The sequence below is a fragment of the Leuresthes tenuis genome, unplaced genomic scaffold (genome assembly GCF_036924035.1).
Source record: "Leuresthes tenuis unplaced genomic scaffold, fLeuTen1.0.hap1 SCAF_22, whole genome shotgun sequence".
Classification (NCBI taxonomy): Eukaryota; Metazoa; Chordata; class Actinopteri; order Atheriniformes; family Atherinopsidae; genus Leuresthes; species Leuresthes tenuis.
Window position 1 is genome coordinate 9,975,130 of NW_027325376.1, and position 55,909 is coordinate 10,031,038.

At 39.1% G+C, this 55,909-nt stretch overlaps 1 protein-coding gene across 7 annotated transcripts; it reads right to left on the reverse strand.

The window, feature by feature from the left end:
- Positions 1–230: 230 nt before the first annotated feature.
- Positions 231–52,043, reverse strand: LOC140281938 (sodium/potassium/calcium exchanger 2-like). Of its 7 annotated transcripts, none has more exons than XM_072376451.1 (12): positions 51,689–52,043; positions 49,527–50,602; positions 28,332–28,378; positions 27,138–27,246; positions 24,225–24,239; positions 17,613–17,663; positions 14,181–14,279; positions 10,419–10,501; positions 5,852–5,986; positions 5,641–5,730; positions 5,137–5,303; positions 231–3,806 (listed from the first exon to the last, which is right to left on the reverse strand). In XM_072376451.1, exons 2-12 carry the CDS (start codon positions 50,428–50,430, stop codon positions 3,557–3,559), a joined length of 1,950 nt encoding a protein of 649 aa, XP_072232552.1. In that variant the 5' UTR covers positions 50,431–50,602; positions 51,689–52,043; the 3' UTR covers positions 231–3,556. The 7 variants fall into 7 exon arrangements, with proteins under 7 accessions (XP_072232552.1, XP_072232553.1, XP_072232551.1 ...); XM_072376452.1 differs by having other exon boundaries at positions 28,332–28,370; positions 49,528–50,605; XM_072376450.1 differs by having other exon boundaries at positions 49,527–50,605.
- Positions 52,044–55,909: the final 3,866 nt, after the last annotated feature.

Below are 55,909 nucleotides of genomic sequence, written 5' to 3' on the forward strand. Positions count from 1 at the left end.
CATTAATGCAGCAAAACCTAAAATATAATTGTAATTCTCTTGAATCAGTGACACATTACTCCGATGCCACTCAGCTTCCAATGTCTTCACAACAAATCAGAGAGACTTTACAAACATGCAAATGATAATCAAATGTATAATTAAAAGAATGTCTAACTCACTACGTTTGTGTTAAATCAATAAAGCCAGAAACGACAACATGATAACCAAACACACTGTTGCATATTTGAATTAGCATCTTTATTTGTGTTTATTATATACTTTGTGTTTTTACATAGAGACATATTTCTTTTACACATATAGATTATATGGTTAATTTGTATCTGTATACAGTATATGTACACCTTAAATAAATCTTACATCAACACCAAGAAAATAAAACATTTACAGTGCAAGAACGTTCATAAGTGGTTAACTTTCATCGTCGCCTACCCTGGTCAACCACAATCAATGTCAAGCTCATGTGTTGAAGCTATTTGATATATTTTTTTGTTTGTTTTTTGTCTCGATTCGTGATCTCTCTCAAAATATGACATGTGAAAATTAGAAACTTGGTGTCTCGAGAGGAGGGGCTTGAGGAATGGAAACCAACAGGGACAATATGCACATGTGACTGTAGCAGAATGAGAACTAGCAAACTCAAGTAAATTAACTCTTCTGATGATTAAGACTTTTTTTTAAATAGGCTACACTCCAGTGTCAAACATATTTTGATAAAGAGGCTCATCCCCAGTCTCTCCTTTTGTTAACTGAGAAGACTGACACTTAATCTAAGAATGGAAATGAGGAACTGACATCCTATTACACAATCAGTCGTTTTTACACTTTGGATTTTAAGTAGTTAAGATGCGACATCTTCTTTAGACAGATTTTCTGCGGCAAGAATTCCTGCTATACTAATCCTGTGCTGCACTAGCATTAGAACGGTATTCATCTTCTCATCTAACTGCATTTCCTAAGATGTCCAACTACTCTTTCAAAGAAGGGATGAGAAGAAACTAGAGGTGAGGTGTGATCACATTAACCAGAGTGTGTGGGCGCTCTGAGGGAATAGTTTAATGGCAAGTGTGCACAGGAGGACTTTCAAAATGTACATGAGTCATCACAAAGGCCATAAACCTACTCGTTCAGTCTGGATGGTGAAAATGTAATACAGGAGGACAAACCGCTAATAACAGCTATAGGTATGGCCTTTGTAGACTAGTTTTCCCCTGTGGATTCATAACATGACAGAAACCACAGTGGCAGTATCACTTAGTTATATATTTGTTCAACCAAAGCAGGCAATATGGTATTTAAAGCCCTCATTTACCAGAATCTGAACAGGCATGTTTACAGTTGATGTATACCAATAAGGTGTTAAGTTTTTACTCAATAATATTATGATACTAAAGGGCCTCCTGCATACAGTATCGATGTCCTTTTCCATCCACAACAACAACAAAAAAAACATTAAAGAAATAATAGTGAGTTAAAATATATGTGAACCATTTGGTTTTTGCAAAAGAGTTTGTATTTACAAAAATAAAACCAATGCGTTCTTGGTGTTTTTTCTCTGAACGGATGCATAAAAGTCAACGTACAGTATACAGTTGTTCTAAGCTCTGCTGTACAGTCCGTGGGTAACCAGCCCAAGTTCCTCGCATGCATTTTTTCTCACACATTCAGATAATCTATTTACTATTATTTTACAGTTAACTTTTACTACGCTGCTGTACAGAGGCTGTGTTAAGGTAAAGCAGGCCAGCTCCACCGGGAAGGTGTTCGTTTTAGGAGAACTGGTCGCCCACTTTACATCGATAGGTATTTGAATAGACAGGAAGGACAGCAAGGGACAGACGCATGGGGGATGAGATTCTCAACAACGACATATGGTATATTGCTGTAAAGTCTGCTGCGATTTCTACATTCTATGTAGCTAAGACAGAAACTGTGATTATGATTTATTTCTTAAAACACAGACTGGTGTGTTTATACATACACACACACATATATATATATATACACATATATATATACATATATGTATGTATATATACACACATATATCACTCAGGACTTTTTTTGCAGTTAGTTGTCAAGTATTTGTATAAATCGTATAGTATAACCTTTACATATGGGTAAAGTTAGGGAATGGTCATTGTATGATGACTCCAAATGTAGGTTGCACACATGCACACAAAAGCACCTTTGATTAGAAAAGAAAATTGCACAAGTTTGATAGATATCATTGACCATACTGTTGACAATGTCTACATAGAGATTGAGCACTGATTTGCTTAAGAAGTTATGAAACAGGTTTGAAAAAGTTTACATTTTGGTATACAACCTCTTAAATGTTGATTGTTAGGCTATTATTCCCCCCTCAAGGTTCTTTTGTTCATGCAGTTAACACTTTGAAATGTCTACCCCAACAGCTTGTTGGTGATTTGAACCAAGTTCTAATGTGAACAAAGTACTACACATTGACTCATCTAAGTCAACCATAACGCATAAACACTGTAAAGTTTTTTTCTTTTCTTTTCCAAGTGTATTATATTGACATTGACTTAGTATGGAATTCTAATGAGCCTAAGTACTCATGCATTTTTCCCCAACCAGTACAAGATATTGAAGGCTAGCATATATTTTGTGGAGCTAAACTTCAGTTCGTTTTTTTTTTCTTGCCTTCTTTAGGTGCACGTGATCCATGGAACGCTCTCAGTGGCAAAATGAAAAGAAAAAAGGAGCAGATTGTAAAGATAGCTCCACATACAGGACATCTAATGCTACTTCTATTATTTCATGAAAATGATTCCGAAAAATCCTCCTCATTCAGTGGTGTAAAATGACATCTGGCAGGAAAGAGGGGAAGCTCAAACTCGTCATTCAAACTGAGCAGACGGGTTTGTGAAAAAAGGAACCAGAGGAAGAAAGTTAGTCTGCTCAGCAAGAGTATTCCCTGTTACTCAGGTACCAAGAGAGTCTTTCTGCTCTGTACCATCAGACATGAAATAAAATATTCATACGCACATTCTGCAGTTTTCTCATCCACATTCAATATTAACTCTTGACGATGGAATCTCAATCAGTTGAACAAGTGTGTGCATTCAAATATGCTCACAATTTCAGCTAAGTCACTGCATTTGTTGCAAAGGGTTTTTTTCACAGGAAGTCACTCCGTTTAACCTACCAGGCCCAGTGTCGATTCCAGACATGCATAATACTTCTATATTTGGAATACACACATCATCCTGTCATCCCATCCCTCCTCACCTGCCAGTGAAATAATCATAAAAAAAAATCCACTCATGTTAGGCCTATACAAAACCGACCAAGTTAAAGGCTACTGTCCTTGTACATCTAAACCCTCCCCACCACCACTTGCTTACTGGAAATACAGGGGGATTCCGCATTTTATCATATTTTCATACTACTCTCATGTGAAGTTCTTCTTATTTTTCTTTTATTCCTGGTGTAAAGGATTCACAGGGGTCGGGTGAGAGCGACAGCAGACAAGACGGATGGTTGTTTGGTGGTGGTGGTGACGGAGAGGAGGCAGCTGCTTGACAGGTCCTCAGACAGACACCGGACAGGTGATCACCCTGTCCTCTAGCATGACGCTGACTACCAGGAAGACGAAGTACAACAAGAACATGATGAAGCCGAGAAGCTTGCTCATGCGCCACTTGCACGCGGCGATGGAGATGATGACAAAAAGGAGCATGAGGAAAAGGAGCACGATGGCACAGAAGAGGCCGTTGGAGCTGACCTGTACTGGACTCATGTCGCTGAAGATGGACCATAAGAGCCAGGGGAAGGGCAATCTGTAAACACACAAATGCATGGGACATGCTGAGTCAACATATGTGGGAACATGTGGGAACTGAGTGTCTTGGCTAACAGAAATTCTGAAGTAAAAACCAAATAAAGGGCAGTAGAAAATATCTTCAATGCTGACCTACTATTGGTTGCTTTCTCCTCAAGCCAAGTTGAGTCACTGCCAGGTGTAATTACATTTACAATGATGTTGCATTACAGGAAACAGCCATTGGCTAAAAACTTTACACCCAACAATGACAAGAACTTTTGTCATCCCGTGCTAACTCTGCTTTTATTATCGAACATACATAATCATATTGCAACAAATACCATAAACTCACTTGAGTGCTGTATGACACAGTAAACATTTTGTATCGTATCGTGACTGTTTCTCTCAGAACAGAGAATATGAAGGTCCATCATGGGAGGTAGTATGTTGAAACGGGAGCGCCATCTTGTGAGGAACACTGTCCTGTTATCTGTGCATGCCACTATCGTTGCCTGGTTAGCTTTGGTTAAGTTTGGCTATGAAGTCGGTCATAATGGACCGAGAACAAACAGGATTCCTGCCTAAGCAAACTACATTTCTGGACAGAGAGGATGCACTTTTCATGAGTTTAAAAGATACAAATAAGGAAAGTTATAAACAGTTTTGCACTGTGTGTGTAAGACTGTGTGTAAGAGCTGCTATTTAACAAGATGCAGGGTTCATACATACAAAAAAAACAGACAAAGAAACAAGCCTGACAGGACCTAGTGGGGTTGTTCCAATATGGTGTATAAGACCCAATTACTCCAAAAATTCAAAGTGGCATAACATCAACACATATTCTCTCTGAGCAGCGTTCTTATGTTAATCAATATATTTCTATTTATTGTCTTTGTCGATATCATACTGATATATAACATCACTCTGGGTGGCCCTGTGATGGTCTAGTGCCCCATCCAGGCTGTACCCTGAATGTTATGTAACATACACTGTTTGGCGCTACACTTCAAGCGAGAAGAGCTTTACGGCTTGGGAGCTTTACAACCTTAACATAGCTTATTTTCTGTGCTGGTGGATGACTTTTATTTGTGTCTTTGTATCTGTTTGTTTCCTTTTCTTTCTTTTTTTTTTAGATAAATTCAGACAAACTCCTCTGCATATGCTGAGGACCTACTTGAAGACGAAAAAAACCCATCCACCTGCATACCCAACTGAATCATTAACATCTTTCACAACAACAAAGCACTATGAACATTTCCTCCATGTTTCTGTTGTGCATCACTATACATATATGGTTAAAAAAAAAAACATTTAAATCCACCTCAATACTTTCTGAGATTGCGTACCCAACAGTAATGTCAAAGATGTTGGAGCCCACGGAGCTGGAGACAGCCATATCGCCAAGCCCCTTGCGTGCCACGATGACACTGGTGATGAGGTCAGGGATGGAGGTTCCAGCTGCTAATATAGTCAGCCCCATAATCTCCTCTGTAATCCCAATGGTCTCTCCAACCTGCAACAGAAAAAAAGGAAAGAAATCTAAGCTTTTGGGTAAATAAAGCCTAATCTTTTGTTCCAGCTATTTTTAATTTCCTCATGATGCTTAGGAGCTGATGGAGGTGACAAAACTTGACAGTCTCCTTGTTTTGAGTAAGACAGCTGTAATTATGCCTGAGTGGGAGGATTATAGAATGCATTTTCATCAAATGTCAAGGATGTGAAATGGAGAGAGTTGGAGAGTTTTTTTTTTTACAAGAATTAGGCTTATTGAGGGTATTACTAAATTGCTATTATGTCAAGATCACATGTCATGTCCTATGGAACAAATAGGTCTTTCGAGTTGTGTATACCTGGTGAGCCCACCACACCATTAGGTAGGAGAATATTGCAATCCAGCTGATGGCACCCACGAATGTAACAGGGAAGAATTTCTTTGATGACTGAAAGGTAAAGAATAAGAAAGAAAAATCTGAATTTATGTGAATTTAAGGATGCCACAAATTTCCATATCAATACAGGAGCTTCTTGTTCCAAGTATTTTGAAAATGTAGTCTCACTCACATTTTTCCTGACATCTGGCAGCGTTAGCCATAGGGGGAGGACAATGGGTATGATCAAGAGGTAGGTGAAGCGCTTGCGGTTGGATTCAGGCCAAGACAGGCTCAGAGGCTGGTCCTCTTCTTCCTCATCTTCAGCCTGAGAGCAGATGTCAAAGAAAGAAAAAGAAAAACATTATATATTTAACATTATATTTATGAGAATGGCCATTACACCTTGTAACATGATCTTTTGTTTATTTTTGTTTTGGGACGGTCACCAAATGGAGCCATTCAGGTGTCCTCCTATTTTAATGTACCATTTGGACATAATAAGCAGCTAAACACAAGGCAAATACCCCACTAAGTTGTGTCCTTGTTTTTGCATGACCTGATAAATGGACAGCTTAAAAATTCATTACAATTCTTCAGCTTGTTAAATAGTCTACACATGCACCTTTCCTACACAACTATAAGGGGAGGAAGGCAGTACTACCGCAACACAACCACTTAAAGAGGGAAAATTCAGGAAGACTGAAGAAACTGATGGCAGGACCTGGTGTGCATGCCTTTGTTCTATGGTGACCTTAAGACAGATGAGTCTGATGACTGATTTAGGTGATTGCACTGAGCTTGAAGGGCTCAGTCTCACCAGTGGGGCTCAGGGAGTCATCACTGCTGACTGCTGGTGCCGGCTGCACAGGCCGACCCCTGCGGTCTGATTGGTTCTACTCCATGAATGCCAAAAGAACTAGACTCTGTCAGTGACTATAACTAACTAAGCTTACAAAAAATATAAACCATATTTACTTTTAGCTTGCAGCCTCTAACTTAAACAGTTTGGTACTTTGGAACTGTTTGAGTATGACAACATAGCCCTCTGACAGCAGAAATATGTCTCAGTCCCTTGGAATCCAATTATGCATGACAATAATGGGCCAATGGGACCTGCAGAGAGCGCATGCACACCTGATAAGACACACGGATGACCTAGAATTTGCCTTATATGCATCTGTGGATGATTTTGGTAAGGTGTAAAAAAATATGCGGTCAACAGCAGCAGAGAATCCACAAGGGAATATAGTATAGTTAAAAAGTAAAATAGATATATTGTAAAACAAGATGCTGCTTGCAGATGTTGTGCAGTAACTGGTAGTTTAGTGAAGAAAAGCATGTAAGCCTTGACAGATTTAGACAGATCAGGTAGGCAAACCCAGACAGTGAAGCAGGAATCTTTAAAGATGGCCTCTGCACGAATCATGAATCATATGGAGCTTATCCTGCTGTGACAGCTACTGCTGCCGAGTATTGCCTGGTAACCTTGGCAATCAGAGCTGCCAAACAAAAGGCAGTGCTTGCATCACTTATGCTTTGCATTGTGCTTTCTCCTCCTTTCCATATCCAGATGGCTGCATTGTTGTCTGTTTAAAGGTCTGTGGGAAAACTGACAATTCAAAGCTTGGGGAAGATCAGTTCTCCACCAAATCCACTGCTTTTTGAAGATGTAAATAAATTGGATTTTTTTTTGTTTTAAAATATTAACGGTTCATGTTTGCTCTCACATTAATGACAGTCCACACAATATTGCAGTTTGCTCATGTTCAGCTGTTTCATGAGCATGTTGCCCAAATTAAACGTACTGTTTCTTTCTCATGATGAATTTGTTACTTGCGTATTTATGATTTGCTTTACTTGCGATCTGTGCTTGAGTACCCCATGTAGCTGGTGCTACCTACTCTAACTTGGTTCCCAAATGCCAGGCCCTTGGGGGCCTTTCCTGCCCTGTGGTGCCACAGTTGGTAACACTGCCAACTCTGTGCTTAAAGGCACTGACTTTTATCAGACACCACAGAGCTGCGAGGGGTGGCGTGACATTTGGCTATTTTTTTTCTTCCCAGAGGGAAGGGTTTGCTCTCGTACCTGGTGTGTGACCAAAATCTACAACAGTTTCAATGGTCGGAAAAAAAAAAGAGCACAGCTGCAGTAAGGCTGTAAACTTGATGGATTTGCATTACTTTGTTGATTTGACTTGATTTGACTTCGTTGATAGACCTTTAACGTTGTGTTTCCTACACACGATGTCCCAGTACATTATTATTATTATTACATTATCTTTTTTGAGACAGCTGTGAAACATTTTTCACACAAGACATTTATATTTATAGGTGCACAACAGCAAATTTGCCACATGCCATGACATTGTTTTTGACTCACAGGCCCAATATGCCTATGAAATACTGTTTATCAAAAGAAAAAGAAAATTGAGCATTAAATCCTGTAACGGATAAACACATGACGCACTATACATGTTTTTCCAAATCACTTTAGTTGCGTTAGAACTGATGATGAGTCACAAGATGATGTTGCTTCCTTAGTTTTCCTGTATGCTCTTTAAAGAAATGTTTGCAGAAGCTTTATGATCTCATAAATATTTAAAATGTGTGCTGCTGAAAGCAGAGAATCCTGAATATGAGTTCAAGGAAAGGCAATCTACTGTGAGTCATATAGTAGCTGGGGTGTTTCACTATTTCATCCAAAAGAAATTGGAGAAAAATGCAAATGAAACATACTACACTGGTTGTATGGAAATCAATCCTTTGATTGCTGCTGTCTTGGGATATATGGAAATTTCTGTCAGCACGATTCTCAAAGGTTTTATCTGGATATTGTTCAAGAAGTCTGCCGCAGATTTTAATTTGACCTTAACTATCCCCTAATCTCCCGGTCTTGATTGCCAAGGTATCCAGGAGGGATAGAACAATTAGTAAGATGGTGCCTCTGGCGACAGATGAAGGCGTGAGCTGTTTCCAGCAACTTCCTGGCTGACACAGACAGTTTCTCTGTGGGACAGACACCTAAAAATAGCTGCATGCAGGAATTAGGCTTGCCAGTAAGCCTTCAGATCTCTCAAAGTTAGTGAATCCCTACTACAGTTTAACAGGTTTTCTGCCTTCATTTCACAATATTCTTGATAACTTAATCTTTAGAATCACATCAGCAGTTCTGATGTGGCTCAAAAAGAGGGTGCATTGCCTTTGCTTGTAAAAAAGCAGATGTTTTTAGTTTCAGTTAATTCAGGTAATTATTTATAACACAAGGTGTGATAGAAGGAAAATAACTTGCAACAGAGTAGATCAATAAAAATGTGGCAATATTTCATAGTCTGAGATCTTTCAATGTACTTCCCCCACCAGTTCGTATTCATAATCCACTGCATCTTTCTCAGGAAGATTGCTGTTTGTCTCAATAGAACAGGATATTTGTTTAAGGTGAAAAAATGAGAAAGAATTCCTTTGCTGTTGTTCTGCTACCACAGAAAGTAGAACAGCATTAATCATATATTGAGCTTTGATTTAAAGGTAGATCGTTGAGGATTAAAATCTGTCCTGCGTAATGTTGAGACCAATGTATGAAAAGCTACTGATCATATTAGAGTTTATATGCAGCTTTTAGAAATCCCTGCAATACAAGATCATGAATGATGAAAAGAATAGTAATATAGTGGGTTAGTAGTTGGCATTAAGGTAAAATTAATCAGATTAACCTCTAGTCTCTGCCAATATATTTATGAAAATTATATAAGACAATAACCATTGTTATGTGAATACTCATAAGCATAAAGCTAAGCTCCTAATAATTCAAATATAGGAATGGCTCATTTAAGTGCTCACTTTTAATATAATATACATGTACATATATGTATGTATATATATATATATATATGTACAGAAGCTATTTATTCTACTATACATATTATCTGTACATAATCAATCATGTACACATTTAATTTGAATCTATTTTCATTCCCAGAGTGTACACATGAGTGACTGCGGGCTGGGGGTGCAGTGATATATGTGGTGAGACTTTCTATCTTCTGACATAATTTTTTTCATGTAGTTTTGCTGTGGATTTCCTATTCAATTAATTTTTTTTAACTGGTAGTTTACGTTGTGTTCAGTGGCAGCTTTTAGTTGGTCTGTGGCTTACTTTTCGTAAAGGCCGTATGAAGGGCAGCATGACCTAAACACTCGACATATCCTCTGTTCAACTCTCACCACACGACTCGGAATCACTGCCCGCTTGCCCCACGACCGTCTGCTGGCCTGGCAGGTTGTTGCACCCTGCCGTCATTGTTAATGCCAGCACAACTGCTGCAGGAGCTGTTCCGAGGCTCCCAGAGAATTGGCCGTTTCTCAAAGGTGGTGTGTATGCGTGCGTTTGTGTTGAAGTCTGTGTAATAGCGTTAATTTTGAGCACCCAGCAGTGGGGAGCAGCAGGTGAGTCAGGGGTGTGATTACAGAACTCAGTGTGAGTAGGCAGGTCTTTGGCAGGTCTGGCTGAAGGCGGAGGAACTCACCTAATGCATGCTGGGAAATGATCAGCAGTGGTGGCCTGTTCCATATTCTGCCATATCAGTCACACTCACAGAGGAACATAGACACTGATGAGAGGCATACAATATCAATAAATGCCTCCCTAACTTTGATCAGTTTCATGGTTTTGTTGCCTTTTCATAGCATGGCCCAGTTAGTTAGTCAGTGGTTCAGCTGACAACAAAAGTTGCGTTTTACACTTGCCAAATGATTACTTACCGTCTCACCCTCTTGCCCTGCGGTTCCGTTCATGGGTGGGGTCACCTCCACCTCCACACTGGAGCTGTTTGGAAGGTTTTTATCTGTGGGCAGTGAAGAATAATCAGCAAGAAACCTATAAAAGGTAAGTAAAAGCTGTTGTTGTTTCTGAAAGACATGAGAGAATTAGTTTTGTGACATGAAGAGAAATGGTGACCTCAGCAATCCGTAGTGATCGTCGTTTTTCAATCCTACGGTCACAGACAAAAAAGCTCCTTTTGAAATCTTCTGTTCATCTGCAAATCATGATTCGTTCTTAGTCATTGCTTATCTATCGAGGTGTAGATAGGATTTCATTGTAGTTTATCATTTTATCGGTCTATCTGCAAGATTATACGAAACCCACAGGCAGAATGAAACTGTAAGGCTGGGCGTTTCGGTTTTGCAAAGGACTTTATTATGGACATGAATTAAACTACAATGTGATATATAAGGTAATCAAAGTCAGATCTACCTCTACAAACTACAACTTTAGGAGTTACATATAAACTGAACTTATAAAAAAGTATATTTTCAAAATACAATCTAATTTGTGTGATGATGTGGTATTTCTATATTTAAGTAAATTAAAACAATAATTATGAAAAAAAGTCAAAGTAAGAATGCACATTTTTTTTCTGGCTCATAACTAATAATATTCAACAACTAATAGCGAAGTTATGTCGGATTGCATGTTGAGACAGCATTATCACCTTGTGAGGAATGCTCTCCTGTTTTCTGAACCCTCTGAACTAATGTTGCCTGGTTAGCGTTGGTTTAAGTTGGCTGCAAAGTTGTTCAAATTGGACAGATTTGGTTTAGAAGGGAAGAAATCAAGATAAAAAAAAAAGATGAAAATTAAATTGACCTCCCTGAAAGAAACTGAAATGCTTTACCAAGGACCAAGATAAACAGCTCGGCTCCATACACTTGACTGGATTAGTGACCACAAGGCCCAACCTTTGCTCAGATTCCTATATATATTGGGCTGAGTGGATGCGATTTGCTTGCGTTAAAAATCCAGAAAAAGCTCCCAAAACAGTTTTGCAGTGAGTTTTTGTAAGATCTAATTGTTTTCAAGTAAAAAGGCAGTAGGTGAAATTATGATTTTTTTTGTCTCTTTTAATGATATAAAACAGTTTTAAATTTAATTTTAGTCGTTGTCCATGTCTAAAAACACGTTTTTTGTTGTGAGGAGTAGAAATGTAGAAATTATTTTCAAGGCTTACAGTTACAGTTTGTGCAAAAAACCCAAACAAACATGATTCTAAATGTTAATATGAAGGGTCCATGAATAAAAGAGACGCTCTCTTTGCTTGTGGAATGCTTGCAATATGACTCATTAACAAACTTATCCGCTCCAATTCATCATCTGGTATCAATCTACATTGGTGGGATACGGCTAATGTCAGATTGCACATAAAGCCTGGTTAGTCATTAAATCCTTTTAATATTATATAGCTGGAAAACAAAGCAATGACGAAGTTGGAAATCTAAAGAAGAATACCATGCATGTAGGCAGAGTTGTTCTAATTGTGAATATGGTAACCAAAAGACTTGTTTATCAAAGCAGCTGTCTGATTGCAAATATGTTTGTGCATGTCTGATGATGATACCATCATTCCTTATTACTTCCTATTGGCTGATGTAGGACTTCATTTCATCTGAGGCCAAACTTACTTAACAGCCCTCACTAAAATACATAGAGCCCGAAGCCATGTAATCAGATGATAAAACTAATAATTAATTTTAAAAAATGTTTAAGTCCAAGTGACACAATTACAATTACATCAATCAGGAAATGTGACTTGATATGACAATTACTCGGATGTTCTGATATTACAGATAAAAAAACAGATGCAAATGTAATCACATGCATCGCACACTAAACTACACTGACAGTAAATCTTCTTTCAGACATTATACACCAAACATAACATCCGAGACACCTGAAATGCAAAGAATGATCTGATGACTACCAGTCATGCATTTTGATTAAGAGGGTAATATGTTAATGCAGCACCGTTAGCATAATTCTGCCTTTTTGATCAACATCTGCATCTTGCTTTGATTCTCCTGCTCTGACAACATTGCGGCCATGAAAGCACTTCCTTTGGCCTCTGTTTATTCTTTATTCTTTGGTCCAGTGTGCTTTGAAGTGAAAAAGATTACATTAATTACTCTTGGCAGTGACTGTGATTGATTTAAACACTGCTCGAAGACAACACTTGCAATCAATTTGGCTGCTCTCTGTAATGTCATGCTTGCTTAATATTGGATGTGACGCTCGCTTATTATTTCAGTGAGGAAATCCTAGCAATGGACATAAGTTGTTTGAAGGTGGTAAACGTGTAAAGGCACAAAGAACAGCTAACTGATTTTTGAAAATATTCACCCATCCCTTTATAAGAAATACCCATTCATCCGTGAGGGTCATCACAAGCTTGAGGGGATCCCAGCAGACAGTAAGCAAGAGGACCTGACCGATTTTAGAGGTGTTGTGTTTTTCCCGATGAATCATTCAAGAATTAACAAAGGAAACTAATTTCTGGGCTAAACCAGTTTGTGTCATTGCATAACAGACAACTTAGAAACAAGAAACACATTTTCCTGGTAATGTATAAAAATGGGTGGCTCAAAACTTTAACACTGTACAGTAAGTCCATCAATCATTAGCCGTTTTTACACATGAACACTGGAGATTTTCTGTTGATTGTGCAGAAAATTCAGTCCAGATTTTTATTCACAGATGGTGCACAGCAAACACAACACAGCAGGAGATCCTCTAATGCAAACCTTTTCTCATAGCTTAAAATAGGAAAGGGCGAAAACAATGTATAACATGATCCAAAAGAATACTGAGAAGATTACTCAACATTCTCAGCACATTAGGACAAGAGTCAAAAAAAGAGGGCAAGTGGAAGAGTGTATGAAACTGTAAGTTCATATTCATATATTGGGGGCTTTCGGACCACACACACCTTTTCATAATTCATTCAACTGCTGTAGGCGTGTCCCAATCTTTTTTATGTCTGCATCACAGCCACTGCACACAATTGTAGTTCAAAGAACTGCTTTTTTAGGGGTCTTTTGAAACCATAAAACAAAAGTTATCAACTTTAGCCTCTAAAAACCTAAACACAGAGGAATGGAGCAACGGTGAAGCCAGAGGGTTAACTATGCCAAAATGTTACAGATGAATTATGATGTCATTTTCACTTTTCCTCCACCATCAGTTGGTCGACGTCACTTGAGCATTCTTAAAGGCAAGCAGAGAAGGCCATGAAAAGTGTGTCAACCTTTGGGGAGCTCACCAGTTCCCATAAACCTCGGCGAGCCCTTAAACCTGTTTGGTCCGAGTGTCCCCAATAGTGCACTCCTCGACCTTTCTGGACTTCTTACTGAGTTGCTGGCTGACTAATCTGCAAGATAAATCTAAGAGGTTGGAATAAAATGTTGAATACATTTGCACTGTGACTTTAAGCCCCTCTTAAACATCTTGACGGATTTCAGGACTGCAGGGCAGGTGTGAAAACGTGGATCAATGCTACAACAAGACAGCAGATTAGTTCAGCGTAGGGAATGGATACTGCTGGCTCCAGGTTCATATATTTCTTTTGTATTTGTAAATTCTAAATATAAATAAAGCCCCTAATTTCTTTGTCAGCAAGACTATGAATAAGTTTGCATCCCAAAACGTCAAAAACATCCTTCTACCACTACAACTACAACTGAGTTTCTTACCCGAACGGCTTGTAACTCCATTTGCCTTCTCACTGTCCTCCACTTGGCATTTCTTTTTAGCAATCTTGTGTAGAATGGATGCCTTCTCTCGAAATTTACCTGCAAGGAATAAAAAAAAAGAAGAAGAAAGCCACAGTGGTTAGATGTGGAATACACCTCTTCAAAGCCTCTTGGCCTCATCCCAGCCAGAATCCTTGGCTGTCACCTTTGACCCTTGATGGGTCATATTTCAAAAGCATGGAAAAAAAACAGGTCGGCGGCTTCAAACAAACGTGCCGTTCAAACAACACTGAGTCAGAACCACATAGCATATCACATACTGATGATCCTGCAATGTCCCGGTCCTTGGCAAAGACAAAGCCAGCCAAGGGAGAATCTCTTGTGAAAAGATCTGCCTTCTGGAGGTCAGATTCAGTTCTGGTCTTGTTCAGATTTCATTTCACATCAGAAACTCGCAAGAGATCTCAGATGTGCAGGGTACTAAAAGCAAACAAAACATTTCACAAATGACATATTTACAGGCTTACGATGCTCAGGAGAACATTTTGATTTTATAGCCCTCCATTCTAGCTTGAGTGGTAAAAAATCAAATACTGCAGCATGTGAATCACATGTGCCAGCTCCAGAATTTCAAAAGACATTTGAAAAGTAAGAATTTTCTTTTTTTACTGATTCCATAAATCTGGCCATAATGTAGATCTGAGGTGGTGACGCAGCAGACTGTGCTGAAATTACAAGCTTGTGGCTTACATAAGCCGAACACACAGTGGCTCACACATGGCCATTCTGCCCTTGTCGTAACGACTGCCAATGATTGGCCTATGGTTCGCACGAACAAGTTTTCATGAAACCTCAACGGACCTAAATTCTCCAATGGCACATACACAAAGAACACATAGCATGGAGATGAGACAACATATAATTCCAGGTGCAGGAAATTCATGTTAGGTTTTTAAAATCTGATGCCTGTACTGACTGGACATATTCAGCAGTAGTAGCTGCTGTTAGTGTTTTTCAAAGCAAGCAGTAAGTCAGAACATTTCATCCAGCATGTTCTTTTGGGATAGTCAATCTTGTGCCCTTATGTGTCCACATTTAATTGTACCGGCTTTCTGAGCATCTCAGACTTTGCATGCCTGAACTGCCTACTCCAAATCACACCAAGAAATCAATTTAAAGATTTTCTTTCCTTTGTTTCTCCTTTTAGGAATGCGTGGCTGATTTGTCAGTGCTTGACAGAGTAATGCATCAATATGTACTCCACCCAGTCATGTCCACACTGTCTGTGACCTTCTAGCAAAATCATTACCAACCCCAAGTCATTGGCTGCCTCTCTCCCGTCTCCTCAATCCGACTCTATGTTTCTCCATCTCTTCTCCCTTTCCTCACACATCCTCTATCTTTCACTCACTTTGTCTTTTTCTTGTTTGGCAACACGCAGCCCCTCCCTGTTTATCTCTCCAAGTTTAGACACATGCAAACGAAAAAACACACACACACATACACACACAGTACACTGCACATTTTCACAAGACAGCATCACACATTCCACTGCCATGACATCACTCACCTTAGGTGGTCAATGTCACTTGGTTTGATAGTGAATGTGCGTTTGTGCAAATGTGGGTGAAAGATCATATTCAGGTCTGTGCTTGGACAGACCGGATCATGACAAGTAGCAGAGTTTGGCTTTCTGCTGTGGGTGTTCGGATTAAATTCTTTGGTGCTGAAGATAGGCTCCTCACCCCACCTACAGAGGAGCAAGACCACAAACCACGCAGCAATGATGTTCGGAACTATTTTGAACCTGCGCCTATGTGTGTTACAAATGTTCTGGATTTCTTTGCTACTGTTCTGTGACTTCTTATGCTAATTTTGGATCTGTTTATGATATCTTCTGGGCCTCTTTGTTGTCATTTGCATCACTTTATATCAATTTTATATGTATTTGTCTTGAATTTTATCTTTGTATTATTCTCAGAGCATGTACATTTTTTTTTGTGCAACTCGTCAGGTGGCTTGACAAATCGACTTAACTGGGAAGGTCTTACAGAGAAAATGTTGAAAAGATTATATTTTGACAGTTTTCAAGAAGGTCTTACTAATAATGACTCATGTGAATTCCACTAGAATAGAAAGCTGACACTTCGTGAAGTGGTGAGCTTTGGCAGGAATTTTTTATTCATCTATTTCTTACAGTTGAGATTGTGTTTGGAAGAAAACTTATTCAGTTTTGTGGAATAATAATAACAATAATAGCAACTTACACTTAATAAGCTGTAGTTTTAGTACAAATCTGAGAAGCTGTTTTTTGGAGAAATAAAGTTCTTAATGGCACACCCCAGTTCAGTTATGACAGTATGTATTTACTGTACTTACCTTTTGGCTATGGCTACAACTGTTAACATGAAAAGACAAATCTCCTCTCACCCTCGAGCTTGGGGTGTAAAAGTGGGCACAAACAAATAAAACCTTAATTTCAAAAACGTTGTTTAAATTTTACATTGTCCCAACCATTCTGGAATTGGAATTGTAAAGATTTTCATCAGGTTTGGTGTTAATCACTAATTATAATCTTAACATTAAAACAGTAAATAGTCTTGATTAGATTGCCTTGGTTTGCACATTGTGGTGAACATATTTCCTGTGAGGTCCATTTAAAGCATGCACTTAGTCAGTACAAAACGATTTGTGTAATAATCAAGCTACTACAGAGTCTCATAGTCTAAGAATAATAAAGTCCAGTCCTTCCCTCGCTGTCTCACACACAGCCGCTCTGTTTCCCTGTCAGCTCTGTTGGTTACGTAAGCACTGGGTGGATGAGTCACTGCAGTTTTCCAAATTCAGCAACATACATCTCAGGTGTGTGCACCCGCTGCTGGTGTGAACTCCAAGTAAACGCTGAGACATGGATGATGTATTTCTCAGTAATGCAGATGGGTAACAGGAACAAAAAGGAAAAAAGAAAGAAAAGACAAGGGAGGAAAAAAAAGTCTTGTGTTTTCTGAATCTTGCATGTTGGTGTGTGTTTGTGGTTTTACCAGCCTGCTCTGTATGAGCTCACTCACAGAATTAAATAAAGGCAACACATGGCTGCGCTTTGCTCAAATGTTTTAAAAATGATATCTACACAGTAAAACACAACACACAGTAACACACGATACTGACATTTTCTCAGGAAAGAAATTAAAAAATGAGAGAAAAGTTTGAAAATGAGATTCAAATGTAAAAGTAAAAAAAAAAGAAAAAAAGATTACAATGATTTGCACTTATGTCAGTGAAATCTCAGAGAGGTTGTCAAACTGAAAACTAAAAACAGTGCAAACTGTGTGTCACAAGAAAACAAAATAACGAGGCATCATGAAGAAGATGGAGAAAAACCAAGAGGGATGACGAACCAAATAATCAAATAGTGAAAACTTTTGGGCTTACCTTCCTCAGTCATTGAGTGATAATATTTTAGTTTCCCATAAGTCCCAAGCTCTACAACATCACAGCAAAAGACAAGGGTAAGGCAACGGACACACAGAGAAAAGGAAAAGAGTGAACATGACAGAACAAGATAGGTCCGCTGGATCTACGTACATCACTCACACAGGCACAAGAAGTGACATACAGAAAGACAAAGTCTCTCTGAGTCATCACTGCATAAGTGCAAGACAAAGCAAGGATTGAATTGCAAATAAAATACATTAGAGTCTCACAGTAACTCAGTCTGACAAAGAGCCTGCCAATGGCATGGGTTGGGTAGGGGGTTTGCAAGAAAAGGGGGGGAATATATACCACCATTAGAAAAAAAAACAAGGTTTATAAAGATATATTAACAAAAAACAAACTGAAAAGTAAAGTCAGAAGAGAATTTACTGGGTCAACATGCAACAAAAAGATGAGTCCTCCTCTCCTCTGGACGCAAGCTTTTTCAAAAACCTTATGATTCAGCATTTTATTTCCACAGTGAAACCCCAACAATTAACTTGATTCCCTTACTGAAGCAGTTCTTTATGACACAGTAAACAGACAGTCAGCACATCTGCATGATGAATTAGCCGGGAAATCAGACCTGCAGCAACAGCTGAAAGTAAAGCAGCAGAACACAGACTTTTGCCTCCCACGCTGCAGTTTGCTTTGGAAAAGCAGCTAACAGCTTGGAGCTGCTTTGTCCCTTTCAGCAATAAATAACTAATGGAGCGATGATTCAGTTTATAACATTGATCTGTTTAGTTTTCTCCAGCAGTGGGTTTTAGTTGTAGAGCAGCAGCAAATATGATTCGCCTACTGGCTGACCACATCTGTTTGATCACAAATTTATTTAACAGACAATGACCCCGCACATCCACACAGAATCTTACAACAGATGGTCCCCACAGAGTCCTGATAAATCAACATCATGGAGTGAGTCTGGGGTAATACTTTATGAAGAGACAACTGAGAAATGTGTTAAATTCTTCAGCATGTGTTAAACTATCTACCTTGAATAGCTTTCTGTCAGAGAAATACTCCCTGTAAATATGTCTAATTGAATGTTCTTGTTGTCATAACCAACTTTTAACTTTATGTTAACAACAAAACAATATGGTAAAGTGTTTTCAAGCTGCCAATCTGCAGTTTGTAATGTAATTTCATAAAAATGACAGATGGCCAAAACGGTGGAGGTAGGCCTCCCCACCTCCCAAAAATATCGCCTCTGGGCATGAGGTGGGGTAGACTCTGGAAAGGTTATCACTCCATCACAGACACAGACAATCATGCACGCACGCACTCATTCACTGCTAAGGTCAATTTAGAGCCCTCAGTCAACACAACATGCATGTTTTGGATGTTGGAAGGAAGTCATTAGGAAGAACATGCAAACTCCACACAACAAGGCCCCATCTGAGATTTGAACCAGGAACCTTCTTGCTGTGAGGCAACAGTGCAAACCACCGCATTCCACACGGAAATAAAAATTGCCATTAGCTTTAAGAGGAGTGATGGTGCACTACACGACTAATTTTTATGGAACAGTCATTTCCTGCATCCCCACCACAAATATGAGATGCAAATGAGGATCTAAAGTAGCCTGGTACAATTTGTAAACAAGTCTTAAATGCTGATGCCGTAAAAAAAAAAAAAAAGGAACTTCATGGCCAAAGGCCAACTCTTGCCTTTGGGGGTGAATCAATTGTTGCTTGAGCTTGTATCACAGCCAGTGGCACAGGGAGCATGTCACTGGCAGAGTGAACAATCAATTCAATAAATTGTCGAAGAATTCTGAAGCAAACATCCCACCCCCAGTAAAAAAAAAAGAAAAGATAAGGATGAAAAAAAGGGGGCAGGCTTTACAACATGATCATCATCCTAAACACACCTCAAAATCTATAATGTTAGCCTTCTGCTAGCATGGGTTGGTCAGACGATAAAATAACCTATGATTCTCATAACAGCAGTGCATGCAACAATCTTACAGATCACATCTTACAGATCTTTTTTTTTGAGTATTCAATTGCTATGCTGAATTGTTATATTTGTAATACATTTTTTAAATGAACCCTTTATATCTATTTGTATATCCATCGTTCTGCACAGTAGAATGGACATGATTCCTCTATGAAAAGGCATAAAGAAGAAAAGTACTGCATCAAAAGTACTGCATCAAAGAGAAAAGTGGAAGAATCAGCGAGCCCGGATGCTGTTTTGTGAGAATTTTGAGGGTTTGAGAGATGGAGAATCATCAGGCATTGGCATGTGAATCATCCTTAGCCAAGAACCGAAAACACGAGGAGGCGAAGCAAGCTCAGGATAGACAAAGGCTGACAACAAAAATAAACACTACTGTGGCTTTTAATAGAAACTGCGAATGAAAAACATAGATCTACAGACGAAAGATGCCCAGGTTGCTTATTTTCTCCTGGACAGGTGATTTTGCCTGCCGATATATAGTCTGTGGACAGCATTTGAGATGGTTATGATCTCAAAGTAGACCGCTAGATCAAATTAGGTCATCTTTTACTCATTCAGCTAATAAGATAAGCAAGAATGGGGGACCACCAGGTGACATCTGGGTGTCCAGATTATCGCACGCCACTGTGTGGTCTACACTGGCTTCATCATACATATCTAATTTGGAACATAAACACCATAACAAATGCTAAAAAAAAAAAAAAAAAAAAAAAAGTCAACTACTTTTTTATATAGTGCTGTTATCCCTTTTAATCACACAAATATCCAACTTAGCCCACCAGTTGGCGATCCCTCTGCTCCTGTGAGAGGGGATTATGGTGCAAATCTCCTGCCGAATCTGAGACTTGGCAACCCTTAGAACTCAGTCTAATGAGAAGAAAACGCATCTCATTTCAAAATACGTTGCTCTTCTGCAGCACTCCCAGACAAGTGCCTCAATCCCATATGATTAGATGATTTTGATTTGAAGTGCACTACCCCTGTAAGGCACGCCTCTAACTAAGGCTTCTCTGAGGGCAATTATTCAAAGACACAATCGCCGACTGCAAGCAGCTGTCTTTGCCCTCTGCAGCTGGACAGAAAGAAGCTTGTTGTTGTTTACCAAGGAACCTCTCGTCCTTGTTACGTGACCTCTAAACCTCTGTTGGGCTGTGTGTGTGCGTATGTGTGCATGTATGTTCTGTCTGCTGGGGGTTGGAATGTGGGGGTAAATTCACAGCCTGTGCAAAAGCAAAAAAAGCTTTTAACATTGATTGTTTCCCTCAAGCGGTGTGGGGTGGCTCAGAGGGTGAGGGAGGAGGTTGGGCATGTATGCGTGAGTTTGTGCGCAAGTGCACGATCCTGGTGTTGTGAGAGGGATGATGGATTGTTATATAACATACTAGAAAGATTATCTTTCAAAACAAAATTAAGAAAGTGAAACTTTAGGCGACATTTGCATGTTAGACATTTCCACATTAAATGCACGTATTTCCTGGTTTGGAGTGCTCTGTAAACACACGGCTCAGTTTCAAGCTGAGCTAAATTTGAACCATTAGCTAAATAGCAGTCTTAATTGAAAAGCTATTAAGAAAAAGTGAGCACAGGGGTAAATTGAGAACTTAGAGAGGAGAGAAACAACTCATATTTCACAGCAACTGTGACGAATATAATGTTTAAAAGTAATTTGCACAGGTCTTTGAGCTGCAGTTTGTTTTCCAAAAGACTTGTCAGATGGCTTTGGATTTGACTTAAACCATAATGTTAATTTGAGCGAAGGAATTTATGAAAGGAAAACAGAATTAAATTAGGTTTCAAAAGAGGTAAATTAGGTGTGGTGGTAAGCAGTGTCACCTCACAGCAAAGAGCTTCCTCGTTTGAATCTGGGCTGGGGCCTTTCTGTGTGGAGTTTGCGTGTTCTCACCATGCATCCGTGGGTACTCTTTACGTACTCTGACTTCCTCAAACCGTCCAAAAGCGTGCATGTTTCTGAATTGAGCGTAGAAATGAGTGCGAGTGTGCATGGTTGTTTGTCTCATTATTTCTCCGAATTGGTCCTTCGATGGACCTTTCGGTCAGTGGCAGCTGGGATAGGCTCCAGCCCAATGTATTTCAGTGTACAGTGTATTCCAAACAGTGAAATAGGTTTGTGTGGAACTTTGCATACTTTTCACTTTCAGCGTTCACTGACTTGGTAATACAGTGACAGGGCAGGGACAATAAACTAACTTTCAGTCAGTAAGAGGAGATAATCAGTAGTGTTGATGGTGATGTAACAGCTAGCTTTCTCCCTAACAGCAGCAAACTTTTTACCCTCAAAGGCCAACACTGCCCCCTACAGCTAAATTAGCTACTTTTCTCAAATATTTAGTCACTTTTTAACTGCTAATCCTATCAAAATGCTTTCAAGTCAGGCAGAGCTTCAAAGCTTCTAAAGATTCAGGGCTTTTTAGTCTGGTCAAATTTGTCTGATTTATCTGATCTGGCATTCAGAGGTAGCACAATGAAACTGAAAACATCATCTGATGCAGTCCAACAAATCCATCAAAGTATTACTGGTGTTTTATTCTATCTTTTATGAATTGGTGAATTCATATTTTTCAAACAAAACAAATATGAAACCAACACATCAAAATAAAGCTACATAAAATCTTCAGATTCTACTGATTAAGATTATGCACAACTCTTGATCTTCTTGCAAGCATAAATCAACAAACACAACTACAGAACAGTCAAGCTAAATTTATTCTCAGTCTTTAGGGGTTAAATGTTTTGTGGTGTTGTTTGCGTTTATGCATGTTTGATTATCAGCTTCATTGTAATACTAGATATGTCATTAGAGGCCCGACATGAAAAAATGAAAAAAGAAAATATATATTGTCAATACATTATATTTGTAGAAATGGAAAATACGTTTCCATTGCCCACAGGGTCAGTGACACTGAGTGCATTATTGAACCGTGTGATCAATGTGGCCCTGGGTCACCATACAGAGAGGACAGCTGGTGGGGGCAGAGTGAGGAAAACTGCAAAACGCTGTTGAGAGAAATGCACTTACGGCTCACACCAAATGGCTGTTAAAGAGAGAAAAGTTTACCTTTCCTTGTGAATTTCATCTTGTTTGGGTACGAACAGACACATAAACCTAACTGGTTATCTTTTGGTCCACATCGAAAACTTCCAGTGAAACAGTGAGCCATGCCTTCTTTAGTCCCACCAGTTTACCCTGTAGGCGGTTTGTCTTCCACTATGGGTTAATCATGGTTAATGCAGATGACCTTGTCTGGTCTCTGCTCTGCACACCGATGACTTCTGTTAGACCCAGGCTTAATAAAAATTGACCCAGTGTCAACAAAGACGTCCAAGGTCACAGTGGCGATGAGAATCTTTGTAGTCTATCTCACTGTGATAACGATCAGCAGGGGGGCAACAAAACAGACTCTGCGCCAGCCCTTTTAATGTGGCACGCAGCGGTGCTGTTATATAAACATGAGGAAACTATCGGATATTTGAAAGTTAATCAAATTTTGGTCAAGTTTAAAAATAATGACAGTTTATATACTTGTGTGTTCTTCTGCACTTAGGCCAACTCCAGTTGTGGGTATGCACAGACTCACCACTCGAGTTAAGATCAACGGTGATATATCTTATTGAAGGGCTCGAGCCGAAGGCGTAAACGCAACCTGAATTCTGAGTGCTGTTTTGGGAGACATAATTCCACATCCACAGAGGCCTCAAACAGTAAAGTGAGAGCCACTCTGCCCTGCTCTTTCCCAATATCTCTTTGCAGTTCAATATTTGATGCCACTCCTAAGTGATATTGTGCAGCTTCGCACTGATGGAAGAAGAGATGTCGATGCTTTGAGCTAACCGTCCCGGTTTATTGCAATACTCCCTGAAGTCGAAAACATGCAGAGTGAAAGGTTATTATACTTAAAGATATTAGCATCAGCAATTTGTTGATGAACAAAATCTAGATGCTGAGTAAACATAGGAAACGTAAGGAGAAGGTGAATACTTAAATCGACAGCAGTTTGGTGGGAACAGCTAATTATAAAAAGCCAAAGACAGAAACTAATTTCCATTAATTGCTCAGTCAAGCTCTCATTGACTTCAAGTTCTGATGGAAAGGATGTAAAGAGAGCTGAGAAAACAGTGCCAGCTCACGAACTAAGCACAAACCTGACAAATGATGGGAATTGACAGACCGTCTTCTCCCAACATGTTCTGCTAAATATCTACTTAACCTCACAAACCCAGACAATGTGAGAAGGAAAACTCAAACCACAGTTTTTTGGGAACAGTTTTTTCCTCACAGAGAACAGCAACAAAATACTATAAGGAATTCATAAGAGGAGAGAGAGGATTAGGGACAATGGGGAAAACAATACAGAAATGGTTACAGAGGGTTTCCAGGGAGAATGCATCCACAGAGGAGAATGATATATTTGAAGGAGAGTCTGCAGGGATGGACAGTAAAGAGTGGACATACAGCACAGCGACGCTCAGGAAATGTATACATAGGGGACACACCAGATAAGAATTGCCTCCCAGCTGTTGGAATGAGAACAAACAGATTTTTTTGGAGTATACGGAGGGGATACAGAAATTAGAGGAGTAACTCACCAGAGTCAGCAAATTCTGAGGGGACAGTAAAAGAAAGAGAAATAGGAAGAAGACAGAAACAGAGACAAGATAAATCCAGGAGATATTTAGTGCGATAGTGAACATTGAATCAGTGATGGCTATCATTCCAAGATGGAAAAAAAAGTACAATAAAGGTGCAATTGGAAGAATGAATAGACCTTTATTACACTAGTGAATTATTTAAAAGATCATCAGAGAAAATTTGCTTTTGAGGATGCCTTTTGGCAAAGAGTTAGATTTGAAGATTAATATTGCTCTGTCCTTTTCTGCACAGTATGAAAACAGAGCCAGGAAACGAAAGCCCAAAGACTGACAGCAAATCTTTGGCTTAGTGCAAAGATGAAAAACTAAATTACCTACCAGTACCTTAAATATGACAGAATGACATAGTTATGTCCTGGTTATTGCTTCATGTTTAACATATAACTATGTCAATCCTGTCAATCCTCAAATCTAACCTTGTGTTATGCAGTTTAAGAAACATATTTCTGACAGACAGGCATGCGCACACTCACGCAAACAGACACACACAAACACAATCCGTGTACACGAACCAGGGTTTTTCCTGCAGTATAACCTTCAAATTTTTCTCTAACCAAAATCTGTCTATGTCTGTGATGATTAAACTGTATGGCATTAAATGCTTAGCTTACTGGGAAATTAAAATGAAAATAGATGGTGCAGAAGAAAAGGTGCAATCAAAGCTTAAAAGTGAAGCATCTGAGCAAGAAAAACCCTACAGACATACACACACACACACACAGAAAGAAAGAAAATACACACCACCACTAACTAACCCCACTCTCAAAGTAAATGTAGAGGCTAACCACTTCCCAGCACTAGCAACGTCAGACTTTCTCTCAGCACGGAGGCACAGACAGCTTATTTTGAGAAATGCCTATGAAAAATGTATGGATGGAATCTTGCCAGCTCCCCGTGGCTGTGCTGAACTACTCTTAAGAGCAACCAAGGACAAGCAGCACAGCCTCCATCTCTGATGAATGCACCCATTTATCTCTCGATGCTGTGAGCTCATCAGCAAAATTGTCTTTTACATGAATAAAAATCTATTAAATGTGCCTGAAATTCTACATTTTGCCCTTGTCTTCTGCAACCTTTGTTCACCCCTTAAAGTAAGGCAGCTAGTGAAATTATTCAGAACTATAAACAAATGAGTTGAAATGTAGTCACAAGACTAATCACTAGTATACGTTGACTGGAGAATGAAAATTTCATCCAAATCTGTTACATGTAAATTTCTAAATAATATATTCACACTAACGGAAGCCTTAAGTGTTGCTTTTGTTCTTGCAAGTAATTAATTCAGTCCTCACATCATGTCACAGTGTACTTGTTGTTTCACTGCATTCATTTCCAGTCATTAATTTGCCAAAGTACCCATCAGTCAAATCTGATACAACATCCTCACATTTGTACTGTCTGACCATTACAATCCACAAATATTCATTATGGCTTAAATATTATGATATGTCATTGTGAATGAGAGGAAAGAAAGTGAAAAATTGCACGCACATCTCCAGAGCAAATGAGCGGTAATTAATTCATGTTAGATGCAGAAGTAGACTAAATTACAGAGGGACCAGGTGGAGTTTGAGTACAGTAAGCTTCTCTTGTGCAAATATATGAGCAGCTGTACAGACATGAACTCTACCAGCTTGTAATATTTTAAACTTTAATCACTTAGATGGAATGGATGGAATGATGAATACACTAAGAGACGGGATACCTTGGATTCAGTGTAGAAGTGCGATTTGATGCTGGCTAATGTATCATTTGATGCCAGTCCTGCCATTGTTTATTAATCATTCCTGAGCTGACTCATTCAAGGGTTTAACTTTCCAGGAAAGTAAAGTCAATTTTAGAAAAAAAAAAAAAAGGTATATCTTCTCACTACTCAGCAGACATCTGCTAATAATGTTACATTCACCCAGAAGAAAAATGTTTAGTCTGACTACTTTGTTGTGTTCATAAATGGCATTTGTTATTCTGTAGTAATATTGACACTCAAGCTTTTCTATGAACAACAACATACATTGAACATCACTTTCTATGAAAACTAATTAAGAAGAGGGACTAAAAATGATAACATCTACTAAACTGGCATCAATTTTCAACACGAATATTATTTCACATGGAGTGTTATAAGACACAGCTTCCTGGTCCAGTTCAAAGACCAAAGCTAAATTAGGAAACTCAAAGGACAAACTCTTCAAACTCTCTTCAAATCTCTGTTGCCTGTTTGCTTTCCGTAAACATGGCATATATAACTCTCCTTCATCTTCTCAGGGTAGACTGAATTTGGGATGACACAGCACCTCCCTCAGCATCCTAACATATTCATCCCCTCCGCCTAGCAATGACACTGCTGTTTAGCATTTTCTTTAGCTGAGCTAATAGGCCATCATTTTGGATTAAAAGAAAACTTATCTTCCACCTCAGCTGTGCAGTGAAACAGCACTGAGCTTGTCCTGGCTCACGCAGATAATTCTGATAAAGCTAAAAATTGGTATTTCCGAACGTTAATGATGGAGTGTCTGGATTTTGAAGAAGTACATGCGGTGCTTGTCAAATACAGTTTTATTTGGATTGGGAGCTAAATTCAATCCGGAAAGACACTTAGTACTGTTATATGTTGCCATGAATGTGAGCTCAACCGTTGTCTTGTAGAGATGCCCTCTTACTTTGCGTTATGTCCGTTTTTTGATAAATCTGAAAGGAGGATTTAGGTCATTTCAAGACAAAAAGACAACATGGACGACAAATTCCTGTCTTGCTTACCTGAAAATAGACAATTATGGATAGTAAAAAGACAATTTATGCTTTATATCCTAGAAGTAAGCAGCTTTTTTCGCCCTGCACAAATCATCTTACCTTCACTCAAAGGGTCCAATGTGTGAATCATCAGCTGGAAAATGCTGTTCCTCATTAAGCTGTTGTGCAGCGAGGCAGAACTACCTCCCCTTTGGAGGCGAGGCCTGGCCTGTGAGAGGAGAGCAAAGTGTCAGTCAAATATGTCACTAGCAGAGATGGGACTCTTTCAGTATGACATGATTTCTGGAGTCCAGTAAATGCTCATAAAGCATATATATAAAACCCCATGATGTAAACTACTGGTTATAAAAAGCTTAATTAATTAAATTCAGGAAGTCATGCTGTTTATAAACTTTAATGTTACTAATTTTACATCGTGAGGAAATATCATTAAAGGCACTTGTGCATTTTATTGTTTTGCATTCACATAATTTAAGCACAGAAAGAAGTACTCATGTTACCGCAATATTTGCTCATGAATAGAAGAAGCTTTACCACCTTCCCTTTGGCTCAGTGGGAGTGTGACTCCCTAATCCTCTTTTTCATAATATACCTAAGCAGAACCTGAAACCCAGTAAAAATCATAAAGTAGCAAAGCTTCTTAAAAATACAAGCCCTGTTGATTTAGAGAGGTGTGCTCAGCTTGAGTGACATTTGAGTTCCTTCTTCAAAACAACCCCTGCCAAGGTCACCCCAGCAGCTGAGGCTGAAGTTGAGAACTGTGGAAAAATCAGGCACCGTCGCAGGTGACAGCTGCTGGGAGTGGGTCTGCCTTTGGATGCTCTCAGGTGATGCGTAGGCACAAGAGGTGTTGGGTGCTAATTCACAAGCACATATGGGTGTGAGTGGTAAGCAAGGGAGACATATTGACTGGCAGGGCTTGTATAAGGTCTAGGAGACATGGCCTCACAGCATGAGAATTAAATAATCATCTTGTTCTGTTGGGTGTTATTTGCTTCTTTTACATTCTAGATGAAAGCTTTTTGGAATCATACAAGCAGTAAAAGAGTCTTGGGTTTGCAAAACACATGCTCTCCATTTGATTGCCTTTTGCATGCTGTGTACAAGTGCACGGCAGCAAAGAAAGTGCTTCAAAAAACAGATGGAGCTATTCTCTGCACACAGGGAAGCTAAGGGTTAGAAATAGCATTTCTTGTTCACAGAATTGAGGGGGGGGGTTACACTTATACAACTACACAAAAACAGGGACAAACACAGAAGCAGACGTCTAAGTGTCAATCAGACAGGACCTACCGACAACTTGCCATCATCTTCTGGCGCTCCAGGACTCGCCTTCTCATCCAACACAAAGAGAAGAAGAAGTAAAAGGGGGGAGAGGGAGAGAAAGAGAAAACAGAACAAAGATGTGAAGCATGCCTCACACAACCACACAGACAAGATGAAAAGACGATAGAGAAGGACATTACAGCACTGGAACGGTGATGACTGACTGTGATGTAAGTGGACAAGACTTGAGGGACAGATTCGCTCCCTCTGCTGTGCCTGCCTACTGTGTCGGTCACAAGCTGAGTCAGATAAGACTGTGTCTACTTGAATTTCTTTGAAATCCATTAAAAAATGCCACCTCAGTATGTCACTTAGGTCAAGGATGTCGGCTCATATAAAAATTTCTTGCATTTCTATGTAAACATTAAAAAAGTACAGTAGCTATGACGTAATGAAAGACATCTCTACTCTCACGAGCCACTATTAAGGGCCATCTATGAAATACTCTTAGTGGTGAATATGAATCAGTTCAAATTTATTCAGTCAATTTTTTTTTTCTATCAAAAAAAAACAATTTACAAAAGTATTCAGAAACTCTTGCTCTGGCACTTGCCGTACTTTGATTAATAGTCCCCGAGCTGCATTTACAACTTGATTGGAGTCCTGCTGGGGCTAACTACATTACATTATTGGGACATAAATAAGGCGGTACACATCTGACTACATCTCAGAGCTGATGATGTGTGTTCAAGTGAAAAGAAAGCCAGGAGGTTGAGAACATTATCTGTAGAATTGTTTGACAGGATTGTGTCTAGGTGCAGATCTGTGTTAAGATACAAAAACATTTCAGCAGCGTTGTAAGGGTGCTAAATCACAGCAGCTTCTGTCATTCAGTTTGAAGCTTAAAGTGGACTTTGTAAACTTGCCCTGAAAACAGAGCAATCAACTATGAAGATATTTGGTCAGGACAGGCAGCCAACAAGCCAAAGAACACCGTTATTGAGATCCAGTTCCCCACAGAAGGATAACCATCAGTACAGCACCAATAGTCAGGTGTTTATGGTAGGGTGGCCACACATTTTCTTTTACACATGATAGCCGACAAGGAACTTAACTAGACCTAGACTAGAACCTAGTGTAGCATCTCTGGGAAGATCTGAGAATCTGAGAATGTTTCTGCAAAACATTGCAAGGCTCAGAATCTGTACAATCACTACATTTTGCTCAATTTCTTCCAAACAGAAACCAAGCTTATGCCTTCTTAAGTCATACGTCTCACTATGCGATGATGTCTCGCTATGCGATGATGTCTCTCTATGCGATGATGTCTCGCTATGTCTCCCTAACACATGATGTTCACACTCCATATCTCTTTTCACATCTTTTAAATGTTCCACGCCATTCATTTGGCTACAAATGCTTGTAAAGAAGAAGGAGGGGGTGGCAGATGGTGCTACTCTGCACAACATTTTCCACTCTTTTCACTTTTTTCAAGTCTTTTCACTTTTCTACCTCACCTCACTTATGAATGGTTAGGGTTAGGAGTTCTAAGCACATGCTTAACTTTAGAATTGACATACATGGCATGGATTTACGAAGCTTGAAAATTGTGGTTGAGAATAATACATTTGCAGACAGGAGTGTCCAGTTCTAAGGATAAGGCCCTAAAGGATAAGGATAAGGCTTATTTACAACAATGACCAAAGTAGTCAAACAGAAGCAAATGAGTAAACCTGTCCATGATCGGGAGACTGTAGTTTACCACCAACAAAGGTACAGCTTGCTTCTTGTTGTCCCCAAGTAATATAGGTAACAAATTCTGCATGTTTGCCCCTCTAAAGGTCTCTAATTAACATGTCACACCTTGTTTGTTCAATCCATATGACAACTGAAGCATGAACTTGACAAGTTACGCTAACCGGCTGCTGGCTGTAGCTTCGTATTACCTGGATCTTTCATGGAATCTAACTCTCAACAGAGAAGAAAATAAGTGCATCGTGCCAGTTTTTATGTGATAACTTTGTTGCAGAGAATGTGCCACATTGGGCCAAAGAGACTCTTGTCTTTTAACAATCGCTTGATTTTCTGCCATCATTCCCAGCAGGCCTTTTTTGGCGTGCTCATTACTGTGACGGCTTATTTTTAAAACAAAAGCCCTTCACCAACTGAAGTACGCTCACTTTATCTTCAAAAAATGAGTGTGAAACAACAGTTGCTCGAGGCCTCCGCTTCTAACTGCAAGGGAACAAACAGATCTTTGTTCAGATCTTAGAATATCGAGGCAGTGAAACAGAGCCTTGATACCTAAGATCTGAACAAAACACACAATTTCAAAGAGAAATGTGTAGAATGTGGAGGCACTGGTGTGTGCTGATAAGATGCCACATGCCAAAAGAGATTCAGAAACTGATCTAGTTTGATTTTGAGGTTTTAAAAATGGGCAAATGCACAAATTTAAAGACAGAGCTTTCAGGTCTACACCCAGTTACTACAGTGACTCTGCACCGAAAACCAAATCCTTTAATAACTGTACAGGAAATAGGGTGGTTTTAAGTCAGATCGTGAGAAAAAAGCTTGGGAGGGTGTTTTGCTCCAAGAGACTGTTGGATTAATGAAAGTAAATTAAATTGTTTGTGGCTTCCTTTGTTGATTATACCTCAGTAATGACCTTTTAGATTAAATTCAATTTAACTTGAAAGAACATTTCCTTCTTAACTAGCTCTATTCTATGAAAAAAAAACACCATTGCAGTCACTGCGGTCGTCAGTACCAACTTTGTCCCACTGTTTCTGTTTAACTGTTCATAATTTACCATATATCAGCATTGCCTCTGCATAGTTACAGATTAATAACAGAAATGAGAAGGCTAAAAATAAACATTCACAGAAGTTGAGCCAATCCTGAAATTTTCAACAGAGCTATTCAACTCTAACCTCCTTTCCCCCAACTATTTCATATCTTCAGGTTAATTCCCTGCACATTCTGGTATAATTATTCCATTTCTCTCCCTAGCATCCCACTCAAAGGCAAGTCAGAAGGTTTGGGAAAGAGCAGGTGAATATGCCAGATAGGAATTATGCCACGAGCAGCTCATTAAGCCGGTGTTAAATATTACAACTAATAATCACATAGGGAGATTAGTATGTTCTCTGGAGTTTTTGTGTCCTCTAATACCAGCAGCTCTGCAGTCTCATTCTTATGTAACGTCACGTCAGGCTCTTTCTTGGAAGGGGATCAGCTGAGGGAGATAAATGTTCCTCTGCAGTCATGTGCGTGTAACACGGTGTCATGGAGATTTATTGATTGACAGTGTGACATCAGATCTCAAATTGTCCAAAGCTTAAAGTGGGGACTTTTGGAGGAATCGTTCAAATGGAAATGCTAAAAGCAGAGCTGGAAGTCCTCACTTTTGAACATTGGTGCCAGATTAGGTTTTCAAATATGACATTTGTGAGCACAAAAACAGCCTATTTCTGGAGAAATTTCATTTGCATTTTCTCAGAGCTTTACAAATCCAAACCAAATTACACAGGATAATAATGGCATTTACACACTTTCTAGTTTGCCAGTGATGGAGTTCAATAATATTCGTAATATGTGCAGCTTATCCTTTAAATACTAGATGTACTATAGATATACTACAAAGCAGCCACCAGCAATCATCTTATGAGCTACTCGCTTGACATTTTAAAGATATTTTTTTCTGTATTTTGAGTTTCTGAGAGTTGGTGTGGAATCCAATTTCAGAATATAAATGTGGATCAAAGGAAAACTGGGAGTAAAGCTTGGTATACCATAAATAATGCTCAGGGACTCTTAAAAGTGTTGCACTGAATTAATAATTTGTTGAGCTAATAAGTGGTACGTGGCAATTCCTATGTTTTATATAGAAACAAAAGTGAATATTAATATACACCAGATGATATAGTCTCAATGCTGTTAAGAGAAGGACTTGAAGACTGCAGGAAGCTTAGATGATCCCCAGACTAGGTCCTACTTTTCAAAGATATTCAGACATTAACACATTAGATGAAATTCAGTCATCAACTTCTGAGGAAATTCTTTTGCTCTGTTGTGAGATGATAAAACTCTCACCTCTGAAAACCTTTTGTTTGAATGTGACTATTGTTTTTTCCTGAAAAATGAAGATAGCGATGGCCAGTTTCCAAAGATCTGTGCTTAACTGAATTTGCCAGAATGAAGCAACGGGAAGAATGTTCTGTTGTTCTTGGTGGTAACAGCTTGGAAAGAGATGGTTGATATTTTTCATCCTTTAAACCTAAACTAAAAGAACAGAAACGCTGACCAAGTTAGTGCAGTGTGGACTATTTTCTGATGAAGACACTAATGCCACACTGTTTATTTCAGGTCACTGGTGCACAAACCAAGTGGAAAAAAAATGCACCTAATTTCTAGTCTGTTGGACAAACATGCGAGTAATGGGATGGTGGATCACTGCCTTCCTGATACTCATTGTTCTGATATGAGGAGAAAAAGTCTTATCAAACAGACCCATGGTCCTAGTGTGAAGACATAATTATTTTCTAAAAAACTACTTTGTATTCAAAGGCAATGCTTAAATCCTCTACTTATCAGATCGTACTCATCCAAAACAGCAAGGAAAAATTAAAAAATGCACATAAAAAATTCAAGCTCAGGTCTGAAGAGGTTTAATTGGAAAACTGGAATCTTAACACTTTGGTTTTTGTCTGGATTTAATGAAAAAAGCCATAATTGTTTATTTGTGAGCTTCTAAGATGTGGAAAAAAAGATTTTGATACTAGGCAAGATGTTTGTTGTTGTTGATGTTGTTCATGCTAAACTGAGCAAACAGGCTGCTGGTTGACACTTGATGATGTTATCAAATCAATTTTTCAGAGCTTTTTTTTTTTCTGAGAGCTGCAAGAATGCAAATTGGCCTTTTTCCCAAAATGTGAATAATTCCATTAAAAATGTATTTCCAACAAAGGGTTTAGTTATGTAATCAAGCTGCAGCTCCACATGATTTTTGCAAAGATCGAAATGTGAAACAGAAAAATGTAGTGATAATTTCTTCAAAAAATGCCCGCTGATGCCCTTTATGAAGTACTGCATTTTAATGGGTGTCACCAGCCAAAGCCCTTACAGTAAATCTAACATTAGTCAAATGGGAGCAGATGTGGACATACTATAAATAACACATACGCTTTGTGATGCTCTGTATGTAAAGATCAGGGAAAGTGTTTCTGAAATTGTGCACAGCTCCAGGTATTTGCCTGCATGTGCTCACAGCAGCCAGCCTGTCCGTCAGAGCATGAAAGAACACCTTTGAGATTTGTCCATCTAGATTTCATCATGTTAGAGCTAAACTGTGGCGCTGCACGACTGAGCAGCAACTCCCCCTCTCAATAATGATGATCTTCAAGGAAAGAAGAGAAAAGATGCACAACAAATCAAGAAGCCATCCATTTCCTAATTAGTAACCCTTTCATTTTTCTAACAAGCAGAACTAATTACAGGAGCTGCCACGACACTGATTTCCCACAAGGCTATGCTTAAGACTAAGCCACAATTGCTTCCTCTTACTCTCTCCTCCCTTCTACCAATTAGACTTGTGCTTTTGTGGGACAAACAGTGTGGAAAAAAAAATCAACCCTGCTGTGTCATTTGTGCAAATTAACATTACCATGCAAAGTTGGGTTTGATCAGGCACAACTACTTTTAGTTTTTTTTCCTGCAGCATTTGATACGTTTGTTGTGTACTGCAGATACAGGGCTGGGAATCGAAAAACCAGTTCCACTTGAAAACCCAAATCTTCCAAATCTCCAAATCCAAATTGTACGCCTCTGAGCTTATCAATTCCTCTATTGATGCCAGCGGGTGCTGGCAAAAGACATTCTGACTGTAAATCAACAGTGTCAAACATATATGCCACTATTTTTATTTATTTTTTCCTTACACGGTGAAAAACAAATTAAAAAAACATTTAATTTAGTGGCCAAAACATTGCCAGTCTTGCCAACTTGGCCCGCCTGAGTGAGATCTCTGCCCTGCAGCAGAAACACCTCTCTCTGCCTTACCTGCTGCACTGTGAAATGTAGCTGTGCCTGTGAAGACCTTCAGCAGCATCGTGCTAGTAGTGTGTTCTATGAGGTTGTGAACTGCATGAGAAAACATTCTTTCGCATCCTACTTTCGCTAAATAAAACTGAAATCACCACACGGAGGTCGTCTGTAACTTATTTATCCGGCATGCTTTCCAGATGACGCAGAGGTTATGACATACTGGATGTATTTTATCTGGGCTGTATAGGATTTTAGAAATGGCAGCAGCTTTATAAGGAATTCAGCTGTATTAATATTCTGTATATGTGAGCACAGGGAATACGAGAAAAGCAAACATGCAAAGGGCTGGAACAAAGCAGATGATGCTCTACATAGATGCAGTACAAGTGCTGCTGTTTACCAACTGAACAGATCCTCTGCGATAGTAAATATTTTGCTTCATAATAAAATTAGAACCACAGTTAGCACATTCCTCTTTGAATTAGAAGGCCAAGATCAAAACAATATTGTCACATTTCCTCCTTTTTCAATGTTGCCAGAGAGACTGTTGCTACAGCCAACTGCTGACAGCTCCATTCATCTTTGCCGCTGACAGAGAAAGTGATGAGTAATGACACGGTGAATGAGTACCACCATTGTCACAAAATTAGTTGTGAAAAGCTTGCAGTCTTTCGCAAAAGTAGAATATCCACACCTCAGGTACATCAGGTTACATTACGTCTTTTATAGTCTGTTGATCTTCTATCCTCATCAGTTTAGTGTTTTATTAAAATCATCTGTACGGCGTTGAAAAAGACAAGAAAACCACAAGGTTATTTTGTTTTGGGATTTCTTGTTTCCTCATAGAAAACTAGGCAAAGAATCAACGAGTGGATTGATAACAAGCATTAATGGCAGTTTTATTACCCCATAGAGCTGTTTCTTAAGTGATTTACTCTCCAGATTAAATCTTGACGACAAGAAAGAAAGTTTTAGCTGAGAAAATTCAAGGGGTGGGTTAATGAATTCCTGCAAGCCTGATCAAGTACAGTATGTAAATGATCCCCCCTATCAGGTCTGAGCTGGTTTTGCTCTGCATATGCAGCAGACATTGAAAGGCTGAACCAGGTTCTTTGAACTTGAGATTTAAAGAAGAGATTTTTGTTTTCAATTAATTTTTTTCTTGTCTTGGCCCTATTGGTGATCTGTCCAGATTGAACCCTGCTTAAGTTTTAGTATGTCATCATTGTTGATCTTGTCTTGTTGTCAGTCACTGAAGCTTGGATTATAATGTGAGACGTGGGTTGCGACAGAGAAAAACTAGTTGAACTTAATCTGCTAATACAATCCAAGTGTGCCTGACCTGATACAACAGGGCACCCCTGTGTTTTCAAAACACCAAAATCTGTATATCTTGACTACTGGTCAAAGTGGGGTTTTACTGCTAATTTGCATGTGTCGTGAAGAACAAATGAAACAAGAAAGCTATGAGCAGTTACTACAACCTTGATGTAGAAGACAGTAGAAGCAAGGCAAAGCGAGGATTCGCAATTCTTGGTGAGTTCTTCCATGCCAGCCATAACACCAGTCTGGCACTTGTTGAGGAGCTAGCTTTCCTGAGCATTTGGCCAAGAACTTGGGAGCGAGCTGAGCTGAATGAGCTGGAACCTACAAGCCATGGGTGCCACTGATTGGGAGCTGAGAGCTACCTCAGCTTGCAGCCTGAGCTGGAAGCATGCTTGCCACAGATCTTGGCCAGCAAGCAGTGGCTTTCTAAAATTATTTAAAAAACCATAGAAGGTGAATACCGCAACAAAAATCTGGCCTCTTATAATGATCACCGTGTGGTTAATATGAACTAATAGAGGCTCCTTGACAATAAAAGCCAAGTAAGGATGGAGAAGGGAAAGAAAGCATACCAGTCATTACAATGTGTATAGAAAAGATGAAAAATATCACCAAAGATGTTTAGACCATTTTTATCTGATCTATTCTATTAAATTATCATGCTCTTTTAAACATGTCTCCATGTAGCTGTTTGATTCCTTCCTTTTAAACCACTTTGGATAAGACCATAGTAAGCTGTTGCATATGGTACGCATACGCCTCTTTTACCAAGAATAGGAGTGTTTTTTAACCAGCTAAATCACTACTTTGTTATTCTACATTCTAGCACACAGTGTGGTCTCTCTCCACAATAAACCACTAAAGTTAAACTTTTGGAGATAAATTCTGGAGGGAAAAACTTGCACATGAACCCACAGGTAAGTGGGGAAAAGGCATGTTCAAGAATTTGTTTTCTAATTCATTTAATTAAACAATGATAACTGAAATTTAAAATAAAGGCATGCCTCTAATACAGACCTGATACCCTAACATGTTGAACTAAGAAAAGACCTTGGCCTTTCTTTGAGTAAATAAATATCATTCTGATAGTTCCACTTGCATATTAAGCAAATTCTTCTTGAGAATCACTATCTGGTGCAAACATTTACAGCTAAATTACCCCAGAATTTGAAGTATTAAACGGAGCAGAGAGCAAGCTGAACAGAGTTAAAGTAAACAGAGAAGGTCAGTGTCACCTGCTGGTTGGCGGAGATGTGAGCAGGTTCAAGTTGCATGTACATAGATTCCCATTCACTGAATTAGTAAAAAGGTGAAGGGTCAGCCTCAAGCCATCTTAAGACCATGACAGCTTTTTTTGTGGCAAAAGATTTGAAATGCACAGTTTCGAGTGACACAGATGAGCTTTTAAATAAATGAATAACTGCTGGACTGGAACTTTAACTAAATCTATTGAGTGGCCTTCCTAGCCAATTTGTTACACTGACAAACTAAGAGATGCTAATGGTAGTACCTTGGTGGACAAAGTGACCACAAAGTGACATGTAGAGGCGTCTAGCAGTGTCTTTGCTCGAGCTACAGAACTACATTAACATAGTTTGGATTATAGAATCATCTTCTGTGTAAGGAAGCCTCCCTAACGCAACAGCGGATCAATATATTGGTTAAGTCAGCATTCGTGATCCGTAACAGTTCCTCGCATCATGATAGACTTGTGCCAAGAGGCAGGCCATGTGAAAAGCAGATTTCTTTGTCAATGTAATTGACACCAATAAGATTGAAGTTAAGTAAATGTCCTGAAGGAAAGGCTTAATGAACACACATTTTGTTAAGACCGTATAGTTGTTCTCACAAAGCTAATCTATTTATGCCTATTTATGTAATCAGATCCGGCTTTGTCATAGTTTTAGCAACAACTCCACTATTCTATTTTTCAGTAAATCCTGACAGAAGATCAAAGCCAACAATGTGTTACTCTTTCCAATTTCCTCATCCCATTCAGTCATACTCAGATAATGACTTAATATGCTGTTATTTTTATGCTGTCTGGCTTCCTAAAACAACTGGGAAGTGTCATTTTTAGTAAATGTCATTCAAACAGGAACAAAAAGAGGATTTATTGTGGACTATCTTTAACTGCACATTTACCACACATTTGATGCTAAAATTACACTTTCATCAGCAAGATGGTGTTCGCGGGAGGATGAAAACTACAGAGTATGTGGTCAATGTAAACAAGGACCAACAGTGTAACATTCCATTGCGTTCTAATAATTTTTGGAGCATGTCTATGCTCCATAGAATTAAGAGAACAAGACTCAGACTATGTCTACATAGGCGATTCTTAGTAGTATCAATTCATTACTCGTTTAAATAATTCCATATGATGCTTTAGAATAAAGAATTAAGAGTTCTGTTTAGGTTGGGGCCCATTTTGCCAATACACTACTACAATTAGCTCAATGTCACATGTGTCTGCACACCCAGGTGTTGTGTTTAACCACTAAGTCCAAAGATGTAGTCATTTAAAAAAAAAAAAACAGTGATCAGATGATGAAACAACTTGACAACATATATATTTTGACTAATGTATAGAAGTGTATCTAGTGTTTTGCAAAATGTATACAAAACTTATGCGCTTACAGTTGTGCAAATCAGGGCAGCTGTTTCGCTGCTTCAGTGTAAGGTTTCACTAACTATTGAATGCTTTTGATGTCTTTATACATTTATAAAATTCAAAGAAAAGAAGAGAAAAAAAACAAACTGTAATATAATTAAGGAAAGCAATAATATTCGGAGAGCAGCTGTTACTTTACTGCACTTCATCCACATACTCCTGACCACTGAATTGCTTTGTTGCCTTGTCAGTAGACAGTCAAGTCCGATGTAAGACAAAGTGCTGACAGAGTCGGCCATTATCTTTAAGAAGCAGAAAGTATGTAGAGAAAGCTTTCCGTCAGTCAGTCCACCTGGTCAATGGCATTCATTACAGACAGTAATATGCTGACAGAGCCCTTTCAGGTCACACTGATGGGCTTAGGTTGATGACAGACTCTTGCATCATTCGTCTGTAAGCGATCAACACAGGTATGAACCATCTTAGATGGGAAAAGCAAAACAAAGCCTTTCAGCAGATTCACTAAGCATAGCTCATTAGTTCATTAACTAGCTAACGAGAGGCTGATCGCAATCACTTCAATTTTAAGAGTTTTACTCTCTTAGAGTTGTGTTAATATTCTTGGAGGTCGTCTGTGTGATGTCAGCTCTTTCTGTAGCTGATGGAGCTATACACCAGCATGTTGCGCGGTGCATACATCATTGCCCTAGATTTCGCAAATTACGGGTATTACTGAAACTCTCAGAGCTGATGTAATGTTCAGCTGCTGCAGCTTAGTGAGGCTGATGATGAGGGTCAAAAATCCCCCCGAGGAAGGAGTTAAGCATGGAAGGCCTGTCAGTCTTTGACCAACCATATGCACATTTTCTATCACGCTGGGTTGTTTGTGTCTTTCCATAAGATAGGGATCTCGATGCCCTTCACATGAAGCTTTTACAGAGCAGTTGCATTATCTAATTCGACTCCACTTTCAAAAATAGCCTTTGATCAATAAGGCGTTTGGTTTCTTGCAAGCCTCAACATTTTACTTTCAGGCTCTCCCTCAGAAGAAAAAAAATCCTCTCTCATTTCACATGTCCAGGAACTGCTTTACCAGCTTCCAAGACCTAAATGACTAAACATGGAAACACATATGCCTTTACCGCAATGATCTCAAACTACTGATTTAAATAGGCCTCTCAGTGAAAATAATACCTTCATTCTTGACGAAAAAAAATTTGCTGTGCTGAAATTACACCAAGGTCCCAACAATGTGCTTATTAAACAGACACGACTTGAAATGGTCTGCGATGAAGAAGGCAGTTAAAGCTGGAACCGGAGCTTTTTTGTCTGTATAGGTCAAATCAAATAACTGTGAAGGTATTAAAAACAAAATCTGTATGATAAAAACTGAGGCTTGTCAATGACAGTACATGCCATACAGCTTATTGGTGCACGACTAAGTCTGCTTGTCTTGATTTAATGTATCATCAGAAGGCCTTCATGTAAATAATGATGGTGAAACACCAGTGCAAATTCAGAAAGATTGGAAAACAAGAAGGACTGAGTGTGAAGCTTCGAGATTAAAAATGGAGCCACAATATCACAGTCTCTAATTTATGAAGTTTACTGAAGACCAGTGAGGTAGAGGTGGTGCTGTCCATGGTGCTGCATCAGGCACAAAAACCTTAGGAGGAAATAAGCATAGACATGTCAGTCTATTATGAGCTGCAGTATCTCAGATCTTGTGCCAATGTGTCTTGCCTTCATCACAGCCAGACAGATAGACTGTGTTTTGTGCTGAAACATTACAGGACTCCAGAAGGACCAAGGGGTTATATCAATGAGACTTGGTGCTTAAACACAGTTAGGGTAGATGGATAGTATTTGCCATATGTTCAGTTTTTTATATTGGAATATCAACAGTATTTTTTTACATTCATAACTTTCAGCTAAGATTCTCCCATATCCCTATTTCTTTAACAAGCTTACGTTCATTTATATTTCCTTTTGTTGATTTTATAATCTCTGCTTTTTCTAACAGTATTGAGTTGTGCAATAATAAACTGAATGAAATCATGAAACAAACCTTATACCTACAAACTCTCAAATAATATGATAAAAAAATGTTACAGGCAAACTCCCCACATGCCCCCAAATGTCAAAACAAATTGATTTCCTCGCAGTGGATTTGTCTGGTAACTGTACAGTGTGCAGAATGGACACAAAAGCAGCCTCCTGAGACTGGCAATGCACTGTAGTACAGAGAGCCACCCGCAGTTTAACTCTGCATTTGGTCACTTTGGGTAACAGCAGAATTAATGTGCAGCTCATATTATGAGGAAATATAATGTTGAAAGAAGTTTCTCCATCACATTTATTTTTGTTGTATAAACACTGTTGAAGTCGACTTTAATGTCTAATTTTAATTTTATACATACTCCATTAAGATATTATTAGTTGCACTGACAGAGTAATAAGTGACAGAGTGACCATCAAACCATTAACAGCACCGGAGAGTCAGTAAAAAGCCACTGTTTGGTCTGACAATTATGATTCGGGGCAACATAAAAAGCAGTTATCAGCACCGGTGTAGCTAATGAGAACTGCCTGAAATTAAATTGAATTTGGACAAAAGCAGCATACCTACAAGGACAAACAATGCTGCTCAGAAAGCTTGCAGAATAATTGTAGACAATGGAAGCCAAACGTTGAAAGAAAAATCTCTGAATAGCCCACTGCTCTAATTTTTTACAACTTGGCACTATGTTTTGATTGAGCCATTACTTTATTCGGTACCTTTTTCACTATTGACAGTTTTCTCCATTGTCTAACAGTCCAACAACAAGATAAAACCTCAAAAACAGAAAAGCTAATTACTGGCTCAACAGTAGCCCATTTTCTCCTCCTTAGACAAGGAGCCACAGCTGGAGCGGATGATAAAACTTGGACTCCTCATTGTCATGGTGAGATCAAAGTCGCAGGCTTTCTATTTTTAAAACACTGGACTCTGGCTCTGTTGTTGCTGGCTAAATGGAAGCGCTCAAAAATCAGTTTATCACTAGAATGAACATTTTAATACCCTTTTGAAGTTTTCCACATTGCTGTGTTTAAGATTCTTAAGATTCAGTTTATTTTTTCGCATCACTCCCCAACATCAACGAAGCAAAAACATGCTATTTGAGAGTTTTGTACATTTGTCTAAAATGAAAAACTGAAATATGTAATTCGCACAAGTAATCAAATACTTCACTTATAACTTAGTTAATGAACTTTTGTCAGCAGCAACAGCCTAACGTCTTCTTGGGCGTGATCCCACAAGCTTGACAAATCAGTCATTCAAAGCCACTTTCATGGTTCTTCAGAGAGGTTTTATTGGGTTTAGGTCCAGATTGCGCCTGAGTGAATTCAGGAGTTTCACAGAATCTTCCTGAAGCCTCAACCATCTTTTTCCTCTTTCAGCAGCAAATCAAACAAAATGCCCCCTTCTCTAGCTCTCCTTTTTCCTTTGGCTTAAAACTAAAATGCATCCACAGTGACAATGTGACGTTTGGCTTTGCAACTAAATCCACAATTCTGATGTCAATAGACGCTCACCAAAATGTAATCAGTCAAATATTAAAGGTTAAGCGCTTCAAGATAAACAGTTGGTGCCATTAATCCATAACAGATGAAGTGGGCGCAAACATTGCAGAATGATGTGGAAATACTGGCAGCAATATGACATTTCTGTTAGTGTCATGCAGCTGTGGTAAGGTATGAGGTAGGGTACGTTATTGTTAGAATCTTTGCAATTTTCTGTTTGTTAACGAGATTAAACAAATGCAACCCTGCAGAACTGTATGGAATTTGGTGGCGAGTTGGAGCCTGGACAAAGGCTAAGTCTTGGTGCAGATTGTGATTGTGGATCTAAGCTTTTAGTGGTGAAATAATTTGAATGATCATACAAAAACAACTTCTGTTAGCAAAGATAATTGCAATCAGACCACTATGTAACAGGTGCCAACCTTTCATGGTGGTATGCTTTGGGTTAGAGATCCTGATCACTCTGGTAAGGTTTCCCCTCATCACTGCACTATATTTTTCAGCATCCATCTTTTCCTCTATCCTGACAAGTCTTTCTGTCCCTGTCAGGAAAAAACATTCTATAGTATGATGCCACTGCCATCATGTTTGGCAGTGGAAAAGGACAAAGTGGCACTCAATGGCAGGTTTCCTTCACACACTTTGGGAATTGTAGCCTAAAAGTTCAAAATAATTTCTACTAGATAGGATTTTGCTTCACATGGTCTGAAAGTCCCTCAGGTGCCTTTTGGCAAATTCAAAGCAGTATTTAATTTGCCTTTTAATGAGTAATGGCATACGTTTGACCTGTGCAGGTCCAAAAGTTGGGTTTCAGTGAGGTTCTGCTTGGCCTAACCAAGGCCTTTTTTCTATTTTCTTTCCACTGAAGATTGACTGAGGCTGTGGGTCTTTTGGGCCCTTTGGATGCTGTAGAAATGTTCTTGCATACTTGCCCTTATCTGTGCCTTGACACAATTCCATCTCACAGTTCTAGAGATATTTCTCTTGACCTCATGGCTTGGATTTCCCTCTGATATATACCGTCATATGCAAGACTTTATGCGAGTATCAGAACAAGATTTAAATACTTATGTAAGTGGGGCAATTCAGTGTTATAGTTCCGATAAACAACACACACCAAAAAAACTTTTGCCTTGCAGTGGAGGGAAATTGTATGGGGATTGGTCATAGAAAACACTAGTTCAATATATTAAAACAGTATTCTGGAACTTAAAAAGGTCTGATCACTTTCAATTTGGCCGAAGAACTGTGCGTGTGTGAGAGAGAGACAACATAGCAACATAATAGTAGCTGAGCTTAGTAACAGCTCAGCTTAGCCTCTATAGAAAGCATCAAATGATTAGTAAAAAAAAAATTCTCCGCTTTTTAATATTTCAAGCAATAATTCTGTACTTACCTTGGGCCAATGCCAAACCCACAGAAAGATTAACTTCTGAATTACATATTTCAAAATCAATTTAAACCAAGGTCACTTCTACAACTTTCTTTCTAAAGGGCACAGACATCAATACTCTCGCTATTTTCATAGAAATACATTCTGCTACTCAAGGACAATGGCATGTGCCACAGAGAGGACACAGCAAAAAAGAGATTCAATTTTGAAAAGTCTAATCAGAGTAGGCCAAACCTGTTAAGGCTTACAGTGAAAAGTGGGATTAATATTTCAGAGTTTTGTACAAATAAATACTCTCACTGTGATTAAAACTGGGTATTCCAGCAGGATTTCGTTAAAATTAGTCTTACAACTGCTTTTATTATCCATTCAAGCCCAAAAAGGCAATATGAAACAGATGTAGTTTATAATTTGGTATGAGGTTAGTGGAGCCCATCTGGACTTTGCTGAAAATTAGTCATGAATCGTAACGGAAGATAATCCCCTGAACACGTCACACATGACCAAGATAAAAAGCCAGAGATGAAGCTTTTGCTATGCAGCGTGGGTATTTATTTACTTGGACTGGATGAAAAAGAAAAATAGCCAAATGACAAGCATGCAGTCACTGCTTTTTTTTTTCTTTTAAAGCATGAATAGACTGCAGATGTAAAGCATCATCAACATGTACAACACTGGTGCCCAAATGTTCAAATCCACGGGGAGGAAACACAGTCTGCTCCATGCACAGAACCTGCTTTGTAACCGATCTTTGAAGCACATCCTGATGGAAGATCTCGCCTCCGTGACGCTATTTATAGCTTAGTAATGCATCAGAGGTCACACCTTCCATGTCAGCAGAACCAACATCTGCCTCCATACGCACTGGCTTATCCAACACTGACGATAGCAGACGTCTAATCGTGTGGTTGGGTGCAGACTTCAATTTACAGGAATTGCTCATTTTAGTACCCATTTTACAGTGTTTGATTCACATTGTGATGTCTTAATGACATATTATATTTTATAACTTATTACCTTTAAAATCTCATTCTGATGCTTTTATCATACCCATGACATTGAGGTAGCATGACATGATCATACAATGATATTTCAACTACAAGTTGTTTTTTTGTTATTCGTGAGTTGCCAAATGCCATCATACACATCCTTTAAAAAGCCTTCACTTTTGTAATAGTGAATCAAAGATTTGCGATGCATTGTTGTGATCATAACATACGGAAGGGGGCTTGTCACTCCTCTGTCCTTCATAAAACCGTCATGCACAAAGTGCTGGCTAATCTGATCTGTCTAAACCAGCTATTTCAAAAGCAGCCAGCCAGTCCATCAGCCACACAATGAGAGAGGCCACAAGATAACAAGATAAGCCTGGGCTAGCCTGCTGAGGTGGTCCTGAGGACGTAAGTGGGGGTGGGGGGGTGTTATGGAAGGACCTTGGTTATATCATGTACAGGAAGAGCAAGCCTGCACTGCTGGTACAAAAGAAGCTAACTGAATTCCTGCTGTAAACTGACGTCTTCAAGAAAATGTTTTCAAATGATAATATTTCCTACAATAGCTGGCAAAGTGTGACTGATTGACTTACTGGGCTAGTTTTTGCACACAAAAAGCAAATGAAACATGATTGCTTCATTGTGATACAAACAGCAGGAGAAAGCCAACTCTTCTACTCACACATGTCGTACACATGGCTTATACAGAGAAATGTACTCATCCCTTTTGAACAACCACTATCATCCCAGCTTGTCGTGCCACAGGAGGTGCTTGGATTTCTATCGCAACCTCCGGTCTGTACATTAAGGATTCATTAAATGTGTGGGTGTGACGTGCATTCAGATGGGACGGAAATGGCATCATGCATTAGGTGACCTCCTTTGACAACCGGTGTCCATAATGGGTGGCCAAATGTTCTCTTATCAGACCTTCGTTCATCGGAATTAATTGATTGAGTCACATTACGTCACTGACCACATTACCAGACTAAGGAGCTTAAATGTAACAGAACGTGCAAAAATTAAGAAGAGATACAGTAAAGTGATGGGATCTTTGACCTCTGACCATCTGCAGCTAACAGAGTAATGATGTGTGACACTTAAGTTATCATTTGTGGCTAATGGGTCAAAATAGTGGCATCCTACTAACAGAATTCAGTTAACAAACACAACAAAATGTTAGCCTCCAGCGATCTCAATACGAACCATAATTTCAGCTCCACAAATAGCAGTATTTGTTGCAGTGATAGCTCTTCAGATTACACTGCAATGTTTCTACAGACAGCATATTGGCGGTCTTGTGAAGTCCTATCCTCTGAGGTCATTATGAAGTCATTACTTCACCATGATGATTCATCCAAACTTTAATTTCCTGTTATATTTGGCTTCTAAATTGACTTACAGTGGTGAAGGAAACAGTTATTTGTTGATCTCCAAAGATATTTTCTGATTTGTGACAGAAACTAAAAAACACAGCCAGTCCTCAGGGTCCTGTGTCAGAATTTTGAATGGCGGTGGTAACTAATTATCTGGCAATGAGGGTTTTTGTGAGGTTTTGTGATAACCAGCAGCTAAGAACTCATTAGGAAATCAGAGGCATTTGGTACCAATAAGGCCAGAATACATGAGTAAATACTTCCTTCTGACATCTGATTGGGTCAGTGATAAACAACACTGAAACATGATTATGTGATTTTAAAATGTAACTTATTGAGCTTTTAGATCGGTTACTGTGATATCAGGGAAGATCATCTGAATTCAAACACCGTTTAAGCCAGTAGCAAAAATGACTTGACGATCTCTCCAAATTTCTAAAATGCACAAAGTCATCAGACATCAGTGCACACACAAAGCAACATTGATGGCTTCGAGGGTTTTTTAAACTGATGACATGGGGGTCACTTTTGCATTCATGTTTCTAATGGAAATATGCATACGAAAGTGATAGCAAAAAGCCATGGAGCCCATGTGATATTTTCCATTTGCATGAGACTGGACATTACATTCATTTTGGTATGCCACTAAAGTTAGTTTTCTCGTAACTTGTCACAGCACCGTAACAATTCATATTAGTGGGTCAAGCATTTAGTGGTTGTGTATAATATAGCACAGTAGATAGAAGAACTTAAGTTTACTTAAGAGTCTGTGTTATACTCACGAAGAAGTTCAGCTCTTTGTCAGATGAGGCAACACCCCTCAAACAAGTCTCTCTAGAATTACAGTTTTCTCATATAAAACTAACCAGCATGCAGCATTATGTTGAACAAAATGTCAGTGGAAAGGAGCAGCTGAAAATGTGAGTGCAGAAGCTTCAGCTACAGCTAAAATGCTTTTAATCACAGTTTTCAGATTTTTGTGGGTGAAGTAATCTGTCAGATTCCTCAGAACCACTGATGAACCAACCACTCATTTTAGTGCCTGTCAGTTAATGTGACTGAAGCAGTCAAACATTACACTTCATGCAGCTTTGTATGATGCAATAGCCTTTTTCTAGAAATAAAGCAGTTCATTTTCAAACTCCAACTGATCCAGTCATTGGCTGGTAGCTATAGATTAGATTGCACTAAACTGCAATTGCATTTCTGCAATCACGATTAGCCTAATGAAGAGAGTGTGAAACAATCCATAAGATGTCACTCCCCAAACAATGTGATGTCTTGAAGTTGTTAAAAGAAAAAGCTTGAAGTTGCTCTAAATTCCTAGTGCTAAAGAGTGTAGTTGTGTGAACTGGACTGAGAGATTATTACTGATGACTTTTGATAAGGCCCCTGAACTGGTGATAAAACAACAGCTTGAAAAGATCTAGCAGCCACTGCAGTGAATTGAGATCTGACAGTTCTGTTAGAGTTCTATTGATAATGTTACACATCAGCCCTGAGGTAAAAAAGTAAAAAAGAAAAATCATTACACCTCTGATATGTCCAATGATTAAATAGCAAGCTCTGCTCTCACCATTTACCTCTCTGCCTGGAAGCAAGGACATTGTTTTCTAGAAAATAAGAGACTCAAATCTATCTCTTTTGGTGTTACAAAGAACAGAGTTAACACATAAGAGACCGTGTGTTAAAAGAAGAGAAAGCAGCACAAGCAGTTATGTAAAGAGATTAAAGGCTTCAGTCAAAGGGTACAAAACTTACTAATGACTTCCAAATACAAAACATCACACTGCTGTCCATGCTTACCACTGAATCTAATTTTTCATTATATTTATGGCATACACACATTTAGCAATTACCAACCAAGCAACATTCAGACGTCACAACTGCCCCCCTTTCCTGCTGCTGTCTGCCTGTGTTTCTGCATACGGCAGCAATGTAACATAATGCGAGAACATCTAAATATCATGTTGCACAAAGAAAATCTGAAAATCCCATTTTAATCCGGTGTTTAGTTCAAGTGCATCATGGAAAATGACACTTTGTTGTCCTGAAAATGCAAGACCTCATGCTTGAGATAAGCCATTGAAGACTAAGGGCACATTTGAATGCTTATCGTAAAGCTAGTCTCAGGTCATAGTATTTGTGTGAGTTTCCTTTAGAAAAAGCAGTGCAAACCAGACACATATTTTAATTTGTAATCTCTCTTGTTCCTGTCCTTGCCCTCCTGTCTTAGTCCTCATCATTATTGTATAAACTTGTGCACACACATGGACACGCACGCACATGCCTGCTAAGATCAATTAATTCTCAAAATAACACTTGTATCTTGAAATACATGTCCCCAAAGTGTCAAAGCCTGATTAAAATGGGTGTTTAGATGATTGTATTCTATTAATATTTGTGCCTTTGTAGTTCTATTAACCCTGGTGACCAAGAGAAAAAAACAAAACAAATTAAAAGGCAACCTGTGTCACGTGAAACAAAAGTTTTGAACGTCTCTAATTCATATGTTTTATCTTTTTACTGAGAAGCTGCTGAGAGATGAAGCCATGCTTTTGTTGTCCACAATGCGAAAGAGGGGAGATTTTAAATCTGCTGTAGGAGATGAGAAATAATGGCGGGGTTTACTCGACTAATCTGTTTAGCTATTTTTCCTTCAACTGAAAGTTATTTTTCAGCAGAAACAGACACGCACGCTCGCCTCGGCCAAAATACCCAGAATCCCTTGCAGTTCAAGGTCACCTGCCTCTCTGGAAGTCAGCTTGTGCATCTTTCTTTCTCATGGTGTTCTTCCACATAAGCCCAAATGAAAAAATAAATAAATAAATACCATAAATGTATAGAAAAGACACATTTCCTTGTTTTCATTTTTAATTTGAGAGGACGTTGGTTTACATGCAGCTCAACATAGTGTGCTGCTGGCTTTCTTGAGAGGTTTTCCAAAACATTGTGTAACCTGCTGTTTAAATATCCTTTATGTACTTAAAATAAATCCAGATTTAATGACAGCTTTAAAATACAACTTTCTCAAATTTTTCATTTCTATCTCATGTCACAAAGAAATCTAAATCCATCCGGATAATCTCTACACCGGTATCAAATTGCACTGCAGTGTCTTTTGCCCTCAAGTGTCATTGAGGGCGGGTCCATTTCAGGTGAAGTAACGCAATGATTCCTACAGAGGATTTTCTCTTTATACTTTTGGAGATAAGCAGAGTGAGTTATGTTGACATTACACTTTGAAAACACGAAGAAAGGAATGGGACACACCTGAGGCGGTTCACTGTTTGCATCTGACATCAGCAAGTGTATAATAAAGTGTTTACATGGAAAATCTTTAACTGGGGAGAGAAAAAAAATTGTCCCTGAGATTTTCCAAGGGATTTGTTTGTCAGACCAGGACACAATTTGTGGAGCTTAACCCAGAATTACACATTTGACTCTGTTTTATTAATCCCACAGTAGAATACTGAATGCCAGCTCTGTACTTCAGCGTACTGAATCAGATTATTGTAAAATGGTCAGTTTAGCTGTTGACAGCACTCCATACTTGAACGCCCACCGAGTTTCTATTTTTTAAAACTAATGAGGGTGTGAGAGATGTAAGCCAGGACAGCATATGTTTGACAGCTGCTGTACATGTTGAGTGATCTAAGAGGGCAGAAGTTCCACTAGTTTTATTTGCATATAGTCATTGAGTTGATGAGAGAAAAAGAAGAGGCATTCCATTAAAAGCATGTCTCCACTGGGAAACTGGTTTTGTTTTTGGTTCAAATAAGAATATTATCTGACTTCATCACAAAAACATCTGCATGAAATGTTTAAATGGGATGAGTTGCCAAAACGCTAAAACATGTTACTGTACATCATCTGTAACTTTTCACGTAAAAATATAATATATCCAACTCACCTTGGGCTGCACCTCTACTTCCACCACTTGGTTCTTGTGCATGCAGCCTTTAACGAAACCCTCAACTTTGCTGTTGAACTTCATGAAGATCACATAGGCGGCATAGGCAGAGAGCAGCGTGATACTTTCCCACATCGAGATGATGTTATCCAGAAAGAAGATGATGAGCATGATCAGATCCAGGATATAGAAGGACACATCACGGAAAAGTGGCCACCATGTTAGGTTGAGGATCTCCTTGGAAAAGATGGCACACATCCCAATGACAAAAAGGATGTTGAAGACAGCTGAGCCTACGATGGTTCCTATACCCACATTGCTGTGTGAGATGAAGACACCGATGATGGAGGTGAAGAGCTCTGGGGCAGAGCCCCCAGCTGCCATGAAAGTGGCACCCGCCACATCGTCAGAAATGGCAAGCTTCTCTGTAATTACTGTGAGCGCCGGGACAAAAAACTCATCGCACACAATGGCTAAGGCAATGAACATGTAGATCATGCCAAACATGTGGAGGACAACTGCTCCTTGGCGCCTTTCATCAAGGCTAAAAAGGTCTGGAGGGTACTCCCCTTGGCTGTTGTTACCATCTGCTGTAGACCTCAGGGCGATGGGCATGTCAGCTGACATATTTGGGTCCCCATGGTTTTGGGAGAAAAGTAGGGTCCTGTGTGGGGTCGATTCATGGATACTGTCCTGGGGTAGCACTGGCTCACGGAGACCCCCTGAGGTCCAGGTAAAGGCACTGACGGAGACAACACTTAAGGCCACCAGGCTGAAGACAAACCCCAAGATTCTCACAGGCCTTAGCTTTTTCCGCATACACTGCCGGCCCAGCTGTTTGCAGGGAGAACGCAATACAGGTCTTTGCTCTAAGGAGTCCATGCTGGGTTGATTTGAACCCATGTGTGTGCAGTTCTTGGTGTCCTCACTCTCAACAGGAAGTCAGGAAGAGGGAAGTGGAGAGCAGGCTTTACCGAAGACAATGCATGGTGTTGCTGTCAGTTTCAAAGGAGATGAGAAGATTTTAGGTGCTTTCCAGGGTCTGGTTTGCCAAATGATGTCTTCATATTAGCCTCTGCTAATGACAATGTTGAAAAAATGAAGTCAAAATTACTACTGCATCATGAAGTAACCAGTTTGTAAGAAGTAACACAACAACAAAGGTGATCTGCATATTTTGCAAATATGGTTTATTGTGGGTCAGGGTGGTTTCAGTCCAGGGATGCTGGGAATTTAAAAGGATACAGATAGCTAAACAATTAGTTTGACCTTTATACAAGCAACTGCTAAATTTGTGTTACCATGGAAGATTCAGCTTCAAACCATTCTATTCTTCGTGCCTCAAAAAATATTTAACAAATTATACACAAGAACTGCTGTGATTTTTTAACATGCAGATTAGCCTGTAATGCTTATTTAATTAAGCCATTGGTTTAGGATATTTGTTGTTCTGTGTTAAAACACTGTGCAGTATAAAGGTCTATTGTGGATAAATATACCTAGATTCTACCTAAGATTTGAACATTTACATTGAACTCTATTGTGACAGACCACCGTGGTCATTTTGTGGCATTGGCAGATAACCATTAACTTCCTTCTTTCTAATGTAATTCGAAATGAACAGTAAATCCACATTTACAAGTTAATGAAATCATGCTACAAGATGCTGACAGAAAAACTTGTCCCCCTGCATGATGACCATCACTGATGGAATTGATCGTGCTTCTATTTGCATCAACTTGTGGCCAATAATGTGACATAGCCTATGCTGCTTTCACCCGGGGAAACATGAAATGTTAAGGCCAACGGTTTACGAACATCACTTGGCTATAATCGGTGGAAAAACGCTCCACGGCGTGACGCTGATGCTCAGGTAAAAGCAGATTTGAAAACACACACACACACAGGTCCTGTACTGGTTGACTTTTCAGTGATGCCGCCTTTAAAACTAAAAGGCTCATACGAGACGCTAGTTCCACTGACAACTCTTTTTTTCCCTTCCCCGTCTGCCCTTCAACAACAATGCATTCGCCCTTTCAGCTGTATCATCGCACAACTCAAGAGCTCACCATCGCCCCTAAAAAAAACAACAGCCTAACATTAGTTTCCCATGGCGCGGTGCTTGACGCGCAGAGAGCCTGCAGACCGTGTCATGCCTTACCTGTGACAGAGGCGAGAAAACAACCACACGGCACGGGAGCACGTTGAGATTAGGAAATCCTCTCCAGTGCCCTCTTGCTCTCATTGAGCCAAATGTGACCGCTCATTGACGACAGAGGAGGAGCTTTGTAAAGATGAGGTGGTGGGGGGGGGGAGCAGCTTTTCCAAATGCGCTCACCTCTCTCCCTCACATCAGTGGGAGCAGCAGCATCCCTCCCGTCTCGGATGAGAGAGACAGACAAAAACAAAATTTTAATCGAAAATGCCTAGGATAATGTAGCAGATACTTGTGCTGGGCTAGACTAGTCACGTGATCTGAAGAGGGGTTATCAATAAAGCCAGGTAAGCAGACGGCGCATCCCTCCCCTCTTGGTTCAAGCGGAGGGGGCTTTGGTGATGTTTCACTTTGAGGGAGGAGTTGCCGTGGTTACATAGCAAAGACAGTATTTTTCTCTTCATTCCTCAGATGACGGAACAGGTGGATGTGCTCCAGCTCAGTGCAAGTCAGCACGCCTTGGGTCATTTCAAGGTTACATGCAAGTTGTGGGTGCATTATTTTGACTTAGCAACAGATTCACGAGAAGGTGCAGCACCACTGGCTGTTTCTACACATACCCTACAGGCATACCTGCAGTCTTCAGAGGGCAAATGGTATTATGCATATTTGTTTTTGTGCCAAGTGTTTGAGGAGGAGGCCAATGACGCCACTCTCTTGTCTGTATGTGGAGCTGCATCTTAGCTTAGCATAAAGGTTGGGAAAATGGGAGACAGCTACCCAACTCTGTCTGACAGTTAAATTCGCCTACCAGCAATTCTGTCCACTCATTTGAGAGGTCACACAGTCAGTCCAGGTTCAGACTATATCCATGTCCCCAATTTTAATAATACTGCCCTGTTCCTAAATAAACTGTAAAAAGAAATAAAATAACTATACTTTGCAATCCTTTGCAAATGCTATAACTCTACATTTAAACAAATACTATAAAAAGTCCACCTGACTTTCCAGCACCCCTGAGACTGCCTAACCAGGTGTAAGACTGTGAGAGCAAATTGCTCAAAGCTTAGGGACAAATTGTCCTCATGTGCATTTGCAGACACTGTGAAGGTTTAGGAACACTACTGGAAACCATTAGCAAGAAAATCCTCATTGGGATCATACATGCAGGTAAAATTCTAAATCCACGAACAGCAGCACTTTATCTAGCCCTGGGCTCATAGGATGTACTAAGATGAAGGGGAAAAGCTTTCTTTGGTTTGATAGACCATAACTTCAGATCCCTTCTTTTTGTGGGCTGATGAGGGCAGGAATCATTTGGTTATTAATCAGCACATAGTACCAAATCAAAAATCTGTGGTTGTATATAGATGCCTTAAGGCACATGGCTGGGTAACCTAAAGGTATACTTATATACAGAAGGGAGTTTTTCCAGGGAAAGTCTTGCTTTTTTCAGCAAGACAATGCGAAACCACACTCTACGTGGATTACTGTAACAGTTTAACTCTGTATTAGTTTACTTTTTAGACCTGTCATCTTATTAATTTCGTTACATTATGAAACAAAGAAATAAAAGAAAAGGGAGGCCATGAACTCACGAGATGTTAAGATATGGCTGGAATGTGAAAACATTCCACTCTGAACATTAACACTGGTGTCTGCAGGACCCAAACACTTGCTGAATTTTAAAGTTTGAATTAGAAAGTGATGCAACACAGTGGTTAACATATTCCTACCCAAACTATTTGGAAGCATGTTGCTGGCTTAAAATGAAAAAAAAGAAAAGAAGAATTTGTGATCTTTTCACTATTTGAAATGAATATTATTGAATACGCATATATCAACATATACCTCCCACCTAACACTTGGTGTAGAAGCACATACATTTCCCTAAATGTTAAGCATTTTTTTTGCATTTGAAAGCACAAATGGGAGAAAAAACATTAAAGGTCATTCATGCTTACATCCCTGTTTGCTTCACTGTGAATGTGTCAACCCTTCATCTGACATAAGCATCATCCCAAACAGCCCCTCAGGTCACCATGTTTCCCCCTTCGTGTCAAATAACCCCCTCCCCCAGCATTTAGTATTAAAAGAGCTAAACCCTGTTGGATAGACACAGAGGTGCAATCTTTACACTATGTGACAAAGTCTGTGTGGCACTTATCGCTGGGTGCTGTATAACAAATCACAAGTCTCCTAACTGACTGCTCCCTTTTCTGCCTCTCTCTTCTTCACCGCTACTGCTCCTTGTTACCCAACAGGAAACACAGAGGCCGAAAGTATTAACTTGAGTTACATCACATTATCAATAGTCTGGCTATTATGGCTAATTCTGGTACAAAATTCTGGTAAATGAACAGATCTCATATCCTCTGATGCATAATTAATTTGCACCTGAGAAACATACTGTATCCTGCACATGTCCCCGTATTTGTTTTCATGTTTTTGATAGCAGACAAAAACATGTTATCCATGTCATCTTACCATCAGAACATTTCTGGAGGAAAAGATCAGTAAAATGTCAGACTTCTCCCTTTGACTGCAGTTGTGTAACCCTTACATAAGTCCTGTAAGTGCTGTCAAACTCCAAAGCCTAGAAGACTAATCATTCTTTTGCTACTTGATTGAGTTTGATTGTTTCACTACATCCAGTATGCAGAGCGTCAGTTTTCATGCTGGAGCTATTGCTGCTGGGCTTCCTCGCCAGTCCAAACTACTCTCACCATTTTCCACAAGAACAAACTGCTGCCCAAGCTGTCAAATGGATTAAAATGTGGATTTGATTTGCGAATAACTGTGTAAGTAAGCTACATCATCGATCAGATGGTTCAGGATAACGCTGAGCTGCGTGGCAGGGTTTTTTCGTCACTGAAACATCTGTCACTTTGGGTAATTAAAAGAACATTTCAGTTATTTTACAAGTAAAGCTTAGTTTATTTCAAAGCATTTAATTTTCATTTTGGTGTATTTACCTTGAAAAGTATAGTATGTCATGATGTGAAGATGGTTGTATGAAGTTCCTGTGTCTATCGAGGTTGTATTTCAAAGTTTTTTTAAACAAATAAAGACAAAAATGATCATGATAATGTTGCAGGTATGTCATCAGTGTATCTTGGCTTGAGGTTGAGACTTTTTGCTAAAAACCTTTAGAAAAAGGGGGCAAATTTAAAACTTCTAGAGGGTGTAACAAAATATGCAAATTAAGCTTGATGTAAATAAATAAATAAAAATGTAAAAGATACATTTAAAGAAAAAAGAAAAAAAATTGACAGAGAGGTTCCAATAAGGTTGGCAGACTGTTAACTGCAAATAAAAACAGAATGCATTGATGAAATCTTTTAGCACATCATCGAATGCAAAATAAGACTCGGGACTGCTGAGCAGCTGGGAGTCAGTATTAGATAAGAATGGGAACACAATCTTCTGGAGACATGTTGCTTCTATTAGATTTAAGATGAGCCATTTCCTTTGATCTTTTTTATGAAATACTAAGACGTCTCACTACCCTTTGATATTTTTAGGATTTGCAAAGCATTGCATTCATTTTTTACTTATATTTTACACAGCATTCCAAATTATTTTAGAATTGGAGTTTTGAAAGCTGGTATAAGTCAGACTGTTTACTACTTTAATAACTCAATGTATACATGCCAATACCTTTCCCCACATATAAAACTGGTTTGAACACATAATCATGTGCAGTGACCGCATTTGCAGCTCACATATTCTTCAGAATGTACACATTTTTACTTTTGTCTTTACACACACATCATTTTCAAAATGAATGATATAATATCATTGTAAGTATGGATCTATTTGCAACACATTGCTGGTGTTATAAACAGCTGCAGTCATGCATAAGAGTTCTGAGGTTACAGAGGTTACAGTGTGCATTACTTTATTCCATTTACTAGTTTTTGTTCTGGTCATGATACCAGAAGTGAGACAAGATGTTTCTCATCTGCTGTTGTTTTTGTTGCAATGCCTGATAACATATCATGTAAAAGGTGTTTTTATGTGCAAAGGATGGGAGAGTGTTATCAGGTCTGTGAATGTGCGAACAATATCCAGAAGATTTTAAGGAGAGGACAATGTGAATGTATTCATAAATCTGATCACATCTTTTTGAGCGTATACTCCTGTCTTAAATCTACACAAAGTTCCATGCATGCGAGTCATTGTAATTTGACTGTGTATACTGTGTTTTCGGGTTACGTGAGTCAA

Excerpts from the sequence above, each read along its gene's own strand:
- LOC140281938 (XM_072376451.1), bottom strand. The coding sequence starts at position 50,430 with ATGGGTTCAAATCAACCCAGCATGGACTCCTTAGAGCAAAGACCTGTA. Across the intron at positions 28,379-49,526 it reads AGTAGAGGTGCAGCCCAAGG|ATGAGAAGGCGAGTCCTGGA; the intron begins TGAGTTGGATAT and ends TCTTTGTGTTGG. Across the intron at positions 5,731-5,851 it reads TGCCAGATGTCAGGAAAAAT|TCATCAAAGAAATTCTTCCC; the intron begins GTGAGTGAGACT and ends TTTACCTTTCAG.